Raw genomic sequence first — 72,089 nt, forward strand, 5'->3', positions numbered from 1 at the left:
CTCTTAGAATCATAGAATCATAGAGTTGGAAGAAACCACAAGGGCCATCCAGTCCAACCCCTGTCATGCAGGAACTCTCAATTAAAGCATGCCCGCCGGATGGCCATCCAGCTTGTGTTTGAAGACCTCCACAGAAGGAGACTCCACTACACTCAGTGTGCTCCAATGTCGAACAGCTCTTACAGTCAGGAAGTTCCTCCTAATGTTAAGTTAGTTTTGGAATCTCTTTTTCCTGTAGCTTGCATCCATTGTTCCATGTTCTAGTCTCAGAAAACAAGCTTGATCCATCCTCAATATGACACCCCTTCAAGTATTTAAACAGGGCTGTCATATCACCTCTTAACCATTTCTTTTCCAGGCTAAACATACACAGCTCTCTAAGTGTTTCCTCATAAGGCATGGTTTCCAGGCCCTTCACCATTTTGGTGGCCCTCCTTTGGACACGCTCAAGTTTCTCAACATTCTTTTTGAATTGTGGTGCCCAGAACTGGACACAGTATTCCAGGTGAGGGCTGATCAAGGCAGAATAGAGTAGCACTATTACTTCCCTTGACCTAAACAGTATACTTCTACTGATGTAGCCTAAAATTGCATTGGCCTTTTCAGCTGCTGCATCACACGGTTGAGTCGACTCATGTTCAACTTGTGGTCTACTAGGACTCCTAGATCCCTTTCACACTTAGGCCTGTTACAGACTGCCAAAATAAAGCTGCTTCGGGTCTCTTTGGAGGTATGCTGTTTAAATGATGCACGCATCCTAAGAATCCGGAAGCTGCACCAAAGCTGCACTCCAGTGCTTAGGAATGGAGTGTGGCTTTGGTGCGACCTCTGGACTCTTAGGACCCATGCATCATTTAAACAGCATATCTCCAAGGAGACCCAAAGCAGCTTTATTTTGGCAGTCTGTAACAGGCCATAGTCTCATTAAGCCAGGTGTCCCCTATCTAAGCATTTCATTTTTCCAACCTAAGGAACTCAGGAACTCAGATGGAGTTTATTAATGAGATTCTTCCCTACTCCCCCCCCCCCCCCCCAATATAGAAAACAGGAGAAAAGATGAGCTATAAACAATGATTGTGATGATGGTGATGATGATGATGATGATGATAGCATCATAGGCTGAGTTTTCTGCCACCTACTTGCTCTTCTCCTTCTTTGTTTTTAAGCAGAGGCTGGATGGCCATCTGTCTGGAGTGCTTTGACTGTGTCTTTCTGAATGGCAGAATGGACTTGGACTGGGATGGCTCTTGGGGTCTCTTCCAACTATAAGCTCTATGATTCTCCCACCTCTTCATTCTATCTCTGAATTTAGCAAAAAGAGCTGTTGAATGTCAGCTCAGGAGGGTGATTTTAGCTTTTTAATATAGATATTAAGCAAATATGTTCTGAATAGAACTATTGACAATATACATAAATGATATTTAATCTATACTATGATATTTAATCTATGTTTTGTATCATTTTATTTTTAATTGTCTATATTGTATATTTTACTAAAGCCGTTGTCTAAAAAGCAATAAAAATTACTAGCTGGCTGAGGAAGGCTATAACTTTGAGCCTTATGTATCTTATTGATTCCATCACAATCCCTAAGATCAACTGGCAGCTGGATCCTATAAACTGTTATTTGGAAATAAGCCCCACTGAGTTCAATCTTGAGCTCAGGGCTGCAGTCTCAGTGTGTTTCTTTACAAATTGTTCAAAAAGCAAAGACACATTTTTAAAAAAAACATATTGGCAAAGCTTTGTTAAATTAATTTTTGGACAACTCCCAGAGGTCATGGCGGGGGGATTCTGGAAGTTGTAGTCCAAAAGATAACTTTTCCAAGCTGTAGATATTGGTAAAGTCATAAAGACTTTAAAAAACAAACATTTCTTTCTAAAAACAGATGAAACAACTTTCTTCTTTATTTTGTCTGTTTAAATTTGTCTGGTTTATTTTATTGGGGTTCACTACTCATGGTAATGTGAGAGGCAGCATGGTGTAGTGATTTGAGCATTGAACTACAACTCTGGAAGTTTAGGTTTCAAATCCCTGCTCAAATCCCTATGGAAAACCACTGGGTGACCTTGGGCAAGTCACACTCTCTCAGCCTCAGAGAAAGGTAAACCCTCTCTAAACAAGTCTTGCCAAGAAAATATCCTTATTGGTTTGCCTTAGGGTAGCCACATGTCAAAAACAACTTGAAGGCACAAGACAACTCATGTTGATACACATGAGGAGGTGGTCAGGAGGTGGGAGAAGGAGAAGGAGAAAAAATGTAACTCGCTCTCTAGAGTCATATGTTTCAGACTCAGAAAAGTTAGATGTCCGGAAATTTACAGCTCCTGATGATGGTGGCCTCTCTGATTCTGAGGAACTGGGGGCTGAGGCAGTGGGGAACCCTGCTTCCCAGTAGAGGTGGAAGATGCTGAAGGTCTGCTGCCATCCTTTGCAGATTGTCAAAGGGATAAGCAAAGGTTACACCAATCCCTGTGGCTGTTAAAAAGGAGACACTCGCTGGTATATAACTCCTAGTGTATATAGCACCTGGTGTTTTGAGACAGCTACCTATAAAGTTAGCAAAATCAAATTCAACACAGAGCAATGTAAGTTACTGCATTTGGGGTGGAAAGATGAGATGCATGGACATAGGATGGGGGACATCTGGCTTAGGGAGACTACATGTGAAAAAGATCTAGGAGTCCAAGTGGACCATGGGTTGAACATGGGTCAGCATTGAGATACAGCAGTTGGGGGGCCACTGCAATTTTAGGCTGAATCGGTGGAAGTGTGGTGTCTAGATCAAGGGAAGTGGAGGTGCCACTGTATTCTGTTTCGGTTGGGCCGCACCTGGAGTATTGTGTCCAGTTCTAGGCACTACAGTTCAGGGGGATGTTGAGACGCTGGAGCATTTCCAGAGGAGGGTGTCTGGAAACCATGCCGTATGAAGAACGACTTAGGGAGCTGGGGATGTTTGTCTTGGAGAGGAGAGGGTTAATATATGATATAATGGCCCTGTTTGAGTGTTTGAGGGGATGCCATATTGAGAAGGGAGCAACCTTGTTTTCTGCTGTTCCAGAGAATAGGACCCGGAGCAATGGATGCAAGCTCCAAGAAAAAAGATTCCAGCTCAACATTAGGAGGAACTTCCTGACAGTAAGGGCTGTCTGACAGTGGAACACACTCCTCCCTCGGAGAGTGGTGGAGTCTCCTTCCTTGGAGGTCTTTAAGCAGAGGCTGGATGGCCATCTCTCGGGTATGCTTTGATTGTGAGTTCCTGCATGGCAGGGTGTTGAACTGGATGGTCCTTGTGGTCTTTTCCAACTCTATGATTCTATGAAATCTCTCAGCATCTCCCTGGCTTCTTTGTTGCTTGCAACTATTCGGACCAACCATTAGTGATTGGCAGTATTCTTTAGCATGCTTCTTGACCCCCTCCTCTCTCCTTCCTCCTGCTGAGCTGACTATGAACTACTTTTGCAATTTGACCTCACTTTGCAGCAATTGAAATCAGTTGAGGATGAAGCAAGAAAGTGGGAGGTGGGGAGAGAAACTGTGACATTTTCAATGGACTGTTGGAAGGTATGAAATGTTAAAAATTGGAAAAGTAATTAGAACAATCCCTGTGGGGTAAACCGATCTTTAGCTGATGACAGACACAACCAGGATTAGGGACCCGCTTTATCTTAGTGGAAAGTTGATTTCACATGGCAGATGGCACACTTGAGAATGTCCTTCTCTATAACAAAACCACCTTGGACTCACTAGGCCTTGATACTGTATATGAAGCACAGCCATTCCTCACAGTGTACAGCCTGGCAAAGTCTATATAGAAGGGGGCGATATCTCAGATAACCTGGAAGCCTGAAGTACCAGTTGCCTTCACTGTTTGGCCAGTACATATCTTCAATCTTGGCCACTCTTTATTCTAATTTGCTCCTCTTTCTCTTCCATTTCTCTGGGTGGTCCTTGTGTTTTTTGCTTGTAGAGGGACCTTGTTTGACAGCAGGGTTGACAGGAGGTGATCCGACTTTCCGAAGCCATAGATTCTGTAAACCTATTTGTTCAGCTGACTGTTTTTATAAGTTGCAGTTGCCAAGTGAGGAGAAGACTACTTTGATGTAAATGTATTTAATCTGCAAGCAGAGATAAAAGAGCTTCATTCTTGTCCCCCCCATACCAAAATATTATAAAGTTATAAGTGTCTTTACCAGACAAATCTTACTCAGGAAACTTACCTCATTCCATACTGAAAGCCATGCTGTCAACTGGATTAGTTACCCTTCCTTCACATGCTTCAGCAATCTTTTTGAAGACACATAATCATTACAGCTGAAGAGTAACACAAGGCTGAGATCTCTCCCTCTGCCTCAACCCGTCGCATGCTGGTGGCTCCCATGAGAATAGTGTGGGGAATCTACTCCAGGTTTAGGCTGAACTTTACTAGAGCTGCACAATGGGCTTAAACTGTTTTGGGGATAGGGCTCATGGAGTATATCTCCTTTGACATTCAGCCTAAAACTCGGAGCAGATTTACTAACACAGTAGTCACCAACCATTACTGGGGAAAGGAAAGGACAGTTGGCACATGGAAGGTGGTGGCTGGAAGATAGGCAGTTGCTTCAAGTTGGCTAAGCATGTTTTTTTGTTGTTGTTGTGTGCTGTCAAGTTGTTTCTGATTTATGATGACATTAAGGTGAACCTTTCAAGGGGCCTTCTTGGCAAGTTTCTTCAAAGGGGGATTGCCATTCCAGTTCTTTGAGGCTGAGAGACTATGGCTTGCCCAACGTCTCCCAGTGGGTTTCATGGCTGAGCAGTAAACCACCTTAAAGGCTGTTGGAAGCTGAGCTCTAATCTGCACTGCAGAAATGATGCAGCTTGACCCTGCTTTAACTGCCATGACTCAGTGCTATGGAATTCTATGATCTGCAATTTTGTGAGATATTTGGCCTTCTCTGTTGGAGAGCTCTGGTGCTACAAGAACCTACAAATCCCAGGATTCTACAGTATTGAGCCATAGCAGTTACAGTGGTGTTAAACTACGTTTATTTAGCAGAGCAGATTAGACCTAAAACACCAACAAGCAGGACTGTCCCAGTATACTTTGCTACCCGAAGCAGAACCACCAATGATACTCTCCCTTTATCCCCAAATGGAAGCCCACCAAAGCTAATAATGTGATTGTGTATGTGAGCCAGCATGGTGTGGTGGTTTAATTGCTGGATTATGACTCTGGAGACCAGGGTTGGCCATGAAATGCACTGGGTGGCCTTGGGGAAGTCACACTCAGCCTTAGAGGAAAGCAATGGCAAACCTCCTCTCAACTAATCTTGCCAAAAAAACACACATGAAGACCACCAGACATCTGAAACAATTTGAAGGCACACAACATGCACATATGAGACAGAAGATCCCATAAGTGCCTCTCCCTATGCTGGCAGTAAAAGCTCAATAACAGTGAAGTGAATTAAACAACCATCTGCTGGCTGTTTGTCTCAGTGTGCCTATTGATAGAGATGATTTTAATGTAGTTTTATATGATTCATTGTTTTGGCCTTGAAGCTTTCAGATCAACCATAGCAGCTTCTTTGCACTGAATGCAACTGGAATGGTCCACCACTCCTGAACCAAAGATACAGCAAAATCACCCACCTGCAGGAGAGACTTGTTGGCCTGAACGGGTTGCTATAATGAGAAAGACAGAGCTGTTTCCCAAGCAATTGAAGCTAACACTACCTCAACAACAGGCTAACTTACTAGCCCTAAATCTGCCGGAATAAAAAATGTCTTTATGCTTAAGTGCGCTGATAAGCAGTATGGAAATGTACTTGCTATTGTCTTTGCCTGCTTGCAGAAGGACAACAGAGTGGGAGAGAGCTTCCATCAGCAGGGCATTCCTCACAGTGGTGGCCAAAGGCTTCCATGCCAAGGGTGCAGTGCTGTAATTTCGGAGCTTGCCAAGGCATACAAGGCCAAATGCAATGGGTTCAGCACTTTGGGCAGCTCCTTTAGCATTTCCTCAGTGGTTGAAGGTAGCCCCATGAAGGGGCAGACAAAAAGGTTTCTCCCAAAGATCTTAGAGCTCCAATGGGCTCATATAGGAAGGTTCAGTCCTTCAAATAGCCTGGAGTCACTGCTCAGCTGAGGCATCCTGATGACATACTAGGGTTAATGGGCGTCTGTAAGAGGTGCCCTGAGGCAACCCTAGAAAGTCACCAGGATGTGCTTAAAGGCCCATCTGTACCGGGCCTTAATTTCATTTAGATTAACCAGGCATTCTTGTACTTTCTCTTTACTTATTCTGTGCTGCATTTCTCCTATTGTGTCCTCTGCTCCATTTTCCTCAAGTTGAGCACTGTTTTCCTTTGGTGAGAACATTGAGGCAAAAAAGGTTTTGCGTAGTCCTGCCTTTTCCCGTCCCCGGTTAGCATTTTGCCATCTTCTCCACACAGTGGTCCTACCATATCCTCCTCCTTCCTTTTGCTACTGACATACCCAGAAAAGCCCCTTTTGTTGTTCTTAACCTCTCTAGCGAGCCTGAGCCCATTCTTTTCTGAGCTTTTGCTTTTCTGACTTTACCCCTACATGTGCTAGCTATTTGTTTGAATTCATTTTGGTGATTTCCTCTTTTCCCTTTTCTTATACATGTTTCGTTTAAAACAGGGGTAGGCAACCTGCGGCCCGCGGGCCGGATGCGGCCCGGCGAGGCCTTGGGACCGGCCCCAGCCCAGTCCTGCCACCAATTGCCACCGGGGCCTTTGGGGGGCAATTGTCTATTGAAGCCTCAGAAACATGTATTTATATTAACATTTTTTTAAAAATCAGCAAATTTTTTCATGTGTCCTCCATTTTTTTAAAAAAAGTGACTTCCATTTGAAAATTTTGTCCTACATTTGTCCTGGTTTATTTATATATTTATTGTTTTTAAAAAATATTTAATCATTTATTTTTTGGCTTCGGCCCCCCAGTTGTCTGAGGGACAGCAACCCGGCCCCCGGCTCAAAAAGATTGCCTACCCCTGGTTTAAAACATAGCTCTGTTGGTAGTTCTTTAGTCATCTATCCTGGTTTCTTGAGACACCTCCCATTTTTCCTCCTGAATGGTACTGTCTGAAAATCTGTGGTTTACCTAGTTGGGCCAGAATGACAAACCAGACTAGGAAGTCAGAGAAAGAACCAGAGCATCCAAGGAGAAAGAACTGGACCATGCAAGCAACAAACAACCAATCCATGGCTTGGTTATTGTATCCAAACTGGCTTACCATCTCTTTCAGCAATGCCTTTTTCAGCAAGGGGTACACAGGTTACTTGGGCATTTCAGAAAGTCCCCTCCTTTCTTTTCTCTTGGTAACAATCTATTTTCTGCCCATGGCATGGATGTAATTTACAATCTGCTTTTGATAATTAACACCTTCCCCACCCGAGATAATTCGCCCACAAAAAAAGCCAGCCTCTATTAGTTTCCATGCCTAAATCACAAATGTAGGTCATACCTAATAACTTTCAGTCCCTCCCTGACAAAGTTTCAAGGGAAAGTTGTGAGGAGGGGGGGAGGATCGGAGAAAGAAACATACACAATAACTTGGCTTTGACCTTGCACTCTTCAAAAAGGAAGTTACTTCTGAGCCGCAAACATCAAAAAGAATAAATAATTGTTTTTCTTTTTTGTTGTTATGATATGGATCATCTGAGCAGTTAGTGGTAAGCAAGCTGCCTTTGATATGGTTTAGATGCCCCGGTGCTTGGCCCTCTATTTATGTCAGCGTGTTCCTGTTCCCACACCGGGAAAGTAGAATCCCTTGATTAAATTCATATTTGTTTTAATCTTTCCCCGTGTCTGATCTCAGGCTCAAAGATTCTAATGAAAAAAGTAATGCTTCCTGCTGGGTTTAGTGCTGATGTCAGCCATTCATGTGTTTGTTCTGTTCTAACCTGATAATGCTGGAAAAGCTCAGAACCCAAACAGCTGAAACTCCAGCTGATTCCAAAGACAAAGATATTTCGATGTTTCACGTAGGGTATTTCCACCACCGCTAACACCCCCCCAACACAATTTTTTATTTCTTTCACAGACACAAAAAACTTTTTGTGCTTTGTTTGTAGAGCTGGACAGAAAAGAGGAAGAAAAAAAGGAACCCAGATAAATAACTATTTATAAAAATATCAACCGGCCACAACAGGGAGTTTAATTAATCTGACCTCTTGGTATAATTTGCACGCAGGCTGTATGAGTAGAAAGGAAAGCAACCCAATGGGCATTTTTTAAACAGGGGAATGATAAGGGAAAAGAAGGCGTGTTTAATTATACTGGGTCCTTTTTGATACATTTATGCAAATACAGATATATATTTTTCAGTCGCATTTGAGCTATTTTGTGTATGTTTGCATGCAGCAGGCCACATCGTTGGTTAGCTTACAATGCAGCAGAAAGTGTGAGCTCCATAAAAGATATCTTGGGATGGGAAAAGCCCTAAAAAGAGAAGCCGACAAAAACATGTAAGACTTGTTCTTCTCACCAGTGGCAGTGGAACACCCTCCCCATCTATAGTCCACTGTTGTAACAGTTTGATACCACTTTACCTGCTACAGCTCCATACTATGAATGTTGGGATGTGGTGGTTCATAGACTAGTGTTTCTCTGGCTAGATGACATGAGGGACCAGATCTCCCCCCCAAAAAACAAATATGTGGGGGAACCAGTGCCATATTTGTGTCCCTTGGCTACAACTCTTTCTTTTGGAAATTGTGGATAGTAGACAATGGCTTGTGGACAGGCATTGGTCCAGAGTCCATCACCTTCTGTAGACTTGAAGTTTTAAACTTCTCTGCTCGATCATTCTATCATTTTATGATTCCCCACTCCTCTTCACTCTCTCCAAGCAACTGAATGGAGAGAGGCGATCACAGTGCAGTGGGGAGGCCTAGCAGGGCTTTGGTAGTTGCAGAGGCTGGAAGATAATACTTCTGGTGACGTTATCAGTTTGAGAGGGAGTGAGAGGGATTGCAGTTATGGAAAAAGTGTTGTTGCATGTCTTCAAGTCATTTCTGACTTATGGTGACCCTAAGGGGAACCTATCACGGGGTTTTCTTGCCAGAATTTGTTTAGAGGGGAGTTGCTACTATTACTTCCCTTGATCTATACTTCTATTGATTATGGTGAACCCCATCACAGGGTTTTCTTGGCAGAATTTGATCAGAGAGGGCAGCCCTTGCCTTTCTCTGAGGCTGAGAGAGTGTGAGTTGCCCAAGATCACCCAGTGGGTTTCATGGCTGAGCAGGGATTCTAACCCTGGTCTCCCAGTATCCTAGTCTGACACTCAAATCATTGTACCTTGCTGTTTTTCATGAAAGAAGTTTACTTAAATGATTTTCCAGGGCTTCTGCTTCTGCAGAGACAAACATTCTCCTTGGAAATTAGAGCAGGAAATGTAGAGTAGCATGTCTCTTGACAAGCAGAACTACCCAGCAGACCTGAACATAATTCTGCCGGGAAAAAGAAGAAAGACTCTGTGGTAGAACTGAAGCACAGGCCACTAATGTTTTTTGGCAGACATGTCTACACTTACAAGTGGGCGCATAGGGAAGTTGAGATTAGGGGCTGTGTTTCCTAAGATGGTGGGTGGATGGTGGCGGTGGGGGAGATATCGAGCAAGCTTGATAGCAAATAATAGGATTTGTACTTGTATCTTTTAGTCACTGCTTTGAAAATGTATCTTTGCAAGCGAGGAAATGCTGAGCTATACAGAATTTAATCGGATGATGCCAACATAAACTCTTTCCCTTCATCCCTTGTGTTAAGCTGGAGGTCAGGATGGTCGGGTTTTTTTTCCTACTTGGCACCATCAAGAAAATTCAGAAGCCTCGCATGTACATAAGGAGGCTTGGTAGCCTAGACAGTGGGGGGTTTTCTGAGGGTGCATTTGCACTGTAGGAATAATGCAATTTAACACCGCTTTAAGTGCTGTAGCTCTGTCCTATGGAATCCTGGGATTTGTAGTTTCACAAGATCTTTAGCCAAAGAGTGCTGGTCCCTCACAAAACTACCAATTCCAGGATTCCATAGCATGGAACCATGGCAGTTAAAGTGGTGTCAAACTGTATTATTTCTACAATATAGATGAAACCAGAAATTGGAAGGTAAAGGCAAAGGCAAAGGCAAAGGCAAACGCAAATCCTCCTCCTACAATGATCACTCAGATGCCTTTGTGAAAGCCAAAACCAGTGTCATGCTGCCTGGAGCATTTTGGAAACAAGTGGCCACACTTGATGGGGGCTTGTGAGAACTGGAGTCTTAAGAAGTAACTTTTCTAAACACTGGTAGCCTGTACTATAATTGAGTTTGCAATGTGGTCCCTAGTGCCTCTTCCTTTCCTGAACCCCACTTGAACCACTGGGATTTTTCTCTCTATGTATGGCTGTAGTCTATGTTGCAGAATTTTGAGCATGATTTTGCTTGCATGGGAGATCAGTACTATGTTGCTGCAGTCTCTTGTGTCTCCCTTTTAACCAAATCAAGGTATGGAACTTTCCACCATAATCTTCATCCATCATGATGATAGTCTGCTGAATATCCTTAAGAGTCTTTCGATGTATTAAACAAGTGGTCTGGTCAAACAATGTATGTTGAATAATCAGCATATCAGTTTTGAAACATGGGAAATATTTCAGGGTGTGTGTGCAGATGCGTAGGATTATTTTCCTTCTTACACATTGCTCCCGTTGTTCTTGCAAAGGGAGCTGATTCTAAGAACTTCATCCTATGAGGTCTTAATGTGGCCAGTCTTCTCCACACCCTGGGCTCTGACATTTTGATATTGCAAGTAAACTGTTACTTGTTTCAAAGGATCATATTGTTATCAAGCATTTCTGGACTTTGGACAAGATACAATTAATGCTGATGTTGTTTGGTAAATCCAGCTATATCTGTTGGTCTTAAGCATATGTCACACATAAAAGATTCAGCTGCTAGCGCACAATTGGATAGATTTATGGTGCACTGCAGACAGCTCTCCTTCCCTTTCTTTTTGTTGAAAGCCTTTGAGTGTGCTTTCCCATTTTACACACACACACACACACACACACACACACACTTTAACATAAAAGTTTGTTCTTTCCATTTCTTTAAACTCTTTTCAAAGGGAGAGTGTGTGTATAATACACACGCACTCTTGCAAAATCTTACAAAATCTCAAAAGTTGATTTCTAAAGCCAGATCAAATAGTTTTTGACATTTGCTATCTAGCCTTTAAAAGATGTACTATAGATGGCAGTAGTTTCTTTCCCTGGTTGATTTGCTGTAGATAAAGAGCTAACCTGCACCTGTCGTCATAAACACAAGAAGAGCAGATTGTGGGAGCCAGTGTCCTGGAGAGAAACACATTCCTTTAAATGTTAATCCATTGGCTTAACTTTTTGTGCCTCTTTATTCTTTTAGGAAACGGGGACCTGGCATAAATTGAATTCCTCTTCCACAATCTTTGAGGGAGGGTAATGGTGGGGAGGGAATGTTTCTGGTCTGATCTCTTCTCTGCTCAGACATTTGTCACAATACTCATGACAGACTAGCGACCTGTAGTCAAAGCTTTGGACTGGTTGTTTAAAAAACCGAGGTGTCAACTTCAGGTGCCTACAGTGTCAGGGCCTTGGGTGGCGGTCTTGCAACTGGATTTGGGCCCACAGAGCGAGTTCACGATCCCTGAGGTTTTGAGCTGGCAAAGCAGATGAAGACCAGCCCTGTCCTGATTTCCCTTTCCATGCACACAATAGAGGTAGATTATGGGCCTGAACAGACAGGCCAAAATAAAGCTGCTTCAAGTCACTTTGGAGGTATGCTGTTTAAATGCCACACATATTTTAAGAGACCAGAAGCTCCGCCAAAGCTGCTCTCCAGTCCTTAGGATTGGAACATGGCTTTGGCAGAGCTTCCAGCCTCTTAGGACACATGCATGATTTAAACAGCATACCTCCAAAGTGACCTGAAGCAGCTTTATTTTGGCCTGTCTGTTCAGACCCCCAGTGTCTTGGTTGAAATTCCCCATTTCCCTTCTTTTGTTTAAGCCTAGAGTGGACTGCAGCTCCTATAATCCTCCATGACTAGTTGTGCTGGTTGGGCTGATGAGACCTGGAGGCCCACAATATCTGGAAGGCCACCATTGTCTGTCCCTAACCCAGATGACTGCTAAAAAGAGGAAACCAGATGTGTGACAGGGATGACTTGAAAGGGCAGATAAGTAATATCATCTGTCTGCGCCTTCTTATCTTGGCGGGCTGATGTTTTCAATATTGACCCCCAAGGGTTGTTGGGAGGCATGACCTCCTCTTTATAAATCACTTTTTATACATCTCCTTTTTATAAATTAGAAAGGATATATATATAGTGATTTATAAAGAGGAAATCCAGTGACTTCTGAGATTCAGAAGCAGCTTTGCTGTGTCTCTTAGGCAAAAGAAGCTCGATTTCTATGCAAGCATGAGAAGGAATGATGTTTTTGCACCAATGTCTGTTCTCACATCAAGTTCCTTTTAAGTTTCTTCATGGGAAGTGAGGAGAAAACATTAATGTCGCGTTTCATATGATCTTTCCATATTCATCTTGGAGTGCTTTTCCTAAAAAATTAATAAATTCCTGTCAGGTGATGAAGATGTTTTTGGTGGGAGGTCTTCACAAAAGAAACATTGATTGCAAATGGCCCTTTTTTCCCCCTACTACCTTTTGCATTTAATTATTCCTGACACTTTGCCCATCATATTGTAATGAGCTTCTTCAGAGAAAATGAAAACAGCTTGTCCCTTTGAAAGCAGAGACAGAGCTATTTTTTGTGTCTTTGTTATCACAACACAAGCTGTTTTTTTCCCTTCCTCAAAGGACACCTCGCTGTACAATAGAGGAAACATCAAGAATTAGGTTAGACAGCATCAATCTCACATGAAAAAGAAGCATCTCTTTAAGCACATCCAGTCATTCTTTGGGAGAAAGAAAACAAGGGGGAGAAATGCAGAAGTTTTAAGGATTTAGAAATCGTAGCCTTTTCCCACTGAGGGCCTGTTTTTGTGCACAGATGTGATAGTGAAGAACCGAGCTGCAGATTTTTAAGATAACGGTCTAATTGTGAACAAGGAGCCTTGAATTAACTCAATTCATTTGGGAGGTCTTTTGATAATTCCCTATATTAGCAGGGTCTGAAACATTTTATGGTTCCCTGCTCATTTCAAAATATGTATCTGCCTTTGATCGTTTCACGATGTTAAGGATAAATCGCAGATTAATTACTGGCTGCTTTGAGACACTCTTTGTAGATGTCTAAGGCAGTTTTCCAGAACCACTGGTAGAATTTATATTTTAAGTCTGTGCAAATAAAACCATTTATAGTTTCAGTAATTACCATAATATTGCTAAACATGGAAGGATGAGAGATTTGGCTGCCAAGAGATACAGTGCTGGAGATAGCCATCGTGTTTGCTACTGCTTCCATGAAAGGGTTGTCGAAAGGGTTGGTGTAATCTGCACTGCAGAAATAATGCAGTTTAATGCTGCTTTAACTGCCATGGCTCCATCCTATAGAATCATGGGGTTTATAGTTTATTGTGGCAGCTGAGCTCTCTGAGAGAGAAGTCTTAATGTCTCCAAAAGCTGCAAGTTCCAGAATTTTATAGCACTGAGCCATGACAATTAAAGCAGTGTCAAACTGAATTAATTTTGCAGCCCAAGGAATCCATAAATCATATGTCAGACTCTGGTTTTGACTTTGTTGGGTGACTTGGTCACAGGAATACAAGTAGCTAAAGTGAAATGTAAGATACATGCTGCCATGTCTTCTCAGCCCAGATCTAACAATGACCTGGACATTGACTTAGAAACTGAGAATGTAATGGTGCCAGCAGACAATGCGCTAGATCTGAACAACACTATGAAACCAGAGATAGCCAAGTCTGAGAAATTCCATGGCATTGACCCATGGCAGTTGAAGCGCTGTCAAACTGCATTAATTCTGTAGTGTAGATCTCAAATAGTTGCATTTGGGTGGCCATGCTGACCCATAACTGGAAGAGTTATGCGTTAACCCCTCAAAAGTGACAATTTTAATAAGGGTTCTCTGGTTATTTTGGACTGGCCTAAGGCATATTGCTGTCTGAGATAAGGGACAAAATGCTTCAGTGCACAGAAGTCAACAGTACTAGCACCTAAATCTTTCTTCTCTGCCCTGGCAGAGCAATACCTTGGCACATCAGACTGGCAAAAGGGCACAGAGCAGGCCATATTATATACACAACTCTGTCTCAGATTCTGTTCCTAGAGGGGACATAGTATTCTGTCTTATGACAGGGATTGGCTCTATGGCTAAAGTCAGTTCTCCGGGCCAAAACAAGGATATTTCCAGACATAGGAGAGGATTCCAAACACTATTAATTGAAAGTCATCATGGTTCACGACACAAAAGGAGAAGGGAATGGCGGTGGAGAAGGGGATCAGGTCTAGCATTTCTTCTCTCCCTCTGAGGCCTGGACCAAGGCAGATGGACTGGAGGGAGGGCTCTTCTTCTTAGTTGTTGTTGTTGTCATTTCTGAATTATGGTGAACCTAAGGCAACCAGGGTTGTCTCGGCAGAATTTGACCAGAGGGAGTTTGCCATTGCCTTCTGCAGAGGCTGAGAGAGTGTGGTTTGGCTAAGGTCACCCAGTGGGTTTCCATGCCTGAGTGGTGCATGGGCATACAAAGAAGCACAGCCATGTCTGGTTTAGTAAGCTGATCCGTAAAGAGAGCTCTTGAGTCTTTTAGGTCTGTCAAACAGATGAATCTTCTTGTGTGAACAAAACTCCAGAGAATGAGTTTAAAAAACTGTTTATAGAACTGAAGACCTGTGTTATTTCAGTGCTGCATACAATGTGCTAATTAAAGCACTCATTCAGGGGTTCATCTTCTTTAAGCGCCATTGTCCTGGGCTTGAATGCTTCTCATAGGCTTTTAATTGAATAATGATGAACCCTTTGCCTCCCCAGAGCAACATGGCTTTCTTTTAACTTGAAGTGACCAACATGTTGACAAAAGAACCTATTTATCTCACGGTGGCCTAGATAATTTGAGTGTTTGCTGAGTCAGGCAGTGCATTCCAACCCCTCTTTATTTCTGTTTGTTTTGCAGACACCCATGAATCTAACAGATTTGAGGGCCCACATTGTTCAGTCCTTCTGGGAAGCCCTGGTGGCTTCATTTAAAGTGTCTGTAGTTAATATATTTGCAGAAAGCATGCATTATAGCTGAAGTTCATTTGCACACAAAAATGTATGCCTTGTTTCTGTGGTATCCTGGAATTGTTTGTTTTGTTGAATGGCATGTAAGTCTTTTGTCTGCATCTTGGGAAATCATTCCTGTCCTTGACAGAAACCATCAGAACAGGGTAACTAGAATATAATAGAATAGAATAGAATCATAGAGCTGGAAGGGACCACAAGGGGCATCCAGTCCAAGCCCCTTGGCATGCAGGAACTCACAATCAAAGCACTCCCAAAAGATGGCAATCCAGCCTCTGTTTAAAGAGTTCCAAGGAAGGAGACTCCACCACTCTCTGAGGAAATGTGTTCCACTGTCAAATAGCCCTTACTGTCAAGAAGTTCCTCCCAATGTTGAGGTGGAATCTCTTTTCCTGTAGCTTGCATCCATTGTTCTGTGTTCTAGTCTCTGAAGCAGCAGAAAACAAGCTTGCTCCATCCTCATTGTGACACACTTTCAAAGGTTAAGAAGTGATATGATAGCCTTGTTTAACCTTCAGTGATGGAGAAAGCATGAAACAATTGTATTAGAAGGCCCCATCTCTCTTGTAGAAGATGAAGACAGTTTCCATTTCCCCCGTATATAAAAAACAGATGAGTAGGGCATTGTAGAACTAAGGAATGGATCCCACTTTGGGAGAAAGATGGAATATAAGCGCAATAGATAGCTAGATAGATAGATCTGCACTGGAATTCTGAAGGATCTCTCAAACTTCTGGACTTATAATGAATCATTTACCTGTGTCCATGGTTCAAAATAGGTGACCTTTAGATACTTCTTGACTTCCTCTAATTCCAAGAGCATATGTTTTCTTAGCTACAAAAGTCTAGCAAATAACCAAGTTAATTTTATCTTGTAGGAACGTTGCTTGCTGTAAAATGCAAACTATCCACTACTAAAAATAGAAAACAGGTGGTGATTGTGCAAAGGGCGGTAAGGACGAAGACAGCTGTATTTTTCTCCCACACACTCATACACACTTCAACAATAAGCAATCAACACTGTGTATGTCTTTATACCATTGACACAAGACTCTGTGATGCATTCAGAGCCAAGGCAGTAACTCAGCCAAGCAGTTGATCAATTTTTAAAAATGAAACGATACTATGTAATGTTTTTCATGATACCCCAGACTAGTGTTTCCCAGACTTTGGTCCTCCAGATGTTTTGAACTTCAGTTCCCCAAATTCCTGATTATTGGCCAAATTGCTAGCAATAGCAATAGCAGTTTCATTTATATACCACTTCATACCACACTAAGCAGTCTCTAAGCAGTTTACAACTGTAAGCTAATTGCCCCCAACAAGTTGGGTACTCATTTTAGTGACCTCGGAAGGATGCCAGGCTGAGTCAACCCTGAGCGCCTGGCTGGGACTGAACTCACAACATTATGGTTAGTGTGTGAGTGGTTCAGTACAGGCACCAGGACAGGGAAACATTGCCCTAAACTAACCTATCCTCACTCTGCCTACAAAGAGGCCTGTGACCTCACTGGAATGGACACATACTGTATTGTAAAAGAGGGGTCCCTGTTGAGATGCAAATGGATTTTAAATTTCCTGGACTTCGAAAATCTCCCTATTACTGCATGGCCAGAAGGAGGAGGAGCCTGCCTGCAAAAGATATCCTCCCCAGCATAACAGCTTTACTAAGGACTGAAACAACATGCAGGCATCTGACTAACATCTCCAATCCGCCCCCCCCCCTTTTTTTTTTGGTTTGTAACATCTTGCCTGATGGAGAAGCCCATGGAGCTTTGAAAGCTTGCAACAAGTATATTGTGCATTTTTGTTGGCCAATAAAGGTATCAGTGATGGATTTTTGTTTGTATTTGTTAAGTGGCCAACACAGCTATCCCTGCATGTTTTCTGCTAAACAGTAAATCTGGGGAAGGTTTGTGCCAAAACAGACTGATATTTTTTTAAAAAATAAGACAAAAAGATGATTGCCATATGTATACTTGTGCTTCATTTCTACTTACATTTAAACTGGTTTGCGATTAGCCTTCACTCCATGTTGGTAAATCAATTCCGAAAGGTTCCACCATGAAAGCAGATTTTTTCATTATCCCCTTGTAATTGCTTCTTTTTTGGCACGATTGTCATCCCCACTAGTTTGTGCTGCTTCAAAATGCATGTCAATTATCTGTGTGTCATCAGTGACATAAGTGGCAGCCCGGGCAGCTTGGATTGGAAATTATATATATACAGTCGGCCCTCCTTATCCGCGGATTTGCCATGCACGGATTTGAGCATACGCGCATGGCAAACCCGGAAGTTGTTCCCAATGGCGGCGCGCGTGCACACGCGCCGCCATTGGGAACAAAGTCCCCCTCCTCCCCTCCTCTTTCCCCCCTCCTTCCTAACTTCTCTCCCTCCCTCCCACCTACCTACCTACCTACCTTCCCTCCCTTCCACCCTCCCTCCCTACTTACCTGGGTCACCGTGCCGCCACTGCGTTCTTGTTGCCGCTGCTGCGGCGAGAAAATGAGGGTGTTGCTCCTGGAGGCCAAGAGGCCTCCAGGCTGCACCCAGCCCTTTCATGGTGGTGGCAGAGGCAGCGGCGAGGAGGACGAAGGTTGACCTCGTCCTCCTTGCCACCGCCGCCACTGTACAAGGGCTGGATGCAGCCTGGAGGTCTCTTGGCCTCCAGGAGCAGCACCTGGCCATTTTGCAGCGGCGGGGGTCGAGGTCGCAAGGAAGAAGAGGCTTCGCCTCGTCCTCCTTGCTGCTGCCGCTGCTGCAAAAAAGCCTGGTGCAGCCTGGAGGCCTCTTGGCCTCCAAGCTGCACCTGGCCCTTTAACAGCAGCGGCGGCAAGGAGGATGAAGCCTGGCCCCGTCCTCCTTGCCGCCGCTGCTGAAGAAGGGCCTGGTGCAGCCTGGAGGCCTCTTGGCCTCCAAGCTGCACCTGGCCTTTTAACAGCGGCAGCGGCGGGGAGGACGAAGCCTGGCCCCATCCTCCTCGTCGCCGCCGCTGAAGAAGGGCCTGGTGCAGCCTGGAGGCCTCTTGGCCTCCAAGCTGCACCTGGTCCTTTAACAGCAGCTGCGGTGAGGAGGACGAAGCCTGGCCCGGTCTTCCTCGCCACTGCCGCTGAAGAAGGGCCGGATGCTGCTCCTGGAGGCCAAGAGACCTCCAGGCTGCATCCAGCCCTTGTACAGCGGCGGTGGCGGCAATGAGGACGAGGTCAACCTTTGGGTACTACAACATTCTAGCTCTCTATATTATGAATATATAATTGCAATTCAAGATACCAGCTCTTTACTTTGGAAATAGTACTATATATTAGACAACCTAAATATAATCTCATTATAGTGGGGAAGAGAGTGACTAGGCAAACTGTTTGCCTGTTTCTCACTCCAATGCCCAGCTGCTTAGTGTTGTTGGGCAATGTAAAGGTCACTGCTCTGTTCTCTCTTATTAAGTTACTTTATCTTTTAAGCAAGATTTAAAATTGCCCAGCCTTACAAACAGGATTTTAAATTACAGTGCTGTCCTCTAAAGCTATGCAACTAGAGGACTAGTCTCAGTAACATCAGACAAATGGCCGCCCCAGTTTATCGTGACCCCAAGACCATGGGGTTTTCATGGCAAGATTTCTCAGAGGAGGTTTGCCATTGCCTTTCCCTGAGGCTGAGAGAGTGTGACTTGCTCAAGGTAACTCAGTGGTTTTCATGGCCGACCTGGGAATTGTACCCTGGTCTCCAGTGTTGTAGTCCAACACTCCAACCACTATGTCACAAGATATGGGGCATCCCTAAGTTTGAGGTCTTGGCTCTGAAATCTCAGGGCTCGGGATGCTTCTGACATGGAAACTCTATGGAAGAAGGAAGTATTTCAGATAGTTATGGATTCTTTCCGGTTGGGCTTCAGGTTTCCTGTCCAGTCAGTGACATCTTTTGACTAGAGATTGTTGTCCTGTTGCATGTGGTGCTTCCAACAGAAAAGAAGTCTTACTTTTGCTTTAGGTCTCCAGCACTTTTTGGGCTGCCTCCCAGATCTTCCCCTGCCCATCCAGACACCGCATGTTGAGTTCCTAATACCAACCAGTAAAGCTCCTGCCTGTCACAGCTTTCCTTTCTCTCTGTTTTTGTTTCCTAGGGTTACTTTTTCAAAATGTCATTACTTTTCAAATACATTCATGCTTCTTAAATCACTTCACAGAGGAGACTTTAAAAAAAGGAAAAGGAAAAGGAAAAGAAAGAACCAGTTGTCTGGTAAAACCCCCCCCCCCCCCAACTATTAATACTTGCTTTTTGGGGTAGAGGGATCCAAATCCTCTGACATGAGGGCTTTCTCCAGAACATGAGGCATTAAAATATGAAGCCAGTTGTTCCTACACACACATCTGCGTGCATGCGCACACATACACATGCATACACTCACAGACACAGACAGTCTAAAATGGCTAAAGCGACATTATTTATTAGCCGTACCAAGAAACACCGTAAAGCATTCCCTGTGTTCAGCAAATTGCACTGACTAATGCCATATCCAGTTACCTGAGTGCTGGAGGTACATCTTGTGGCCTTGCCAAGAAAAGCAACCAATAATACTTCTAAGAATTTTAACTGTAGGATATAAAATCTGTGGTTTGTGCTTGTTCTTGGCAAGGACATGAGAGTGAAAACCAGATACAAAAGTAAATAGAAGGAGCTTATTCTGCGGATGCTGCTGCTGTTGTTCGCCACGGGTTGGCTGTTGTTTTTCTCACTGATGAAAGTTGAAATGCAGTATCATTAAGAAACTGGAGGTTGCATAATAATTCTGACACTATTTACTGGGGAAAACAAAGGAAGATGAAAGGGAGAATCTTGCATGGTGAACTTTTGAATTGTTTCATATAGTGGCCAGAGTTAACTGCAGCTTGCAAAATCAGAACGAAGGGGTATATTTGGGATAATGAAAGAACTTAGAAATGACTGGGAGTACCATGCCAAGGGATTTTCCTATTCTGATTCTGGTAGATTGGGCAAATGTGTCAGGAGGTTGCAGCATTTGTTGCTGTAGCTATTTTTGTTTGTTTGTTTGTGAATTATATGCAAATGACATTTCTCTTGGCCTGGACTATTTTCTTGCAATTACCAGCACGAGCTGCAACATTTTATTCCCACCCTTGAGTGGGTTTTAGTTTTATATCTGGGACATGTAAAAAAAAAAAAAAGAAAGTATTGTTTTCCTTTCTTTTAATTTTTTAGAAATGATCAGTGAATATATCAGTGAAACACCACTTTTGCACCGTAGCACTATAACTCTTCAGATTCCCCCCCCCCCAAAAAAAAAAAAAAAAAAGAAAACCAAGGGAGAAAATTGCCTTTCAAAACATAGGACCACCTCAGCAAACCGTGCCTTATGTTTTTAAAAAATAAAAAACCTTTGGAAGATCTCTAGCGCAGATCTAAGGAATTTCTACAAACACTTTACCAAAAGACTGGAATACGTGGATGTGGAGGCATCAGTTGGCAAGCCTTGGTAGAACCCAAGGAGTCATATTGAATTATCTTGTGTTTCTTTACATGATTCTGGAAGAGCCCCAAGTCCCAATAATGTAGTTCCAAAGAGCCAGCTCTTTCAAAACTCTGAGTTACCCCCTGAGACACAGTTGTTTGGGTATACCATAGGAAAGAACCATTGTCTTTACATCCTAGAAGAGAATCACAGAATCTTAGGAGATTGTCAGATGGGGGATGACAGCCATCGTGCTAAAGACTTCCACTCTTGATACGCTGATCCTGTCATAAACCCGTCAGTGAAGTGGAATTGCATTAAAGGTTTCTTCCGTTAATGCAAAATGAAGGGCAAGGATGGGACAATTCCACTTCACTGTTGGGACAGTGACAGGATCAGCACAATGTCTTACATGTGATCTCTGTTATTTGTTCTTCCAGACAGGACAGTGACAAGATCGGTGCAATGTTGTCTGAAAGTCCTTCCTGCGATTGCATGGGAAGGACTAGACAAGGATCGGAAAAGAATGGGACAAGCACGTCCCATCCCCCATCTGATAATCTCCTTAGGTTGCATCCACACTGCAAAATTGATCCAGTTTGGCAATACTTTATCCAGTTTGACACCAATGGTTCAATGCCATGAAATTCTGAGAACGGTAGTTTTTTTGTGATGCCAGAGCTCTCTGACAGAGAAGGCTAAATGTCTCACAAATCTATAGTCCCCAGAATCCCATAGCATTGAGCCATGACAGTTAAAGTGGTGTCAAACTGGATGATTTCTGCAGTGCAGATGCAGCTCTAGTGTTGGGCCATCTTATCCAACCCCCTGCCATGCAGGAATTCACAACTAAAGCACTCCTGAATGATGCACATCCAGCCTCCATTTATCCTGCTTGTGGCACTCCCAGCACCTCCATAAGATAGAGGATGCTGATGGTTTCAGACTGATCCCCTCTTACATTCTTTGGGATTGGTGGTAGGCCCTCTGCAAACAGGTGACCCACATATTCCCTGCAGCCCACATCTCTTGTATTTGCTCCCTGATTCTGTGCCGGGAGGAAGACAGGCCTCCGCTCTGCGTTTGTTCAAATGTCTGGTGTCAGTGTTTGTTTTATTAAGATGGGTGAAATAATACTAATGCGTCTGAAAGCAAGGGACGCTGGAAAAGGCTAAGTAAGCATGCGTCGGGTTAAGAAATGCTGCGAGCTGCTTATGAAAGCAAACTGTTCTTTTGATTTTAAACCTTTCACCTTGTGCCTTTCTTTGAATGATGCCATTCAGAGAATGAAACCTAATCCTCCCATAGTTTATCCATGCTCAGTTGCCTGCCAACTAGACTGCTGCTAACAAAGAGGAAACTACCTTTATATCTGTGGACTCCTATCGTCCAAGAAAACCATTTTTTATTTTTATTTTTCACAATATGGGTTTTGTCATCCTTCCACAGATGAATCCCTGAAGTGTCATCCTTGCCAGAAAGGAAAGGGCTACTCCTGAAGCTTGTTTTACAAGGTGAAGTTCAGGTCAGGATGTCAGAAGACAATATCAATTTAGCTATTCTGCAGTTACAAGGAAGTCGCCCAACTACTGTATGTATGTAGATTATTTACAATCTGTGGTAAACCTCCAAAAAGGGAGGTTTACAGTTCCCTGCCCTCAGTCTTTCACTCTAAATAAGACAAGACACACTAGGAAAAAGAGATTGCATTGAGGGAGGGGATTAAAGCTGCATCTGCACTGTAGAATTAATGCAGTTTGACACCGCTTTAATTGCCATGGCTCAGTGCTGTGGAATTCTGGGATTTGTAGCATTTTGAGGTATGTAGCCTTCTCTGTCAGAGATCTCTGGTGCCACAACAAATGACAAATTCCAGGATTTCATCAGATGGAGCCATGACAGTTAAAGCGGTGTCAAACTGCACTAATTTTGTAGTGTGGCAGCAGCATAGCAGATCCTTGTTGGAATATGGATGGAAGGCCTCTCACTAGCTGCTGGGTCAAAGGAACTATGCCTGGCTGCTCTTCTTTTCTGTTACTAGTCAAGATGGTTACTCCATGCTAACTCCAGGATCTGGGGCAACATGCCTCTGAATACCAGTCACTGGGGAACAACAGAGAGAGAGAGCTACTGTCCTCATGTCTTACTTATGGCTTTCCTACTTGTGGCATTTGGTTGACCACTGTGAGAAACAAGATGTTGGATTAGATAGATGGATCTACAAGAGAATCCCTTAATAAAGGGTAGAGTTCTTAATTCCCCAATACAACTCCAGTCGGAAAATCAATAGAAAATAAAAACATCATATAACAAAGGTCCGAAAAGTGCACATAGTGATTGCTTTATGTGAGCCAACAGAACCTATCTATTATCTATTGGTTCATTAAATATTGGTTTCCTGATCGTATTATCCCAAATACTGAAGGGGAATTAAGACCCACTGAACTTCCATGAATGTTAGAACAAATTTCACATTCATAGGTTGCAATCCATAGGTTGCATAGTTTAAATATCTGCTCATGGAGATCTGCTATGTGAGCACTATGTAACTGCCATGCAGACCAGCAACACTGCATAACACATGTCAGTGACTAGGTGCCACTGTGCAATGCAGAATAGAATGCACAGCCACAATGCACAGTATAGAATACACAACTGTAATGCATAGTATAGGAGGCACAACCATAATGTGAAGTATAGATGAACAATCAAAATAGTATTATCTATTGTATGTTTGAACATATGTCAATAAAGCTCACCTTAAAAATAAAACAAACAAACAAAATGTAAAATATACAACCACAATGCAAAGTATAGGCTGCATAGTCACAATGCACAATATGAAACTTGCAGAGAGAAGTCACAGATTAACATGCTGTCTGCACAACTCAACTTCCATCGCTATCAGCAAGATACAACCATTGTGCAATGGTGACTTTTTGGCCTTGCATGCATAGCATGATTTATATATGTGTATATCCCTAAAAGGATACTAACCATCATGTCACAGGGTCAATTCCTGGCATCTCCAAACAAAACTGAGGAACTGTCAGTCATTGTGGACACTATTGTGGATACTAGCTGAACTAGTGTCCTGCCTTTCATGCCCTCCAGACCTGTGGCTTTTGAAACAAAATAGATTTGCAAAATTTGGCATGGTGGGGGGGGGGGCTATATTTTAAAAAGTCTATAAAATTCAGTATCCAGAGCTTATAAAGATTACCTTTTTGCATGACAGTTTCCAAAGGCCCTGTCCCATCCAGCATGGTCACTTGGAGAATATAGTTCAAAAATATAAGTTTTCCAAGCTCTCAGCATGTCCTAGAATGAAATACTCATATCTGGAGGTAAGTGGTTGTATAGGAACCTGTTTCACTACTGGGGGAGACAGGATGATGAATGAGAGTGATCCACCTCTTGAGTGATCCATGATCTTTTGAAGCATTGTTGTGCACTTTCCTCTCTATACATTTCCATGTTTCCCTTCTTTTGTGTTTTACAGTTCTCTTAAATCATGTAGAATTGTTAGGGATGAGTGAATTCCTGATGCATGCCAGGATCTAACAATACCACTGAGACTCCAGAAGTAGTTTGTGGTTTGCTAACATGATACCCAAAGTAATGACAGCAACTAATCTATCAACGTGGATTGAAGTTCCCACTATAGGAGCATTTAATTTGCTCATATCCAGTGGGTCAAGTCCCATTTTATACATATTGCTATATAAAGCCTTGCACCCAAAATGTCTAATGCGTCCCAGTGAAACACACACAAACACAATGCACCTATTCCAAGGGCAGAAAAAAACAAAACACCCTCTAGTTTGTCAATTGCTTGAGCTCATTTGACATAAGAGATGGAGAGGCCAAACAGCTATTAAAGATCTCACACTTTCCATCAACTGAACCAAAGCCGCCTTTGATCTGTTAATCCCAAATTTATAAGGTTAGGAGATAAGCTACCATAACCAAATTCCCTTTTTCTTTTCTCTCCCCCACTCCTTTTTTGGTCAACCTAATAGTCTATGAAGCAAGGCAAACGTAATCACCAGCTCTGATAATATTATATAGAGATGTTTCCCTAACTCTTTTTGCTGATTAATTCAAAGACTACATTGCAAGGGCTTTTTAAAAAGTCCACCTGTCAGCCCAACTTGGTTGCAGTGCAAGATTTTTCTCCCCCACTTCCCTTCCCTTTTTAAAGCATGTCTAAAATTTGCATTCACAATATTTTGCTTTTGCATTTCTGACTGGCTTGCTCTCTCTTTTGGGTTGGGGTGTGTGTGCTTGGCTAGCAGGAGTTTCCTTGGTTTCTTTGAAGCTGTGATGAGGAGAAGGCCTCTTTTGTCTGTGAAAGCCTTAAGGCAGATCTAAGTGAGTAAAGGAAGCCAGAAAGGTTTGAGGCTTGTTAAATGTCACCCAAATGGCTCTCTTTATGTATTGAAATATCAGTCTTCTCCTCTTATAGGAAAATGAATCGCATTACCACTGAGGGAAGCCAAAGCCTTTGTTGGAGGAGACTGCTAGTCTACTGCTTAACAAGAAGCTTTTAATTCCTGCCCCCCACCGCCCCCCTGCAACTCCACTTTACAAGGTTTTTGACCTACTCTTGCCCCATATTAGAACTCTTGATATCATAGCTTGGACAAGATAATAAGGAAGTGCCAGCTATTAAACAGTGGCTATGCTCATTGGCTGGTCTTGAAGTTATGCATGCATCCATTTAAAATACCATGGCTAGTGAATCCGAAGCACTAGATCTGATTTTCTGATGCTGCTTGGGGCTGATTTGGCTGCAGCAATGCAAGCAGCAGTTAGCACTTCTGCAAGGGTAATAAATCTTATGTCTGGGGATTGAATAGCTGAAAAGTGGACTCCATACCCTCCAACTATTCCAGTTTGACAGGAATAGTCCCAAGTAATCCTCTTGTTCTTGCTGTTGTTGTGTGCCTTCAAGTCATTTCCAATTTATGGTGACCCTAAGGACATGGCTTAGTGGTTAAGATGCCAATTCTGATCATCAGAAGATCAGAAGGTTGGCAGTTTGATCCCAAGTACTGCATGATGGGGTGAGCTCCTGTCACTAGTCCCAGCTTCTGCCAACCTAGCAGTCTGAAAGCATGCAAATGCAAGTAGATAGATAGGCATTACTTCTCATTGGGGAGGTAACAGTGTTCGGTGCAGTCATGTTGGCCACATGACCACCAGAGCAGTCCTCAGACAATGTTGGCTCTTCAGTTTAGAAACAGAGATGAACACCACCCCCTACAGTGAGTTACGACTAGACATTCATGTCAAGGGACTACCTTTACCTTTACTTTTAAAGCCATCGCTTTAGCTGCCATCACACCATCCTACAAAATCCTGGGATTTGTAGTTTTGTGAGGCATCAGCGCTCTTTAGCAGAGAAGGCTAAAACTACAAACTGCAGGATTCCATAGGATGGAGGTACAGCACTATAGTGTCAAACTGCATTATTTCTACAGTGCATACAGCACCTTCATATGGTTGCTATTCATAGGAGAAAACTTTCCTGAGTTTTTGACTGATGGCCTAAGCATCACATTAACCCTCAGACATTAGTCCCTATATTGGGAGAAAGGTGGGATATAAGAAAATAATAACAACAACAATAATAACAATAAACAACCCTTTGGTTTATTTGGTGATGGTCACTGAGAGTAGATCTGCACTGCAGAAATAATGCAGTTTGACATCACCTTAATTCCCATGGCTCTAGCTATGGAATTCTGGGATTTTAAGCGATTTAGCATTCTCTGTCAGAGAGCTCTGGTGCCATAACAAATCTACAATCCCAGAATTCATGGCATGGAGCTATATCTGCTATGTATATTCAGCATGGGTTATTCCCCCCCAGCCATGCATACACCTCACAGGATAGTTAAGAGGATAAATTAGAGGCTGGTTTCCAAATACTTCTGATAGAAAGGATCAAATAAAGATTTAATCAGTCTTCACTTTATCAAGCAAATAATTAATCAAAACAACTAAAACTATTTTGATTGATAGAGATATGTGGCAAAAAGATGGTGCAATTTAATTCAGTTTCTCTGAGGTCCTTGGCATGTGGGAGAAGCGTGTGTCATTATAAGGATGCATGATGTGGGTTATTTGTTTTTTGTTGTTGTTGTGAACAATGAGATATTTGATTTGAAGGACTGAAATCTCTGAAGTTATATATAAATGTGGTGAGCTCTGATGGTGTCCCTTTAATTATGTCCTGAGGAATATGAAGGCAAAGTTAAAGTAGCATTCAGTTGGTCAATCAATAATAGGGGCAATATAATAGAAAACAAAAATACTTTTATCTTCAAGAACCAGCTTCAAATCTATTCTGGATCAAAGTAACAAGAGTATCTAGTGTCTGTTAAAATGTCCCAAGCAAGAACAGTCAGGCAGCTTTTCCCTTTGGTTTTTGCATATCACAGAAATCTATTCTTGGCACACTTTAATTCCATAGAAAATACACATGCCTTAGTTAACAGTCAGGCCACCAGAGAAGACGACGACGACGACGACACTCTAACATTGTCACATTTCTTTGCTTTGTGCTGGGCTGTGAAGCTTTAAAAGAGCAACTTTAGAACAGCACATACACTGTATGGAATAAATTTGCTTTTGCTCTCATTAGGAGTTAAATTTATCCTGCGAAAAAACGGCCTTTGTGCTGGGTGCCGATGAGGGCTGGTGGGGTGGGGTCTTCTTCTCAACTAGATGCATGCAGAATTTGAACAGAGAGAACAGAGAGGAATCGTTGTCCTACTTATTCAGGGCCAGTGTTTGCCATGCAGAGGGCTTTTGCAAGAGACCATCGTCAAAGAACATTACCTTCTCCTACACGTTTTGATTACACAACTTTTTGGCAATGAATTGGTTGTGAGTGGAGTCCTTTTTATGGGGTGTGTTTGTTGTTGTTAGCTGTCCTCAAGTTGACCTTGACTCATGATGACTCTATGGATGAGGCATCTCCAAGCCCTAATGTCCTCCCCTGCTCTACTTAGGTCTTGTAGATCTAGGTCCATGGTCTCCCTAATTGAGTCTTGCCATCTAGTGTGTGGACTTCCTCTATTTTTACTACCTTCTATCTTTCTACCTTCTATCCTAAAGGGATGCGGTGGCTTAGTGGTTAAGATGCCAGTTCTAATGATGGGAAGATCGGAAGGTTGGCGGTTTGAGGCCTAAGTGCTGCATGATGGGGTGAGCTCCTGTCACTAGTCCCAGCTTCTGCCAACCTAGCAGTTTGAAAGCATGCAAATGCAAGTAGATAGCTGGGTACCACTTCTCAGTGTGAAGGTAACAGCATTCGGTGCAGTCATACTGGCCACATGACCATCAGAGCAGTCCTCGGACAACACTGGCTCTTCGGCTTAGAAATGGAGATAAGCATCACCCCGTACAATCAGTTATGACTAGACATTTATGTCAAGGGGCTACCTTTATCTTACCTTTTCTATTTTTCCTAGCATTGTTGCCTTTTCTAATGAGTCGTGCCTACTCATGATACAGCCTAAGTAAGACAGCCTCAATTTCATCGTCTTGGATTCCAGGGAGAGTTCAGACTTGATCTGTTCTAAGACCCATTGATTTGCCTTCTTGGCTGGCCACAGTGTCTTCAGCACTTTTCTTCAGCATCACGTCTCAAATGAGTTGATTTGCTTTTTATCCTCTTTTTATCCACTAGCTCTCATAGACATACATGGTGATGGGATACCGAGAATTGGATTATTCTTATTCTAATTTTAGTGTTCAATTTATGTTTCTCATTCAAGATCTTGTCTAGTTCTTTCATCATTATGGCACGGTACAGACGGGCCTCAACACACATCTTGATGATGTGCTAGGGTTGCCTCAGGGCGTCGCTTACATACGTATTCCGTACATCAAAATGGCAGCGCCCTGTACATGTGGGCACCACCATTTTGACGTGACGGATGTTTAGCTTCTGCACATCACGGTGCGATACTTACGTTGCGAGTTCACCATTGGCGCACTGTGGCGTCAGTATCACATTGCAAAAAGAACTCCTGGTCTCTAGGAGTTGTAGTCCAGCACTCAAACTACTACATTATGCTGGCTTGCCCATAACACTTATTGGAGTGTTATTTATAATGGAAGAAAAGAGCACTGCTGAAGATAAGTCAGTATTTGGTGTAGAAATGTATTGCCTTTTTGCATTTACTGACTGTCTTTTCCCCCAACCCATTTCCCTGTTTGCATTATGCAAATTGGCTCCCCTCTCCCTCCTTTTTCTTTTTTCACACAGCTTGAGATATGATTGGTTCTCGCTTTCAACAAAAGTGGCTGGGAATAGATGCTTCCATCTGTATTGGATGCCTGTGCCTTGGTACTCCAAACGCAGAAAGAAAACAATATTGGTCTGCCCGTAGGAGGTTGGATTTGTAAATATACATTAGTTTGGAAGTAGAATGAGAGATAATAAAATATTCAAAAAGTCGCTTGCACAGCCAGGGAGCAGATTAATGATTCTGCATGCGGGATATAAATATATGTGATATGCACCATAAAATATAGATTTAGAACTGGTAGCTGGGAAATGTGGTAATGAAAGGCTGATCTTTGGCTTTCTATAAAACATATACCAGTTTTTACAAGGTTTGCGAGAAATAGATTTCCCCCTCCCTTAACATAAGCTAAAGGTGTCTAAAAACATGGACTGGTATATCTTTGGCAGCATGCAACAGCTCCAAATTCAATAGCACAATGAGAATGCATCAGGAAAAAAATACTAATGCCATGCTTTTCAAAGCAAATAATCATTTGAAAAAATACCATTAAATAGTCTCATTAACATTTTCAAGAGGTATTGAATTTGCAGAGATTCAGTGTGAAATTGGCATCCGTTAAATCTCAGTTTGTTTTGCTTTGGTGGCATTGCTATTTTCATACATGTAGTTGAGCAACATGAGACCGTAGCCAAAAGGTTGTGTCCAGGCAAAAAAGAGGGCAAAAGTTATTAATGAGGAAGAACGCACAAAGCTACTACTTCAAAAAGAGAAACCTTGTCTTTGTCAGTGTCTTGATATGGATAGATTTATGAACCCCTTCATCTGAAAATTCCTCAATTTTGACCGAAAAGTAGAAAAGAGTTTGCTTTCAGATCACCATTCATTCCTTCACTCAACCTCCTCAAAACTGTGAGGGATTTTTGGAACGTAAAACCAAGGCATGGCTTCCCAATCTGCTTTGTTGTAATGGCATAGGATTTGTACCGATGACTTAAAAGTTATACCATTATTACTTTGCCATCCGCTGGTTTAACTCAAAGAGGGACAGGCACTGTACAATCTGATTTGAAAGTAATTCCCTTTCCACTAGAAACTGTAAGTATTACAGTTCTTGTAATACTGAGCTAGATAATTTATAACAGAGAATACTCAAAAGCTGTACAAAACTATAACAGTCAGGATCTTCTCAGGAGAGAATGTTCCAAGGGCCACCTTCTCCGTCAAGGGCCAGATATTAGAGAAAAGATGTTTTATGCTGTCTTTTGCCCCTTCTCTCTGTTTTTCTCATTTCCCTTCCTTCCTAAACAGTGGGTACTGGAAAAAAGACAGACCATTCTTGCTAGAGGACTTGGAAACAGATTGCTTGCAGAAGGCTTTTGAAGGTAGGCTGAGGGCCACATATGGCCCTAAACTAAAGCCATTGGTTGCCCATTCAGCTTTGCAAGTTCTTACGATAGCTAGTCGTGTTGAGATTGTTTGGTATTTTTTATATAATTAAGTGTTTTTATTTGTTTTATAACAACAATACAAAACAAACAATACATAAATAACAAATAACCTTGGAGGTCTATGTGTAAACTTAAATAATTGCTATCTTTTGTGGGGTAACAGCAGTAACAAAGTCCTAAAGACATCACTCAGATTCGCTAGCTGATGAAGTTGGGATCAAAGTATCTTTCCAAAGTTCCGATAGCAAATGAGTTGATGTTGATGTAATCAATAAACATTGGCCAATCATCAAAAATGGTATTTGGTATTTTTATTTGCAGAGTGAAGTGGTCTAGTGCTGAACTTGTAATTACTGAAGAACACAAATCACTCCAGAGACTGGTAGTAAGTCAAAAAGGAATCTGCCATTGACCAACTCAAGAAATCCATTTGTTGATCATGTAAGAGGAAAAGGTTTTCTAAAGTTACAGAAACCTCTAGAGCTAGTCTCAGTGTGTGCAGATTAGTTGCCCATCTCAGATGAAGGAGCAAGAAACAGCAAGAGGTGACCTCAAAGAAGGAGGAAGAGAGAAATAATCTAGACATCAATCTAGAAACAAAACCCAAGCAGGAAATAGACTTGGATATTTATCCAGCTTTCCCGTTTCTTCCAGGGCAGATCATATGCTACATGTGTTGGCACTCTATTCTGATATACCTGACATTAAACTACTACAAATGTGTAAAATTTCCATAGGGAGAAGGTGTGGCACTTTAAAGACTCCACACTACAGAAATAATCCACTTTGACACCACTGTAACTGTCATGGCTCAATGCTATAGAATTCTGGGAAGGCTTGCTTTGTGAGACAGTTAGTCTTCTCTGTCAGAGAGCTCTGGTGCCACAACTAACTTCACTTCCCAGAATTCCATAGCATTGAGTCACGGCAGTTAAAGTGGTGTCAAACTGCATTAATTCTGCAGCGCAGATGCAGTCTAACAGATTTCAATTGCATTGTTGATATGCCCTCTGAGGACGAGAAATTAATCACTCTGGAGAGTCATGATAACAGATACCTTCCTTCTGCCAAGCTGAGTGCAAACTTCTTTTGTACTTTGCACTCATTTTGCAGCAACTGAAGTAAGCTGAAATAAAAGGGGGGGCATGTGGGAAAAAGGAAAGAGAATCTGGGACATTTTAAAAGGAGCTGAAAAAGTGGAATGGTAGAAGATTAATAGGGACTGTCTCTGCCAAGTTGGGGGGAGGAGGAGGAGGAGGAGGAGGAGGAGGAAGAGGAGGAGGATGTAAGTGTGTGTTGTGTGCCTTCAAGTCATTTCCAACATATGGAGACCCTAAGGCGATCCTATCTTGGGGTTATCTTGGCAGGATTTCTTCAGAGGAGTTTTGCCATGGCCTTCCTCTGAGGCTGAGAGCATGAGACATGCCCAAGGTCACCCAGTGATGAGCTGGGAATCAAACCTGGCCTCCAGAGTCACAGTCCAACCATCAAACCATTATGCCATGCTGGTGCCATGAGGAGAATATGGTAAGGCTATGTTCAGAAACCATTTCCCTCCCTTCATTATCTACAAATGGATTTCCTGAGTTAGTCAATGTTAGATTTCCTTTTTTTGCCTTACCTTAGGAGGAGGATATGGTAAGACATAAAGGAAATCTAACATCAACTAACTCAGGAAATCCATTTGTCATGAAAGAGGAAAGTGATTTGTGAACATACAAAGCTCTTTACATGTGTAGATCCAAATATCGTCTTAAAAGGCCTCCCCAACCATCCTATTCTTTGTTACACTCTTGGTTCTAGCATGTTTCACTTCTATACAATCTGATAACCAACTGACATAAAGATGGTCCCCCAATTCACACAGAAAAGTAAGGGGAAGTGTTCCATTAAGAGAAGAACTCAGATTTCCAGAGGATATTGGATGTTGCAGAACAGAATCCCTGCTGAGTAAGATATGCATTTTTAATGGCTTATTATTCAATCGCCTTTATTCCATATACAAACAGCAAGAAAAAGACAGGATTAAAAGATTAGATTTGTCAAGTGGTTTCCCCCCTCCTCTTAATGTCTTCCTTCCTATTCAGCTACTGTCGTTCTTAAAGCAAGCCACTGACCAAATGGCTGGGCTTCTTTGCCTCTGACAAGTAAAGACAGTTTTCTTCATGCCGGCAATTGATTTTCACACTTTAAATCAAAGATTATTCAATCTTTCTCTAGAAATCGTGATGTATGTTTTCCAGGATTCCTTTACCCTCATTATACCATCACATGTCACAATTATCTTCTGAATTGCACTAAAAGCACGAGGATCTGTAGGGGTCAAAAGGTACGCAATCACTATTTGAAAATGGAATGAAATAAAACAGGAATTAAAATAAAATAAAATAAAGGGGTTGTTCTTTTCTCTTTTGGTGGCACAGGATTCATCTGATTTCATGTGCAAAGAAAAAGCATGTGCAGAAAATGAATGCAAAATTGGAAGCCTTTAAAAGATACCCCTTCTGACCACATCCTAAGCACTTATTTCTAAGGTTCGAGTGTTCCTTGAACCAATCTAACAAGTTAAAAACAATGTATATCGTTTTTTTAAAACACATTTTTAAAAGCTAAAAATATTAAACAAGTTTAACAAATTAACAAAACTGGTTAATATAATTTAAAACATTTTAAAACCCTGGTGGCACAGGGTTAAAGGCTGGTCCTGCAGCCACAAGGTTGTGAGTTCGATCCCAGGGCTCCAAGTTTGTTGCAGTACTAGAGCTCTCTGACAGAGAAGGCTAACAATGTCCTACATTTTAAGGTGCCTTGCCCTCCTTTGTGGTTAAGGAGGCCATCTTGGCCCAAACTTCTCCCAGCCTCTCCTCTGTCTCCAGATTTTTAATGTGAATTGTCAGGCTGCATCTGCACCACAGAAATAATCCAGTTTGACACCACTTTAACTGCCATGGCTCAATACTAGGGAATTCTGAGAACTGTAGTTTGGTTGTGGCACCAGAGCTCTCTGACAGAGAAGGCTAACTATCTTACAAAACTACAAATCCCAAAATATCAAGTTGTTTCCAATTCACTACGACCCTAAAGCAAACCTTTCACAGGGTTTTCCTGGCATGTTTCTTCAGAGGATGGTGGCCATTGCCATCCTCTGAGGCTGAGAGTGTTACTTACCCAAGCCAGTGTTGTTGTTGTTGTTGTTGTTGTTGTTGTTGTTCTTTACATGGCTGAGGTGAGATTTGAACCCTGGTCTCCAGAGTGGTAGTGCAATGCTCAAACTACTGCACCACACTGGCTCTTGGGTCTACCATAGTGAGGGTAAAACTGTGGCCCCTGAAAAGCATGCAGCCACAACTTTTTTTTAGTACCCCCTCCCCCAGCCCCTGGCTCCCTCAATTTATAGATAGATAGATAGATAGATAGATAGATAGATAGATAGATAGATCTGGCCTAAATGCCCCAATCTTTTTGGAAACCAGGAGAAAATCCAGAAAATGCAAAGCAGGATTAGACTTCTGGTCACTGCCAGGATGGCCAAAAGTGCAGCGATATGGCCTACCATGGGTGTACAGGGCCAAAATCGGTCACTATCCTCACCACACCATGAATATCCACCGCATATGAATATCTAAACTTACATATATCCAGATGCTTATCACACTGATAGATTGCGTTTTCCCACTTTTAATTGAAAGCATAGTGAAGTGCTATGTGCTCTGTGAACATTAGTAGCACACAGTGTGCGGCCTCTCACTTCTTCATTCAAGCATTCCTATTCTCTCATGTCTATTTCAACTATGTCCCCCTACCAAGCTTTACCCCACCCCAGTCTCTCAGTTGGAAACAGCATAAAGGGGGGATCTCAAACAACCGATTTGGATGTATGCTCTCCAAACATCCCCCGACGTTGACATACGTATGTCATCAAAGATGATTCATATCGTCATCCTGAATGCTCAGGTATGAAGCCTGTCGGCTGCTTAGCTGGGGAGCATTTTAGCACTGATGGAAAATGCATTTTGTTCTCCTACATCTAAGGATTTGAATGACTTTGCAAAGTTTTCATTAATTAAGCCTGGCGGCACCCTTCTGAGTCAGACAAGGAATAGCTAAATGCGACATTATGCGCAACTCAAATGCAGCCACCTGTGGGACAAGGCATGACAGTCCTCCTACAAGGCAGCCCACACAGCTCTGTGCACTAATTAAGCAATTAGGAACCATCTAAGTCTTTAGTCAGAGCACATGCAGAAACAGGCAACGTGGGGGGGGGGGGCGGGGAATGCATTGCAACCTGTATTGTTTGACTTAGCCGACCCAGTAATGGGATGCCATAATTGCAAACTTATATTGTGAGTGTAGCAAATTCCATCATTCCATGCACACTGTTTCTTGATAGTGACTTGTCTTGAAGTAGAATTTGAGCATATGCAGCAGCTTCTGAGTACTGGGCCTTTCTGCAAACAAAGTATAGTATTTTTATTATTTTATTTTATTTATATTCTGTTTTACTCTCAACAGGGAACCCAAGGCAGCTTAGAACCAAATTAAATAACAGCTGAAATTAAAAACTTGATAATACAAAAATGAAAAAAAAAGTGGCTGGAATTTACTATCACTGTTATGGGTTTGTAACCTAGAGTTACACATAGATAACTGATTCCTATTCACAGTTCCTACGTATTCACGATTGTGCACTATTACTATGATTGTAAAAGAACCCCAGTCCAGCTTTACCAGGCAGCAGCTGTTGTGAGTGATAGAGGTGTGAGCTGGGCATGACAGATTGATGGTTCCACCCCTTTTCTTCCAGCAATCTCTGATGCAAGGGAGAATTGCAACAGGGATCTTGCGTCTGATTGTCACACCAGGGACTTCTGGAGGAAAAAGAGCGGAAACGTCCGTTTACTGTGCCCCAACTGACAGGAGAACAGACCATTTTTGCTCACAATGGCTGCTGACTAGGAAAGCAGGATTAGGGATGAGGTTCCATCAACCCCAGTACCTTGATTTCCTTTCTTATTTGTTTGTTTAATACATTTAGAGTCTACCTTTCTTCCAATCAGCCCCAAGCAGGGCATTTGGATTTCCTTTTCCTTCTCACTTTATCCTTGCAACAGTCCAGTCTGAGAGAGAGAGAGAGTGGCGATTGTAAGATCACCCAGTGATCTTCATTGCTCAGTGGGAACCAGAACATAGATTTCCTGAGTATAATCTGATGACTTTCATCACAGTACAATGATGCCTTTATAAGATTTGCTTTATTTACAAAGGTACAAGTGCAGGATAAGTGGCATTCCAACAACACAGCAGAACCCTACTTTTGGTTCAGGAAATGAAGCCCTGCAACTCCACCCCTCTTTCTGCACGTCACACTTTGGAGAACCCTGACTGTTCACAGGTGTGTTGACATCCAGGCACACCATCTCTCCCCCTCCTCCTCCTCCTCCTCCTCCTCTTATTCTTCTTCTCTCTGTCTAGTGCTTTATATGCCTTCTGGCTTCTCACCTAGTGGTAGCTGAGGACCTCTGGGTCAAGGTGATAGTGGATCCTCTCTAGGTTTTAACCTAAATGTTAAAGAAATTATCCAAAGTTCTGTACTTAGCCTTGAAATTGGTTCAGAACCTTGGATAGCTTCTTTAGGAGTCAGAATACAGTTGGCCCTCCACATTTGTGGCTTTGACTTTTGCAGATTTGATTATTCACTGATTTTATTAATACGTTATCTCTAAATTTCTCTAGGCCCTCCTGCATGACTCTATAGACATCTCCCACTAGAGGTCACACTGGAGGATCTAGAATTTCCTAGAGAGAAATGTCTCTAGGCATTAGTAGGTTCACCATCACAATTCTGTTTGCCATCACATTAGTAGGCTCACCATCAGAATGGATGTTGAACACAGAGTTACTCTGGAGCACCGAGACATTAAGAAAGTGACTTTTTATTTGTGATTTCCCCAGTTTCCCAAGGGAGCTGTGTCCCTCACCCCAGTGAATGTGAAGGACCCACTGTAAATCCTAAAACAGATTCACCACCGCAGTGATATGAAAGCCACCAGATTCTACCGCCTCTTAGTCTGAGAAGCTGAGTCCCACTCCCAATGAAATCAATTCAAATTCTTGGTTGCTTGCATACCCAGGATGGAACATCATGAAATCAACAGGCTAAGTTTTCCTTGTACACAAGGACAATGACATAATGATATCTTCATGTTGTCATCCCTATTCTTGTAGCCATTGTGGGCTTTCTTCCTTCAGAGTATGCAGCAGGTGCTTGTGTCCTTTGTCAATGAGAAAGGTTGTTGTGCTATTAAACTATAGATAGTCTCCTAGCTGGAAAAGAAGGTGATAAGAATCACATAATCATTCTTCATGGCTGAGATGTTCCATTTTTACAATGCAGAATTATTGTGTTTTAGATACTTAAATTAGTATGAAGGAGATCCAGATTGGTGGCTGCTGCCAATGGAGATAGGAGATGTGGCATTGTATTTTGTATTATTGTGGTAAATGGCTTGCTTTTCTATATGTTGGCCACATAGAAGATAAGCATAATTCCACATTGACATGTGAATAGCTTATTCATTACTAGAGCCAGTGAAGAATCAACATCCGCCATTCCTCTAAACGGATACAGCTGGAGCTTTCGGATACAGAACTAAACATCTCTTGTACAGCTTGTATTCAGCAACTTTCAATTGGCTATTATCTCTTGCATTGTAAATGATTTTCTGCTGTGAATAGCAATGTTATTCTGCAACATTTACCATGCCACAAGTATTGGAATGTATGAGATGGAACAAGATCAGGGCAAGGATCTGGGGAGTAATGGGGCTGTTCTGTTTTTAAGCATCCCCATTTCATTCAGTGCTAATGTGTTGTTATTACAGTCTACTAGGTGTCAAAAGCAAGAAGTAGTTTTGTATAAATCCTCAACTATTTGGATAAAGAAGCACCTGCTACATTTATTGGGTCTTTCAATCAATCAGGAGCTGTAAATTCATTAATTCAATAATCTCATTAATTAATAGCTTAATTATTTGTTTCTGGAATTAAGTGAATGATGAAATCAAACTAAAGTCAACCACTTTATTTAAAAAAATAAATTCAATTAACTTAAAATCATAGAATCATAGAATCGTAAAGTTGGAGACCACAAGGGCCATCCAACCCCATTCTGCCATGCAGGAACTCTCAGTCAAAGCATCCCCGACAGATGGCCATCCAGCCTCTGCTTAAAGACCTCCAAGGAGGGAGATTCCACCACATTCCAAGGGAGTGTGTTCCACTGTTGAATAGTCCTTACTGTTGAGGTGGAATCTCTTTTCTTGTAGATTGCATCCATTGCTCCGGGTCCTAGTCTCTGGAGCAGCAGAAAACAAGTTTGCTCCCTCCTCAATATGATAACCCTTTAAGTATTTAAACAGGGCTATCATATCACCTCTTAACCTTCTCTTCTCCTGGCTAAACATCCCCAGCTCCCTAAGTCATTCCTCATAGGGCATGGTTTCCAGACCCTTCACCATTTTAGTCGCCCTCCTTTGGACACGCTCCAGTTTCTCCACATCCTTTTTAAATTGTGGTGCCCAGAACTGGACACAATATTCCAGGTGGGGCCTGACCAAAGCAGAATAGAGTGGGACTATTTCTTCCCTTAATCTAGACACTATACTTCTATTGATGCAGCCTAAAATCGCATTGGCCTTTTTAGCTGCCAGATCACACTGTTGACTCATATTCAACTTGTGATCTACTTGGACTCCTAGATCCCTTTCAGCCAGGTGTCCCCCATCCTATATCTGTGCATTTTATTTTTCCACCCTAAGTGCAGTACCTTACATTTCTCCATGTTGAATTTCATTCTGTTAGCTGTGGCCCAGCTTTCTAGTCTATTCAGGTCATTTTGAATTTTGATCCTGTCCTCTGGTGCATTAGCTACTCCTCCTAATTTGGTGTCATCTGCAAATTTGATAAGTATGCCCCCAATTCTGTCACCTAAGTCATTGATAAAGATGTTGAATAGCACTAGGCCCAGGACAGAACCATATGGCACACCACTGGTCACTTCAGGTTGAAAAGGAGCTGTTGTTGAGCAACCTTTGGGTTTGGTCGGTCAACCAAATTACAAATCCATGTAACAGTTACCTTGTCTAGCCCACATTTTAAAAGCTTGTTTGCAAGAATGTCATGGGGAACTTTGTTAAAGGCCTTACTGAAATCAAGATATACTATATCCACAGCATTCCCTTCATCTAACAAGCTGGTAATTTTATCAAAAAAAGAGATTAGATTTGTCTGGCATGACTTCTTTCTCTGAAACCCATGAAACTTGTCCTTTTTGTTAGAAAATCTCCTCCTTATTGTTAACATAATTTATTTTAATTACTTTGCTTCTGTCTCTGGGCCCTTGGACCAGAAGTATCACACATGTGCTATCCTAAACAACTTTTTCTTTTTAAAATGCTGTATATGAGATCTCTTTCATACAATACAACAGTAAAACTGATTCCTCTTTAACTGCTGTTGCTGTGTCCTGTGGCATTTTGGAATCTGTTGTTCAGTGAAGCACCAGAGAGTTCTGGGTGAGAATTCTATATACTCCCTGAAAAGCAAATTTCAGGATTCCATTGAATGCAGTCATGAGAATAAAAGTGGCATCACAATGCTATAAGGGTGCAATGTGAAAGAGGTGTGAGTGTGCATAGTTATTTAGAGCTAGAACAAGAGAGTGGTGGAGTCTCCTTCTTTGGAGGTTTTAAAACAGAGACTGGATGGCCATGTGTCAGGAGTGACTGTGTATTCCTGCCTAGCAGGGATCTGGATTGGATGGCCCTTGGGGTCTCTTCCAACTGTATGATCCTATTTAATAAAACTGGGAGCATCCTATGAATCTAGGAAGGGCTACCGTTTGTGATGAGATGGAACATTTCTCAGGTTTCCAGGCTGAAGATGGACTCTGCTAATCCAGGTTGACTATTGGTTCTCATTACCAGGAAGGACTATGCAAGATTCCTCTTGAGATGTTATGATATATTGTGTTGTGTATTGGATGTTTCTATACTGTAAGTCACTCTGATTGCCTTGTGATAGAAGAGCGGGATATAAAGAAAAAAATCAATCAATCAATTAATTAATTATTGATGTTTCCTTCACTGTGGCACCTGCCTGTTCATCTGCACATGCTGCATCTTCCCTGTGATGCCTGGGTTGACTTTGGATCAGCTCTGAGAATACGGTCCCTTTGCTATTGCCTTTAAACCAAACATTTGTAGAACAACAGCTAATGATATAGCCAGTAAAATGCTGGGGCAGCCATTTTCATGAATCACATTATTCCAAGCATGATCAAGCTTCAGTATTAATAAAATATTTCCCAGAAGGTCTCTTATTAAATGAGATCAAATCCAATGGCCTGAGCAACATTATAATGGGAATTAAAATGATAATTTCAACTACAGATATTCTATACTTTATTTTTTTCAAAAGAAAGCCAATTCCCTCTCACTGATATCCAAGAGTGAAAAGGGCTCTTTTTAGGTTTTTATTTTTTTGCCAGCCAAAGATTTAGCCTTTATTGTCATTCCTGAACATTAGCCTAAAGGTTTAATTCAACTTGAATGTAGGAGAATACTTTTGTAGTCCTTCATTTACATGTATGCCAACAAGCTTAAATGCACTGCAACCTTGGAAGACTTTCAAAGGAAGCAATAATTCCTCTGAAATAGGTCTTTTGAAAGCTTTATCTTGTTCTTTCTCTTTTTGTTAATCTTGGGAACCCCTTAGCATGTCAAAGCAATTTTTCTAATGTCACATCTTCTCAACGTTACCATGAAAGCGCTTTAAAAAAGATGATTTGAGAAAGAATAAATGTTGAATGAGCATTTATTAAAGGCCCATTTATGCCCCATTTGCATTTTGACTATGTTTTCTGACGTGCAATGTTTGAAAAGGAAGCTAATTTGAAAGTCAATCTCATCTCCAAACACACTACAGGACAAGTATGTTTACACTGATCTCTTTCCTCTGTGCCTTCATTAAAAAAAAAGAGAGAGAGATTTCATTAGATTAAAGCTTTTTAAAATAATAATAATAATATAGAAACCTTCTTTTCAGAAATCTGTTGGAAAAATATTTTCCACAAGTAAAAGTATCTCTGATTAGGAATCAGTGATCCAAGGACTGGGATGCAGGTCATTTTGCAACTCACTTTGCAAAGACACTCACTTAAGGAACAATCATATGAAACAATTAAAACACTTTGACAGCTCTTATGGAATCCTGGGAACTGCTTATCCCAGAATAAGCCATAGCAGTTAAAGTGAGGCAAGGACCCATCTGAACAAACTCTACCAAAACAGTGCCCTCATGATATGTTCATCTTAGGTTTGCCATCAGAAATGACTTCAAAGCAAACTACAACATGTACCATTTTGCCCAGTTTTTGGTTAGTGTTTAAGATTTATTTTGTTTTTTTGGGATGCTTTGGAGGGTTCGGGGAACAAACCGCTGTGGTCTGGACAAATTTTGGGCAGGTTTTTTTGGGACCTATTCATGGTTTTAGCAGCAGTGTAGATAATTCTTAGGGATTGTAAATGTCCTCCAATGCCTTCCTAGGCATCAGCTACTGCAAGTAATCTCCAGTGCAAGGAGGAGTTGCAACAGGGATCTTGCTTCTGATTGTCAGGCAGGGGATTGCTGGCAGGAGGAGCTGGAGGGAAGTATCCATCTGCTGTCTCCCGTTTGACACGGAAACAGACTTCCATTGCTCACAGAGGCTGATGTCCATTCAGATAGGATTGGAGGGAGGAGGAGTTGGGCCAGAAGGCACTACCTAGTAGCTGGACTAGACTCTTGGCCATTCTTTCTTAGGTTCTTCTTCCATCCTGCTTCTTCTACAAAGTGGTGGTTTCTCTTTTTCTGGACAGTCCAAGCTCTCCTGGGGTAGGATTAATGTGCCTCCTTAGTCTTCCATGTTGCTCACTCTTGATCTCCAGACAGACACATGTCTTTTTCAAAATGGCACCAGCCACACACCTCCGTTCATGAAAAAAGCCAACTATAGGAGCTGTTTTAAACAAAGGTAGCACTCTCCCTTATCTATCCCTGAAGAGATTTCCAGCAACAATTAAATCTGAGTTTCTTTTCCTAATTTCCAGCTCCTGAAGGGTTTTTCATTCAGAAGCTCAGCATCACACCTCTTTTTCCTCTTGCCCTAACAAATACTCAGTATTTTCTTATGCCTTTGTTGTTGTTTCTTTAAATTTTCATCCAAGTCCTGGACACATATCACACCTCAGTCTGACTTGTGTTGTTCACAAATCTCAGGGTACAAAGTAGATTTGTAATGCTCAAGAGGGAACTATTTAAGGGCCAGTGCTACTGAGACAGGGTTAACTCTGGTAAGTTCTTGAACTTTGGGGGCCCAGCTGCTCTGCAGCTCCTGGTTTGTCAGATCAGGACCTGAATGATCTGAAGCTCAGACAAGATCCCTTGATAGTCTTCTTGCAAGTCCTCGCTCTACTCTGTGTGACTCTAGTTAAGTCTCTGAGAAAGCCTGACTGAGCCAAATCCAAACAGAGCCAATTCTGAGCTGAGCCAAGGGCAGAGAGCCATTACTACTGGAAAGGATTCCCTGAAGAAAGGAAATTTTGGGATTTTGAACTCCAGGCTTAGATGTGGCAAGTGCAGAACTTGGAACAATTAGACTCAACTTGAACAACCAACTTAAAGAGGAACTCACATGCCAAAGGTTATTTGATTACAGAAATGTTTTTTCCCCTGTTTGAGTAGGTAGTTCCTGACCCTTTCTAGCATTGTGATAGTACTCAGGTTCCTGAACAATAACAAGAGCTGGAAGAGTCTGAATAAAGAGGCTGCTTACAAGAGCTGCTGTATTCAGATCATAACAAGATAACTCTGTTCAGATCCTTCTTTTCTTTCTTTCTCTCCCCCCCTCCTGCACTTCTGACACTGTTGGTCAGACGGAGTGCAGTGCTTCAAGAACAAGCAAAGATTTCACTCATAGATCTCCCTTTGTTTGTGAACTTTTGGAATGAAGTCAGAGGACACTGAGAAAAGAGGATTTTGAAAAGTGAACTGTTGAAAATGGCCCAAGAATAAAACTTTTGTACAGCTTTACTCTCTTCCCCAACCCTTTCTTCTTCTCCTTCTCCTTCTTCTACTTCCTTCTTCCCATTGTTTTATGTGAATAAAGAGTTTAGCCCATTCCTGTGAGCAGGTTTACATCTAAAATATTCACTTTCTCTCTTCCTTGTAACACCAGCTCTCACTTAGCTAAAAAAAATTCCCAGTGGTAGATATGAAATATAACTCTTTTGTGTTCCTCAGATGTTCTTCAAGAAGATAGATTTGGCATCTACTTTTAGAAAGGTATGAAAATACCTAGCCTTAAATGTGATCCACAAAAACCTGGACAAAAATTCACACTAATTTTTGAAATGTTACAGAGGGGAAAATCATGCAGCTATCCACACCTTGAATAGTTTGGATGTAATGTGAGGAACTCACTTTCAAGCATTGTGGTGACAAGCCATGGCTTGGCAGTACATGTTGCACACAAAAGATCTGAGGATCAATCCATCCCATCTTGGATTTAGGGGAAATGCTCTTATTAGAGACTTCTGCCGGTCACTGGGAACCAATGCCAGTCAGACTGAGCCAGGCATTCCCAAGCGTTTGCCCTTTAGATGCATCAGATTACAGCTTTTGTAATCTCCAACCAATACACTGCTGATTTGATATGATGGGAATTGTAGTCCAATGTATCTGGGAAATGCCAGATTGTGGAAGGTTGGAGAAGATAATACTGGGCTACACCACTACACAGTCTGTCTCTTTAACCTAGTTAGTGTTCTGATCAAGGAAAGTAGCAGATCCCTCTCTTCTGCTTTGGTCAAACCTCACCAGAAGTTCTCAACACCGTAGTTGAAGAAGGGCATTGAAAAACTGCAGTGTGAGGGAGAGTGACTAAGATGATGACAAGACTGAAAACCAAGGAATGTCTTATGGAGCTGGGTATGTTTAGCATGGAGAAAAGAAAACAGAGATAGCCATCATTAAAGATCTGAAGGGATGCCAGGTTGAATATGGAGTGAGCTTTGCTCCAGAGACTAGAACACAAACCAGTGGATGCAAATTACAAAAACAGGGAGCTATCCCACCCAAACACCAGGAAGCATTTCTTGACTGTAGCAGCTATAGGAATAGATTTCCTTGGATGGTTGTGGCCTTGCTTTCTATGGAGATCTTTAAACAGAAGTTGGATGGCCATCTCTCCGGACTACTTTAGATGTGTATTCCAGCATTTAGTTGTGTAGGCAGAGGGCTAGAGAAGACTCCACTTGTGATCTATGATCCTCTATGTTGTTGTTGTTAACTGCCCTTGAGTTGACTCCAGCTCATGGTAACTCTTTGAATGAGACATCTTCAAGCCCAATTATCCTCCACTGCTCTGCTTAGGGCCTGCAAATCCAAGCCCATGAGCATGGCAGCAGATTGGATTTGATGGCCCCTGTGGTTTCTCTTCCAACTCTATGATTCTATGGTTTCACCCTGTGGAATTCTGGGATATGCAATTTAGCGAGTGGTGTTTAGAATTCTCAGCCAGAGAACTCAAGTGCTTACCCAAACTACAGATCCCAAGATTCCATACAATGTAATCATGACATGGAATCATGAAATGGAAACATAGTGTTATAACTGTGCAGCGTGAAAGGGCCTTAGATCTATCTAACATGTGGACTGAATGAATTGGTTTCCCTCAGCTGACAGGCTAGTAGCTGATGTCTGGATCTGGACCCATGCTGGGCCAAGTCTCTTCAGCTGCAACCAATAAAAGCTGTCGCCTTTCCCATTCCAATAAACGTTGCCTGTGTTGATTCTTGCCAAGAAGAGCCCCAGTAATTGCTGCCTGGTCCACAAGTGGTTTTGATCTTGTGACCCAAACAATATAATTCCCCATCCCTGAGAGAGTAACAAAAAACCAAGAAGCAATTTTGGGGAAAAAACCCAAACAATCTCAGTTTTGGGTAAAGAGCCCGGCTGGGAAATGTCAATTTGTTAGATCATTGGCACTCTGTCTCTTTGAATTAATTAGTCACTTGGTTAAATAACTTAATTCTGGAACTGAGTTAATGCTGAAATTCCAACTTAAGTAGAAAGTTTCCAACTTGTTGATAACAGCTAACTAATAAAAAGCAATTAAGTTATCTTTAGGTCCTCAGAGCACTGGCATCTCACCCTTGCTTTCCTAAACAGCTTTTTAAAACAGTTTTTTTTAATCTGTGCTCTCTTTGACATTACATAATTATAGCACTCTGATACCACTTTAACTGCCATGGTTGCATTCTATGCAAGCCTGGGATTTGTAATTTTAATAATTAATAATTAATCATGATTTCTTACTCACCTCTCCCCATGCATCGAGGGAACAACAACAATGAAAAGATAAACAAAAGACATCAGTTAAAACACACAACAATTTAAAATGACAAATAACATATACATATATTAAAACAATCCACATTTAAAATTCATCATTTAAAATTCACAATTTAAAAATCTTCTGGAGGGAGGGCTCTGAATATCTGAATATCTGAAGGGCTGTCACAAGGAAGGGGACATAAATTTGTTTTCTACTGCTTCAAACAGTAGGATCCAAAAGGAAAATTAAGAACGTCCTGACAGTAAGAGCTGTTCAACAGTGGAACAGACTATCAAGAATTCTCCTTTGTTGGAGGTGTTCAAAGGTTTGATGGCCACCTCTCAGGTATTTTTTAGCAATGGGTTTCTTGTATTGCCAGGGGATGGACTATATGACCGTTGGGATCCCTTTCAGTTCTACACTTCCATGACTCTGTGATTCTGTGGTTACCTCCAAAACCATTCCCCAAAGAACTGGTTTAAATTGTTGACTTTGGAACCTCATTTCTTTGTGCCTTGTATGGAGGTGCAGCCTCTCTTAGCGACTTAAACAGAGGGGCTTCCGTTTCTTTGTGGACATGAAACTGCACTGCATCTCTCTGAAATAAGAAACGCACATTCCCCAAATCATTGAGTGTTGGCCATCTTATACATTATGTGCTCCTTGAGGCAAAAACGTTTGTGTTTTATATACTTGTAAATGGCTGTGACAACTTAAAGAATGAAGGGCGAAAATAATTAATGGAAAAATCATTATTTATAGAGTACCATAAATATACAGTACAACACATAACATTCCTGCCCTCAGGAACTAACAGTGTAAAAAAGTCTTTCAGTGGAGGAATGCTGAATGAAACAGTACAACCACTCCAGATGTGTTTGTGGCTTTTAAGTGTAGGATCAAGGCTAGTGGATGACTACACTTTTTTTTTTTAACAGCAAAGGGTTTAAAAGCAAATATTAAGAACTCAAGCCATTTCTTTTCTAACCTCCACTCTTCACAATATAAAGCAAAGGTAGATGCCCCTCCAGATCTTTCTTTTTTTTTTTTTTACTATAGAAACAATAATCATATTAGTACTCTCTGTTTAAATGGGTCCTAGGGCAGATCAACCCTGAATTCTCACTAGTATCCAAAATCACTAAACTGGGCCTATCATTCTTTGGATGTATCTTGAGATGAGATGATTTACTGGAAAGATTATAATGCCTGGCAGAATGGAAGGTAGTAGGAAAAGAAGATCAAATTCCAGATGGATTGATTCAGTCAAAGAAGCAATGGTCCTGAGTTTGCAAGACCTGAGCAGGGCTGCTAGTGACTAGGGCTTATGAAAATCTCTTATACATCTGGTTTCTGTATCACAAAGCCCGCTTGATAGCAAATATCAACCAAAAAAACCCTTGAGTACCATCTCTCTGAAGGCACACAACAACAAGAACAAATCATCTATCTCTTCAAATGTGCTGGAGGGAAGATTTCAGGAAAATCCCTTTCTCTGATCATACGGGCCCCTGTCAAGGTGACAAGATGTCTTCCTTTTCCAGGACATGTCTTACATTTCAACCTTCTCTCCAGGAGGAATTCCCAAATGCCCTCCAAAATTAATTGCTCTGAAGTGGAGCCTCGACAGAAGCAGGTGACAATGTGTGATGAAAAAAGCTCACAGAGTGAGGACAGCATGCCCAAGGCTTGGGAAAGAATTTGGAGACATAACCACACGAGTCTGGAATTGCCTTCAAGTCATCCCCAACTCATGGTGACCCTGTGGATGAGACATCTCCAAGACCGCCTGTTCTCCACTGCTTTGCCAAAGTCTCATAGATTCATGACTATGACCATGACCTTCCTGATTGAATCCATCCATCTGGCATGCAGTCTTCATCTCTTTCTACTTCCTTCTACTTTCCCTAGCATTGTTATCTTTTCTAATGAGTAATGCCTTCTCAGGATGTGGCCAAAGTACAACAGCCCCGTTTCACCATCTTGGCTTCCAGGGAAAGTTCAGGCTTTATCTGTTTAAGGACCCACTTGTTTGTCTTTTTCGTTGGCCATGGTATCTTCAGCACTCTTCTCCAGCACCAGCATCAAATGAATTGATTTTCCTCCTATCCACTTTCTTCACTGTCTTGCTCTCACACCAGTATTTGGTGATAGGGAACACAATGGATTGGACAATTCTAACTTTAATGCTGAGTTGTATATCTTTACATTTTAGGATCTTGTCTAATCTGGAATATCAGTATGTAAAGGGATCTTGCAGCACCTCTGGGATTAGCTGTGTGAAAACAGCTGTACCATAAGCTTTTATGGACTTGGTCTGCTTCCTCAGAATGAGGTCTATGAAAGCTTATGCTACATCTTCTTTCACAGTTGATCTCAAAGGTGCTACAAGATCACTATGTATACAGAGCTTGGGAAAGTTACAATTCGGACAATTTGTATATTTCCACTGGCTATGCAGACTGGGAAATTCTGGTCAATGTAGCCCAAAAACAAACATTTGTCAGCTGGGTTCTTTTTCAGAGTTCTCCTGAAACCTGAAATCAGCATGTTTTAATCGATTATAATATTGTTAAATTAAATAATCTAACTACTCAGCATTTTCAGCCCTGATAAAAATATATTAAATATATATATTAATTCTGGACATTTATATTATGGACATGAGTTTATTTTTGTTCAGCTTCAATCCAGAAAAAACTATGTTTGGCATCATCTGTTTCATCATTTCAGTTCCTCTATCAGGTACGTTGGTGGTACCTTGTAGAATAGCTTCCTCTTTGTTTCTTTTCAAGCATTCCACATTTCCGATATCGTCTTATTGAATTCCTTTTCATAGCAAGGTGTCTTTCAATACGTTTGTATCTGTGATAATGATGTTTGCTGCCTCAGTGTGTTAAATAATTCACTTCCTTTTTCCGCCTTTGTGAAGTTCTCTTATTGTGGTGTGGCTTCCAAAACATTTTCGCACAAAAAAGCGTAATCTATAAAATATGAAGAAGTAACAATGAACACTGACATTTTAATTCTTCACTTACGAGCACAAAAGGGATGACAATAGAAAATTGCTGTTGTTGCCATAATAAAGAGAGATTTGCATTCTTCTGAAATTGATAGTTCGGTATTTGAGCATAATGTCATGAACAATAAAGTAACAATGAATAGGTTCTGCAGATTATAAGTAATAGCTATTTCCTCCCAGTTGCACCCTGTTGGAGGATGTCTAGCTGTAAACAAGTGAGAATGGCTGGTAATAAGGCAGGTTTACATAGAACCAGAATTATTTGTGAGTAATCAGATAGCAGCTTTGATATGCAATGACTGTACGATTATAAAAATGGAGTGGTTCTGCAAAAAATGGTGCACACTTTTTAGACATACAATGTTCACAGTCTACCTATATGCAGTACTCTCAGGACAGGTAAAAGCAGGTATTTGTATGTGCAAGGAAGCAGTTCTCTACCATACGATGTGCAGTAGTGCAACCAGGTAATGTTAATCTGTGGTTTAGTAATAAATTCTGAAGTACATAATGAAGAACTGATTATGACAGTCCCTTGTAAATACATCCCTAGGAAGAGACCAAATAGTCAGGTAAAGTAAAATGGGGAAAAATAAGAACCGAATCTGGGACTTTCTGGTCTTCTTAATCAGTCTGGATGTGCCCTCAGTTTTCTTTGGCTGAGAAAGTCCTGGGGTTGCAAAAGCTGAATTGCAAAAGACATGAAGGCAAGCAGGAACTCCTACAAGACAGAAGGTCTTCCAGAAATCAACAAGGGCAACTCCTAAGGTGTCTGTCTGACTTACTTTACAAAAGACGGGATGACAGTATATACTTTCAGCTGACTTTTTACAAAAAATAAATGTAATATTGAGGTCCTTCTGGCAAGAAAAAAACACTGAAAATCCTTGGTTTTGTTCCTGTACAAACTGATTTTATTTTGGATAGCCACATTACATGTTCTTTACATGTTCTGTAAACTCCAGCAGTAACAAGGCCTTCTCATTTGTACTTCCCAAGCCAGTTTAAATTAACCCAGTGTTTTCTGGTATGGAATGTATCTCCCCTTGGCAGTCTGTCTGCATTATTCCAGTACCAGCGCCAATAAAACATAGCCATTGTTTCCAGGATACAGATTCAAAAGAGATCAAGGGAAAAGAGGGATTTCAGCACAAAAACAAAATGATTCTAATGCCTAACTGGTTTAACATTGCTAAAGTAGTTTAGCACTTTGGCTATAGCTCCTGAATAATAAAGAAGGCTCTGTGGAAATGGCTGAAAATCAACCTCCGAAACATTGCTCAAGTCGAGATGTGACCCGTGAAAGTCTCAATACTTCCAGTGAGTTTTTTCCTTTCTGGATAGGCCTATTGTGTACATTTGTAGCCCACTCCCACCTTCCCTATCCCTGTTAACACAAAACGTCACTACAAAATCAAAGTTCATAGTCCATTGTTCCATAACTTTAAATGAGATCCCGATGTGATCTTTGGTAGAGAGATTGTCCATAGTATAGTTCATAAATGGAGATCAGAATTCCATAGGTACCAATGGACCCTTCCCATCCATGGGGGTTCGATTCTGGTGGCAGCAGCCTTTATCCTTCTGGTTTGTGTGTTTTTTTAGTGCTTTTCTTTTTGGGGTGATTAGTTAAGTAGCAGCGCTCCATATTTGACTCATTTAGTGCACATCTCCCTAAGGGCTAGTCTACACATATTATGCAAATTACTGTCAGTTTTTGCACATTTGCATTGACGCTTGTCTTCACTTTCTTGTGCACATTTGCGTCTATTTACCCTCTTTCTGCTGAAAATGCGCAGCCATGCAAATCTATGAATATGAGGATAGCCACATGTTTAGTAATGTGCATCCTGGTGAATATTCTGGTTTAAAAAAGATGATTCTCTTTTCTGTGGCGTTTGAAGAGAGTTTTGCATCAACCGCTCCCCTCCAGCAAAAAGTTCTAATTCCTCTGAATCACATGTGAAAGGATTGCACTCTATTTGCATTGAATGAGGAGTATTTAAACTATGTCGACAAGCCTAAAATTGGACTTCTTTCATTCCAGCTAAATCCAGGTAGAGGCTCCTGGTTCTTCTGCTGACTATTTTAACTCTGCAACTGTTTATGCTACAACTGTGCCCTCTTCCCAGCTGACGTCTGGAGAAGTGTCACTTCCAAAATCCTATGGGTTATCTCATGTAAAAAATACCAAACGTCTAGTTACCTGTAGACTGTCTCTTAAACATTGACTCTTTAACCATCCTGGACCGTTAACCAACAACCTTTCAAATAAGGGTCTAGTGTGGCAGTCCCTGTCTAGGGATATTTAAAGTACAGTTCTGTGGGCAGAGTGGAGCCAACTGATGAACAATTGTCAAGGTACTGAAGTCAAAGGTTTACACTTAAATCATACCTACCAAGATCAATGTGACTTTTAAGCCTCTTTTGTGGGAAGCTAATTCCGCAAGAACAAGTCAGATGTCTCTTTCCAATTAAGTAATTAGACAAGGTGCTAAATATAAAGGAGAACTGGTAATGATTCTGTTATGACGGTGTTAAAATATTTTGTACCATAAGAGCATTAAGAAGGCCTTGCTGGTGATTTAAAATTAGGGTCCTTTAAAAAAAAAGCCCATCAAATAAAGAGAGAGAGAGAGAGAGAAAAGAAGAAGAAGAGAACTTCAAAGCTGCTTTTTTCCCCCTTGGAAACCTGCCTGTGTTAGGATGAAATGAATAGAAAAAAGAGCAAGGTTTGCCTTCTAATAAAGCATCTGTTGCCCACTTTGAACATTTCTTACTTCTTTGTGAGCATGTCTCTCCGGTTATGGCGACTACTCACAATGAAGAACAGAGGGCCTTGAAAAAGACAATACCTGTTATCTAGCCAATATTTCTGATTTCATGTCACTTTGAACTGGATCTTCATTTGACCGCATGCTGAGTCCAAAAAGAATTTCTTTTGTCGGATGATCCAGAGATGCCAGAAGATACTCAGAAAAAAAAGTAAACCGCGGGAATCTGTTCAATAAAGGAGAGATGAAAACAAGCCTTTGCCATTCATTCTGTGCACGGACGGCGCTTTTAACTTCTGCCTATGTTGGTGCTGCAAAGAAACCCCATAAATGCAAATCACTGCTAGTCTCTGAGTGTGTTATGTGTGTTGTTCCAAGGTAGAGCTTGGGAAAGTTCAATTTTTGGGGACTACAGTGCCCAGTGTAGTTTGCAAAAACAACACTTCCCAAGAGCTGTTCATGTTATGGATGCCAGTTTTGGATCACCTCAAGCTGCGGTAATAAATCAATTACATCTGTAAATTGTATCCAACTACTGTTCTGCTAGCTAAGATGAAGAATTACTAACAGCCCTTTTTTCTTGCCCCGAGCTGAACTCCTTAAAACTGGAGAATTTGCACCCTCGTCTTCCACTTGGAGATGGTCCATGAATACTGGAGACTCAGGCCCAGGCCCTGAGATGTAGGAGCCCTGGTTCCAGGCCCAGATTACAACTCTACCTCCTCAATCCACAAAATAAATAAATAAACAAATAAACAAATAAACAAACAAACAAATAAATAAAGTATAAGGCTTATAAGCCATCACAAGGACTGTGTGAACTCAGAAGGAGCTGGACAGTACTGGATAGAGCAGACCTCTTCCTTTAGCAAACCGAGTGTAGTAGACTCATGTTGCCACTGAACTGCTGCTTTTGTTGAGCAAGTTTTAAGAGACCTTGCACCACAAAAGACTTAGCAGCCTTGGGGGGGGGGGGGGGGAGGGAGATAGATTTGGCTGCCTTGCCTTCCAAAGTGATTCAGTCAAAATTTGGCTGGGCTTCAGTAGGCTTTAATTTGTGTGTCTGTGTGCGTATTGTGCGTATGGGCTCAGTGAACGCCAGAGAACTCCTGGCCAGAACAGGCGGAGATGTGATGGCGAGAAGTATTTTCATCTCTGTCCAGTGGGCTCTTGTCCTGATTGAATGAGGATAAAGCAAGGGCCGTTGAATGGATCAATGAAAGAAGTTAAATTAAAAGCAACCAACAAAGTAATCAAAAAGGAAAAAAAAAAGAAATGGAAAAGTATAAGGCTTGGAATCTTCCATGGAAAAAGAAAACATCTTCCCCTCCTCCTTTCCAATTTAAACAGGGATGAATAAACTAAGCCTTGCCTGGTTCTGAAAAATGGAAATTCAAAACAATACTGAAGAGCATCCAGTTTTGGTGTATGCCATTCATCCATATATGAAAGCTTCTTGTGTGTTGTTCCAGATTATCGACTCTTTAAAAGGCCTATTCTCCAACACAAACCTACTTGGTTATTATTTGTAAGTAAGGCGTATGGAGCTCCAGGGAAGGGCCTTCTCAGCGGTGGTATCTTTAGAAACTTCCCTGAACGGACATCTTTAAATCTTTAAATCTGACATCTTTTCAATGCCAAGGGAAGGCCATTTTATCTGCTTTGCATTTGTAGATATTGAGGTCTTAAATCACAACAGCAACACTCAGGCAATGTTAGGTGGAGGAATTTTGAAGTTTGGGGATACCCATCCTTCCCAATGTCTGAATGAATTGTCAAGCAGTAAATACCTTTAGAACATTAGATTGTTGAGTGAATTGAGGCCTGTAAACAGAAATCAGGAATTTGCCTGAATATAAGGCTTAGAATAGCTAAATGCAAAGAGGTGAGGCCCAGTATTTATAGATAAATACATAACTACTTCCTCTTCCAGAAAAGCAAATGTGGCCTCAGGAGACCAAGAGCTATTATGTCCCTATCTTCCTTTCCTAGGAAGGCTGCAATGGCTCCTTCTTTGCATTCCTTTCCTTTTGTTGGCAAGTGAAGACCTTCTGATCCTCACAGGCTTTGGGGAACTGTACATTTTACAAGAAAAGGACTGTTTTAAATGCGCTGTGCTATTTTTTTTATTTTTTACTTTTTGCTTTTCAATCCATGTTTTGCATCATTTTAATTCTGTTGACAGTTAATACTATTTTCATCACAACATTCTGTATGGGGTTTTGTGTGTGGTGTGCATGTGTGCCGCAAATGTTTCTCTCTGTTTTGTAAGCTGCCTTGAGTCCAAACTTTTTGGGGGGATTGGGAAGAAGCACAGTTGCTTGGTAAATTTGAAGGCAGAAATAAAAGAGGAAGATCGCAGTCAAGGAAATCATGGCTTGGAGTTTGCCAGACCTCAGCAAGGCAGTTAATAGCAGGGTGTCAGGGAGGCCTTTCATTTATCCATTTGCCATAAGTCAAAGCTGACTTCTTGACAGTGACAAATAAATTAAGAGAGAGAGGGAGGCAGACAGACAATTACTGTATATACTCCATGTATAAGTCTAGAAATTTAAGTTAATATATTGACCTAAAATCTTGGGTTGACTTATCTACAGATCAATATAAGTACTGCACTTTAGATCTTATCAAAAAAGAGCCATCATCCTATTCTCTGAGTAGAGCAGAAAAAGGTAAGAGCTTAGTCTGTCCTGAGACCACTTAAAATCACCACCGACCCGCTCTATTCTCTCCCCCTACAGTGCTGCTTCTGGCCTTTTTGAATGCCTGGACAGGAAAATGACGGTGATGCTTGCTCTTTGGTGCTTCCTCTCAAAGGAGTGCCAAGAGGCATCGGGCTTTGAAGGATTTGAATTAGACAACTGTGTATGTTTGTCAGCTTTCCCAGGTTAAAATGAAGTAAAGTTATCACATTAAAGTTAAAGGCTGTAATCACTGCTAACATAGGGCCTATACAGATTGGGAGAAGGAGGAGGACAGAGGCTGCCCCTTTTTCCGCCGGATCGTTGCTGCGACAACTGCACGTTGTGGCAATGGTTCGTTCCCCAAAGGAGCCGTGAAATGCGTCTCCTTTCTCTGCCACTGTCGAGGTGCAATAAGTGCCCTGGAGCAGCACTGTAACATCCCTCATGCACCGTGCTGTTTGGATGCGATGCACAAGCCATGTCATCATCATCATGCACATCGTGTAAATGGCGGTGTGCTAAGATGGTGCATGTGTTAGGCTTCGAGAGCATGTGGACGCTCCACTCTCCCTACTTTTGGCCCCAGGCTGAAGCGCTGGTCTGTACTGGGCAAAGCGCTGGTCTGTACTGGGCCATTGTCACCATTTTCTTTCCTTTGGTTTTTCATCCTTTTTAAATATGTGTATGCTTTCATTGCTACACCTATGCCTGGTCACCTTCCCCACACAGCTACCATTTTGTAGTTCCCTCCTCATCCATCCATCCATCCATCCATCCATCCATCCATCCAGCCTTTACGCCTGCTAGAATTTTGATAGTTCTTTGGCATTATTTCCCCCTGCTTCATTCTTTATGTCCTTTGTTACATGCCCCTAGGTTTGCCCCTCGACTTATCCATGGATCATATCAAAATCAAAATCAAAATAACATTGGTCTCAAAACAGTATATCTGGTATAATTTGAGGGCTAATGGATGTTGCAGAGCCTCCACAACATCTAGAGGGCCACGCATTCCCCATACATGAGTGTGAGCACACAAACCAAGCATTTCCAAGCAGAAAGGGAACACCCAACAAGAATAGTAAATTGTATGTCTTGCTGCACTATATATCTCATTGCAATCACGCCTTTCCTCCAAGTTCCTTTCTACAGGAGCATCTCCAGAAATACTGTATCTCATTGAAGACTGCATGCCATTCTATGCAACACAGTGGTACTTATTTTGGAATAAAACTGCATAGGATGGGTAGAGAGAGAGGGGCATAGTAAATCCCCCCCCTTTGTTAATTGCCACCCTGGGGCCAGTCTCAATTCTTTCTTGCACCATAATCCCATTTTCCTTCTGCAGCCACCTGCTAGCCTTCCCTCTAGACCTGTATTTTGTACTGCACATTCTTTCTACTAAGTCCTCAGTAATGTTAGCTGGAGCAGCAGATGTCTGTTCTGTAATTGATTAGGTATCTTTTCGTGGCAAAATCGTTTTGAGTTGTGATCAAATGAGCAGTTGGTGGGTGCACCCTCCCCCCCAGCTCTCTGAGCATCCGAATCTGATTTATGTCCTCAGAAAAAAGGGAGCCTTTGAAGTAGGCCAAGCAACACTCACTCTCCGGGTAATTCCAGTTTATCTGTCTTCTGCAAAATTCATCTCAAAAGGAGGGATTTTGCCCAGGTGTGTGCAGTTGGAAGGTGGGGATGGGAAGCAAAAGAGTGAAAGAAGAGGGAAGTAGATTGTTTCTATATGCCCCATCTGTTGGCTTTAAAGTTCTGGCATCAGCAAGAGATTGATTTACCAAGTTGGTAAACTCAGTAGGCTGGTTTGGCTTCTCTACAGTTTAGGGGCAACTTGTGGATTCAAACATCCCATTCTCGTTTATTTCACTCTAATATCTGCTTAGTTTTGAAGTCATCAAGTGCTGCAACTCATAAAATTGTGTGGACAGAAGGGGATTTGAAAGAATGAAGCACTGAAAGTACTCCTTCAACACTTCAACTCTCCAAGCTTAAAGTCTATGTAAGCATAGTTGGGGTGCTCAGTTCCTTAAAAGTACATTTTCTTGCATTCTAGAGAGTGAAGGATTGCCATTTTACAATGCCATACTGTCCAACTGTGAATAAGATGGCAAAAGTAATTGATGAAAAATACACAAACCAGGAGATGCTGCAGCAGTTTGCTTTTGCCTGAATCAACTAGGAAGGGCCAGATTATTTTCTCCTCTTTGCACTGAGTTAATGGTGTGCAAACTAGTTTTGCATTTTGAACGTAGTTTGCAGCAATTGATGTAAGCTGAGATCAAAAGGGGAAAAGTGGAAGCAGGAGAGAGAAACTGGGACATTTTAGAAGCAGCTGAAATAGTGGGACAACAGAGGATTAACCTAGACTGTTCCTGCCAAATTGGGACATTTAGAGAGCGTGCTTATTCATATAATATAGTATTGAGTATGAAAGAATACGTATGCATATGGAAAGAGGGTGGTAATCTTTAATGCAGCAACAGTTCCTCCAAAAGCCAACCACATGCATTAAGTACAAATCCAATATCCAGAACCCACAAAGCAAAATCAATACCTCTTATATAGGGTTTGAATTCCCACTAGTTATGGAAACCCATTGGGTGACCTTGGGCAAGTGACACACTCTCAGCCTTAGAGGGAAGAAAAGGCAAAAATCCCTCTGAACAAATCTTGCCAAGAAAACACCATGATAGGGTCACCTTAGGATCACCACAAGTCAGAAACAATCTGAAGGCACACAACCGCGCCAGTGTAGGCAAGTGGATAAATAAGTCAAATACCATTTTATCAAAGACTCTGGCAACTCTTTCAAGCATGACAGGAAGGATGGCAGTGGATATTTGTGGTGTGCAGGATTGTCAAGAATCAGTGTTGGTTTATAATACTCAACTTAATACATTTTAATGGAAATTTGCTTTCTGTTTGAGAACAAATGTAGATCTGAGGTCCAGGACATTCAGCCAGAGTTAATTCTGTGCAAGTACTAAGTAGTTTCCAGGCCTGGATATGTTTTGGCATATCTGTTTTCTTTTGTACATGTTTTCCCATTACTGGGACCTCCCAGAATGTAGCAAGCCTTTTTTACTGGCAGTTGGAAAGTCTAATGAATTCTGTTAACTTGGCAAGGAAACCATAAGGCCTTCACACAGACACAGACACACACACATGCACACAGACACAGAGCCCCCATGAATCACACACATGATAGTAATTATCTTCTTTGCTGGTGCCAAACAGAGTTTGTGTCATGTTGGATAGCACTAGTAATCATGGTGGTGATGTGGCAATTGTATCATCAGGAGAACCCACCGCCAGCACCGGTGCATGTGCTGGCATGAAAGCTCTTTAATGGTCATGAAACTGCAAGGGAAATGATCAGGTGGTAAAACAAAGCCAGGTCTGGAGTGTCAAGAACTTGAAAAGAGATCCCAGTTGTATGTGAACATCTGCAATGCACTGGCAAAGAGAAAAGAAGAATCAGATTAACAGTTGTTAAATGGCAGCAAGTTACAAACAGATTTCTAAAATGTGAAGTCGATGGCTTTCATGGCCAGCATCCATAGTTTTTTGTGAGTTTTTTGGACTATGTGGCCATGTTCTAGGAGAGTTTATTCCTGACATTTCGCCAGCATCTGTGGCTGGCATCTTCAGAGAATGTTGGCATAGAAGAGAGCGAGATATGTATGAAGTACATATCCAGCTCTCTTCTATGCCAACATTTTCTGAAGATGCCAGCCACAGATGCTGGTGAAACATCAGGAATAAATTCTTCTATAACATGACCACATAGCCCAAAAAACAAAAACAAAAACCCCACTAAAATCTATAGGTTTCCAAAATGTGCTGATTCTTCTTTGTATATTGTTCCCTATGTACCCTTATTTAAATACACAAACTTCATGTTTCAGAATCTTTACAGGAGTCCAGGCAGTGGCTTCAGTAGGGGGTGCGGTGGTGTGGATTGCACCGGGTGACACCCCAGAGGAGGGTGTAACCCGGTGGGGTAGTACACTCTGGGGGTGGCTGGGTGGCTGTATTCCCAGTCCCACACAGCCATGGCCACGTGGGACTCAGAAGCCTGGCGGGTGGATGGGCGGCTGCCTTCCAGGTCTTGCCTTTCTCTGAGGCTGAGAGAATGTGAATGGCTCGAGGTCACCCACTGGGTTTCCATGGCTGAGTGGGGATTCATAGGCAAAGTCCAAAACTCAAACCTCTATACCATGCTGGTTCTTAAGGAATGCTGTCAGGCTGCAATTTTTATTTTGTTCAATTGCATTTTATTAAGTTATATTTCTTTCAATATACGTTTTTAATGTACAATGATTGATTTACAAAAACTATTTTGAGCATTGCATTTTTTTAAAAAGTGCTTTTCTGAGAGCAAAATCTGGGTTTATTTTTCATTGGGAGTTGGCTTTTATATATGAGCTCCAAAGCTGGAAGAGGAAGAGCTGCTTCTCCTTTTCCTTTTCCTTTTCCTTTTCTGCAGTTCTTGTCAAGGACAAGGAAACTCGTGAGGAATTCCACCACCAGGTGGCATTGGGAATGACAGAGGAGAAGCTGTATTGACTCCAATGACTTTTTGATGTTTAGCCCAGGTTCAAGTAGAGGCAGGGGAAAAAAGAGATATATACACATACACTCCTTGTTGGTTTTGATCTTGCTCTCTGTGCAAAGGAAACAGGATCAGGACTCCAAATTTACTTCTTAAGAGCAAAGGGGAGAAACTGGTCTAGAAAATTTCACAGAAGAAACCTCCTCCCCCCCCCCCCCCCCCGTCCCTCCCAGGAGAGTACAAACTAACAAGTCACCTTAAACTAGCAAGGCACCTTTTGAAAAACCAGAGAGTTCAAAAGTGTGAAGCTCTCTAAATTCACAAGGAAGATGAAAAAGGAAAAAAATAAAATAGAAGAACCAGGAGGTGGGAAGCAGACAACAACAAGCGGTAGCTTTTCTCTAACCTTATTGTGACCAAGCTGTGTTGGATAAAATGCACGGTCGTGTAAAAGGTGGAAGGAACATCCTTCAAGCCTGCAACTGCAGGAACATTTACTGTGGCAGACTGGGGAGTGGGGATGGTAACCGTGCTTTTTGTCATGATTCTGGCTGATATCCTGTTCTGCAGTTGAATGGCATAAATTGACACAACTGAAACTATGATGGGGAAACCAGCATGATGTAGTTTTGTGCATGTTAGACTAGGAGCCTTATCACACAAGAAAATAAAGGGGAAACAAAGCCAAAGAGAACCAACTTTCTCCATGCCCTACCACATGATGTTGTACCACTTCAGTTCTCTGCCCATGGCAAATAGTTGTAAATGTGTATCTTTTGTTGAAGGGAATTTCCAGCTAGACAAAAGATTGCTTTTAAAACTGTCTCCTGCGTGAAGAGAACTGAAGCACTACAAGTGGTAAGACATGGAGAAAGCACTTTTCTCTGGCTCCAGTTCCACTTTCTTTTCTTGTGTGATAAGGCTCTAGGAGTCTGGGAGACCAGGGTTCAAATTCCCGCTGCTCCATGGAAACCCACTGAGTAGCCACAGACATTTCATACTCTCTCAGCCTTAGAGGACAGCAATGGCAAATCTGAAAAATCTTGCCAAGAAAACTCCATGATGGGTTCACCCTAGGGTTGCCATAAGCTGGAAATGTCAGAAAGGGACACAACATAAAATTATGATGGACTTGTTGTTCCTATGCGCCCTAATCTAATGGAGAGTCTATCCTAGGGCAACATTTATTTAGAGGAGATTTGTCATTGCGTCTGAACCCATCTTCTCCTGAAGTGCTCAGACCACTACACCACACTGCAACAATTGATCCAGCCAGTGGTAAAGCTGTGTGCTCTCCAGTTGTAAAATAGTCAATCCAACTCCCCATCCATCACTATGTTCCACACTTACAGAACTTCCTAGGCAGTACAACCACTTACACAAAGGTTAATGCAAGCATCCTCAGGCCTTGTGCAGTCTTGAGTAGGATCCCATCCTGGAACCACCTCCAATGAAGTTCAATCACTTGTGTAACAGTATTTATGGTAGTGTAAATACTCAGCAGGATTCCAGCCTGGGAGTCATTGTCCTGCAAAAAGGAATGGTTCCAAGCTCTGGACATCATAAACAGTGTAAAAATAAACCTGATTCAGGCATAACTAATCATCCTCATTTATTTAGGTCCTGGACAGATGATGTACAGGTCTTCAGTGATTAAAACTTCCCCAACATACTGACCCGCTTTCCCATCAAACCCTTTAGAATGCTTGTATAATGAGAAACACTAAGAAATATGTTCCCAGCTCCTCTCTAGGGTTGGCCAAAGTGATTCATGTTTTCTCAAAGAGGCGTAATTGTCCACATGTGTTTGGTTTTCTTGAAATATTTGGGGGTTTTTTGTTGATGTTTTTTTGGAGGAGGGCGACTTAGCTGGATGCGTTTAAAAGCAAGTCAAGATCTTGTAAAAAAAAAGAAAAGAAACCAAATTCAAATTGAAAATGAAAAATCTTCCTTTCTTTTTTTTTTTTTAAAAAAAGGGATTTCCTCTTTATTTACAAATCTAGGTCAAAACATTTATTTAGTTATGCATTTCTTTGGCCTCTGTCCCTTGTGGGATACTGCACTGGATGCTGAATTAAACCGTGACACTTTTATAGTGCAATCCTATATGTGCATTTACTCAGAAGCAACTCTCACTGATTTGATAACTGAGGAGAGAGAATTTTCCTTTAAAATGAAAAGTAAAGGAATGGTTTCAATGTAAGAGGTTGTGTAATGTTTTTGACAGACCCATTCACTGAACCAGGCTAGGCTTCACACAGTTATAGCACCAGAATTCCATTTTAACTGCCATTGCAGTATCCTATGGAATCCTGGAATTTGCAGTTTAGGAGAAGCATTTCTCAGCTAGAGAGCTCTAGTGCCTCTACAAGGTCCAGCTCTTGAATTCCATAGGATATTTCTGTGGCAGTTAAAGAGGAATCATAGCGCTATAATTGTGTAGTAAGAAAAGGCTCCTGGACTAAATATAGATGGGCTACCACAGGTTTTCTCTTGGATGTCATACTTTTCACTACCAAGCTTAGTAGTGGATTCACCTGGATGAGGCCCTCGACACACTACTCATGAGCAGGTCCTGCCCTGATTTATTATTTGGGAGAGAGAAAGATGCTTTGTGGCATCTCTAGGTAGTGCTTTATTCTTTTCTTCTGTCAAGGGCGCTTGGCTTCAGACAGTTTTCTGAGTTGCATCAAAGCACGTCCTATTTCATCACACCTTAGAGCATCCTTGGAGCACTGTGACATGATCTGTTCTAGCCCACCTGGAAACACAACCATTACAAAGCAGAGGCATCACCAATTCTCTTTATATGCCTGCCATCAATGAACTGCAGAAACAAGAGGCGGGGGCAGACCAAACGGCAGGGATGCAGGGAGGATTAGAACTGGTCTCTTTTCAAGGAAAGAGGATGCAAGCCCAAATTCAGCTCTTTTCTGTCAATGAAGATCCAGCTGTTAACAGAGAATACTGGAGGAACAGATGGAATCCGTATAAAGTCACTATTTTTTTTTTTGAGTCAACTCCTCAAACCCACCAGTTGGAAGTTTTTCACCAGGACCTTGTTCTGATTAAATTTCCCATTTTAAACCCAAATTGCTGCATTCAGTATTCATACATGCAGAGCCTGGAAAAGTTACAGGCTGGATAGTTTTGGGAATTGTAGTCCAAACAGTAACTTGTCCAAGAGAGGCACAGAAGAAGCTGTCTTGTACTGGTTCAATTTGCCCCTTTTGCTTATGTGAGGGAATGGCTAGTTCTACAGGTCTATGGGATTGCCACTCCCATCTGCCCTAGTCAGCATATCCAATAGTAAGAGATAGTGGACGTTTCAGCCCAACAACATCTGTTGGGCCACACCTTCCTTAGGTTAATTCTACAGTATAGATGCACTCTCAGGCTTTCCCATAACTGCAGATGCCAGGGATTAAATTTGGGTTTTTAGGAATGCAAATGATGTGCTGTGCCATCAACTATTTTTAAGATGCAGCAGTTCAATATTAGGGCTAAATACCCTAAAAGCATCAGATCCCATCTGGTCTTGGAAAGTAAGCAGAGTCAGCCCTGGTTAGTACTTGGATGGGAGACTGCCAATGAATACTAGGTGCTGTAGACTATATTCCAGAGGAAAGAACTGGCACTACTACCTCCAAGTATTCCTTGCCTAAGAAAACCCAAGGTTTTCATGGGGTCATCCTAAAGTGATAGGGACTTGAAGGCACATGCACACACCCCAAACACACAGAGTTGAACTATGGAGATTATTGCATGAGCCCCTTTCTTGCCATGGTCATGTTAATGAAAGGAATTGGATTTATACCAGTTTGGGAGCAGTGCTTATCACCCATGTCTCCAGTTGCAGGACTGGGGCTTCTTGGAAGGATTCAACTACAATAGTTGTCTTAATTATTTTGGCCTTCATCATGGAAAGACACTTCTGGTAATTTGTGGGGCATCAATTACATACGTAAGAATCCTAGTGGTTTGTGTTTGTCTGAGAGCTAAGCCCCCCTGGTCTAGTCTTGGAGGGTTGGGTTGACCCTTCCCATGCTAAAATCTATGCCAAAACTGGATAGAATAGTAAAAGCCAGAACTTTGGAAAGTCAGGACTTTGCAAATCAGCCATCTGAGCACAGCTTGTAGCTGGGTTTTAGGTGAGATGCAGTCAGGCAGTAGCATTGGCAGCATTTTGCATGCGATAATACCCAACTTTATCCTGTAATCAAATCTAACCTGGGAAAGGTGAGTTGGATTTATTTGGGGTGCGATAAACTCCATAGTGAAAGAACATTTAAATATAGACAGAAGCTACCAAATTGGATAGGAACCACTGGGATGTCTGCCTGCTTCTCTTCCTTTTCAGTTTTATCCCCATTCCAGTGAAGAACAAAACTTGTCTGAGTTGAGGAACAAATAACGAGATCTTAGGAAACTCAAGGTGTTTGGAGGAAATGCTGATGAAACAAGAGTCCTAGAGATATTGCTGTATAAATGCCCCAATGCTTGCCATCCAAGAATTCCCTGGCTAGTTCAAGGCAATCTATAAACTGTTTGGTTCTGTGTCTCATCTGAAAATCAAAGGCAGGAGGGAGGAAAGAGGCAAAGCCTGAAACTGATGCTCAGAAAATAAAAAGAGATTCTGATGAGTAATATCAAGATTTCAGGTCAAGATAACCTTATACAGTCTTATTCCATTTACAATATTATCCTAGCCTTTTCAGTTCAGAGTTTAATGGGATTTATACTCAGTATGGATTTGCAGCCTTTAGAACAGGGATGGGGAGTGTGTGGCCTTGAGGGATGATGGGAGTTAAGGCCAACAACATCTGGAGAGCAACGTGTTCCCCATCCTTGACTTCAAATGATTTATCCTATGAAACTACTCACATTCCCATTCCAATGACTATTCATAGGAGACTACTCATAGGAGAGCCAGTGTTGTTTAGTGGTTTGAGCATTGGATTACAACACTGAGAGATCAGCGTTCGAATCTCAGCTCTGCCATGGAAACCCAATGGGTGATGTTGGACAAGTTATAGTCTCTCAGCCTTAGAAGATGACAAAGGCAAACCCCCTCTGAAGAAACCTGCCAAGAAAACCCTGTGATACATTTTCCATAGAGTCACTGTCAGAAATGACTTGAAGACACACAACAACAACAAGACTACTACACCTTTCAGGGTTACCATTCAACTTCTTAGCTTCTTTATTTGATGGGCCCCCAGTCTTATGTTGCTCTAGAAACCAGTCACCCACAACCTGGTGACCTTCAGTTGAGTTAGACTACAGATCCCATTATTTTCAGGCAGTATGACCACACTAACTAGGGACAATGGAATGTAGCTCAACACATCTGGAGGGCACCAGGTTGCACCTCTTTGCCCTGAGAGCTTGTGAGAAGTTTCATCCCAGCCACTCAGACAATTTTGCTTCTCCAAAAAAGAGCCAAACTGCAAGTATTCTAAGCAGCTGGAGTCTTTGTGAACCTCCATGGCCATATGGAACTGCCATATTTAAGCCAGACAACTGCTCCTTCTAATCTATTTGGAACCAACCTTCTAGAGCCCCAGTGAGAGATGCCCTTTCCCGATACTTTGGAAAGTTACTTTTTTGGACTGCAGTTTCTACAAACCTCATCCAGAAAGTGGCTGTGGGATTCTTATAGTTACGGACAATTCCCCAGTGCTGGCTGAGTGCTTATGTAAGTTGTAGTCCAAAATGTAACTTTCCCCTGATTTAGAAACAAACAAACAAAGCCTACAGAGATGCTAATGGGTTGAATTCAGGGTCTTCTTCATGCAAAGCATGTGTTCTGCTGCCAGGAAGCTCTTCTTGCCCCTCTTAAAGTTATCACACCAACTTACAGGCCCAGTGTTAAAACTTTCAAAGGGGCAAGAGCACTACACTGTAGATTTATGGGTAGCTTAACACTTGCACCATATACACATACGCATTTGTTCTTGTCAGTCAGCAAGTGATCTATTAATCAAACAGGACCCCAGGGCTATTCATTGTACACACATACAGACAGGGCACCAAGAATGACTGTGGATGGTGATTCAAATGCTTTTGACAAAGAATGATTATTAAGCCATCGTCCCAACCTGTGCACCCCAAATGCACTATCAACTTATTTAGGGCATGCTTAAAGTTAACTGACAGAAACTCTACACTGCTTACTAATTCACTGACATAGCCGTTTACTCTCCCCCCTCCACCTCCTCTGTCCATTCAATGTCCAAAATCCCTGCTGCTCCTCCCAGCATGCACTGCTATGTGACCCTTGACCCCAGGCCGTGATTAATTGTCTTAGTGTCATAGCAATCACCTTGCTTTCTCTGATCCTCCCTCACTCTGTATTCCCTTTAAGGGGGGAAGAAAGAAAAACTGTGTAGGCCAGATCTGTCCTTCCCACTTTGGATATTTTGTCCTGTATCTAGGCTACTGTGAAAATTCTGTCCTGTATCTAAGATACAGAGATGCAGCTTCTGGCCAGTTATTTTTTTTTGGGGGGGGGGGGTCCTATAACTCCAGGTATTGATTCTCAGACAGATCTCTGTATACATCCTGAATTATCTAGAATAAGGGTGGGCAGAATGTGGTTATGGAGCTAATTTGCAAGTATGAGAATTAGAACTGGATTGTTTCATAACGTTCGCATCCAGTATCTAATAGAGGGCTTATGTTACATTACTATGCAACAGAGTCAACAAAGTGAACATTGCTCAACAGGACTGATGCACAATGGTACCAATACACAACCGGTCCCGGATCAATACACATCAGGCACCAATGCCCATTGGACACTCTTGCCATTGACCTGATATATGCCTCCAGAATTCACTAGCAGAGTTTCTTACAGCTACATTGCTAAAGTTGCATTACATAGACAATTATACAGCGCGTCTGCGACATACGCGGGCGCGCCTTACGCGGCATGAGCATACGCACTCAAGCTGCGGGGCGCGCGCAGGGCGAAAGGGGCAGCACATCCCATTCAATTGAATGGGCGCATGTGCCCGTTGCGCCCTGCGTGCCGCTGCGCCGCCGTGCCGCCTTGCACGAGCCCCATTGTTTACAATGGGGCTTGAGTATAGGCGGAATTCGCCTTACGCGGAGGGATCCGGAATGGATCCCCGCGTAAGGCGAGGGCCCACTGTACAGGATTCCAGCCAGTTAAGAATATTGGCATTTTTTTTAGTCTTCAGTGAGAAAGGATGTATTAACACATGGAAACTCTCTAGCAAGAAAATAGTCAACTGATGTGGGATTTACTGTGTTTTGGATCTTCTCTCTCTCACTCTTTATCTCTTTGTGTGTGGGTTGTTTTTACAAAAAGCTGGCTTGTGCATGAAAAAATGTCAACTCCTGTTGCAGAAAACACTTGCCTTATGAACCATGCAAGTGTTTCAAACAACTGAATTTTTCAGAGTCTCAAAGGGCAAACCCCCCCCACTAAACCCAGAAAAATGCACAAAATGCTTATAATCACACAGGAGGAAGAATTTATTCAACATCAATTGTTCTTGCATGCAAGAATGAAAAACAAAATGCATTCTTAATTTATTTTCTCCCCACATTAATTTGGGTTGCTAGAGCCTCTAACTTGTCATAGATTTTGTTGATATCAGAGTCTGGAAATGGGGAAATTCTGGGACTTAGAGTCCAAAGAGACACATTTCAAGCTCTGATATAAACAGATTATATAGTGATTAACAAGCGGAACGTAATAGTTTAAAATGAGCAAAACATTTTGGCTTCTGCCTTCTTTAGTTACTAAAGGAAAAAAAAAAAACTCAGCTGCATCCAAGGTTGTAGTTAAGAACACTCTATTTTCAACATTCTTCAGTGATGATGACATTAGGTATTATCCTTTAGGTTGAGGCCATGTGGTGCTAAGGTCTTAAATCTGTGAATCCAGGAATAATCTCTTTTGCCCCAAACGCCTGAAGGAGCTAGCGCTTCAATACCAAACAGGGACAAATCAGAGAGAATGTGATGTTCTGAGTTGAAAGCTTTGGCCACTGGTTGCTCCAGCTTCCTAGACAGGATTGCAGGCTTGTAGTTCCTGAAATGTGTACACAGGTCTGTGATTGTTTTCTCCACGCGATGAAGATGACATCCTGTTCTAAACTGCCATCTTGGATATGGCTCAATTTTGTGTGTCTCAGCTGAAGAAGGCAGAAGCTGAAATGTTTTTGCTTTTTAAATATACTATTAAGTTGTGTTTGTTAATCACTTCTATAAATATGTATTTTTAGTGATTAACTGCATCCTTCTGGGACCCAGAACAAACTTTGGAGATGTGCTGTTTGTTTGCTTTTAAATCACACACACACACACACACACACACACACACACACATCTCCGTCTGTGTCTAATATAACAGAGCAGATTCATGACTCTGCTTCTCTGATAACCGTTTGGACAAGTATTTTTTGCATCTGACTTTCCCCTCATCTAGTGGACTGTGAGGTTCTAGAAAAAATCTGGTTAGCCCAAGACATTCCTCATAAGATGAAGACACTGACCATCATTTTTGCCATTTCCATTTCATGTATCTGATCCAACTAGACTGGTTGCTTAATCTTCCATCAATACAGGGGTGGCCCATTAGGCAATAGCTGCTATTCTATGATTCTATGCTTTGAGAAGTACATGTCAGGGAACATGGGAGAATTTTTGGAGGGCAGAATTACATACAGTCGGCCCTCCATATCTACACATTCTGCATCCACAGTTTAAGCCATCCATGGCTTGAAAATATTCTATCATCATCATCATCATCATCATCATCATCATCATCATCATCATCATCATCATCATCATCTAAAAAGCAAAGCTTGATTATGCCATTTTATATAAGGGTTGTCCCTGACATTTTACTATGTAAATAGTGGGACTTGTAAATCATAAATAATGGGACTTGAGCATCCACAGTTTTTGGTATCCATGGGTCTCTGTGTCCTGGAACCAACAACTCACAGTGGATTCCAAGGGCCCACTATATATCACATGGATGGACTTTGTTCTACTGAAGTAGCCTGCTACCCTCAGGTGAAGTGAAAAGTCTAATATCTCATATATTGTTGTTTTTGTGTTCTTTCAAGTTGTTTCCAACTTATGGCAACCCTAAGGTGAACCTATCATGTGTGTTCTGGGCAAGATTTGTTCAGAGGAAGTTTGCAATTGCCTCCCTCTGAGGCTAAGCGAGTGTGACTTGCCCAGTGTCACCAAGTGGGTGTCACGGCTGGGAGAAGAATTGGATCCTGATCTCCAGAGTGATAGTCCAACACTCAAACCACTATGCCATGCTGGCTTTCATCTCATATTACCAGTGTAGATTCAACTACAGGCATAGTATTCTGAGTATGTAACGGGAGTGCCATTTTGTATTCCACCTTAGGATGCAAAATGTCTGCTTCTGCACTGGTTACAGGACAGTTTTCCACACATTTGAAGGCAAAGCTAGCTAAGAAGGTATAGGGCAAATTGCAAGGAAAACACAGGTCCACTCACAATGATTTTGCGCCTTATTCCTGCCACCTCAGGTAACCCCCTCACTCAACCCAGGGGCAGAGTTGGCTTCCTGAAATTGTATTCATATTTCATTGGTAATAATCTTCCAGATGCATAAGCAATAACATGAGTATAATGAGTATGGATCCACACGTGAGCTACACAAGGGAGGCGGGAGACAGGCTCATCTGAAAAACTGCATATGAAATGAAGAGGGAGATAGGTGACTTTGTGGCTTTTTGAAGTGTTAGAGTCAGAGGAGAAGGAATGGAGACAGGAGAGGTGAAGGAGAGAAGACAGGAGAGGAGAATGCATGCGCTTTGCATTTAAGAAATCTTGGCTTCGGAACAATATCTCCCCCGTCACTCCCTGGCCCAGTCTTTCTACACTGGAATTAGCACAAACCCTATTAATCCACTTTGTAAAAATAAATAAATACAAATACCTAAGAGAAGATCAAAATACCTTGCACTTTGACAATCTCAATTATGTTGCTTCAGAAGGATGTGTCAGGCCTGCTATCTTTCTGACACTTGATAAAACATGAGGTGCTTGTTAATTATTTCCACCCCATGCTTTCATGTTGATCAGACAACTTGTCAGACTGGTTCCCCCCCACCCCCCCTCCTGAGAAATGCCTTGTCGGTTTTACAAAAGTGTCCTTGCCTCTCAATGATGAAGAAAGATGACGATTTCTATGTTGAAATCATGGAATTAAATGGAACGGTTTATGAGAAGAATGCCTTTAAACAAATCTTTAAAGTATGCAACAGCTTTTGGAAAGCTAATGGAAGTCAGCTTTGTTCAGGGACGTAGCCAGGATTTTAGGAAGGGGGGGTTCCAGACTAAGTGCCATCATTATAATGGGGCTTGGGCGTGGCAGCGCAGCAGCACACACCATTCATTTTTCTAATGGAAGGGGGAGGGTCCGGACCCCAAGACCCCCCCCCCCCCGGCTACGTCCCTGCTTTGTTTTAAACGCAGCAGACTTTTACAATTGCCCTACACTGATTCTAAAAGAACGTCTTATTAACACCTGGCTACAACTTGCTGTTTTCCCTTGAGATTAACCCGGGTCCCTTGCACATTCCATAATTATAGCACTTTCATGCCACTTTAATTGTCATGGCTGCATCCTATGGAAACCTAGCATTTGTATTTTGGTGAGGTATCAATGACCTATTCATGGTACAGAATTATAGCACTATTATTCCACTTTAGCTGCAATGGTTCTGTCCTATGGAATCATGGGATTTGCAGTTTAGGGATGGGCATTCATAATTCTCAGCCAAAATGCTTTAATGCCTCACCAAACTACAAGCACCAGGATTCTGTAGGATGGAACCATGGCTGTTAATGTGGAATAACAGCACAGGAATGTGAATGGGTTCCAGGTCTCTCTGGCAGGCAATTTTAAATACCACATGAAAGTAAAAACCCCAGCATTCTATAGGATTGAGCTATGGCAGTTAAAGTGCTACCAAAATCCTATAATAATGCAGTATGGAAAGGGATCCATGATAATCTGTATGCACAGATCAGGGAGTAGAATAGCCTGAAATTGATAGGTTTCAGCAGATGTCTTCTTAGCAGCCGTACATTTTTGAAACTGTCTGTCAAAAAAGTATGTACATTTGGCTCTCTCTATCCACAGAATCTTTATCCATGGCTTCAAACATCCACAACTTGAATATATATATATATATCTCCAAAGGTCAAACCTTGATTTTGCCATTTTATATAAGTGGCATCATTTTACTGTGCCACTATACTCCATGCTAAATTCCATGAGCTCCTTGTGAGTTGCTGGGAAAAAGGCGAACTGCCATCAGATCTCCGAGATGCAGTCATCATCACCCTGTATAAGAAAAAAGGAGCAAAATTTGATTGCTCACACTATCGAGGTATAACACTGCTCTATAACTCCTGAATAATAATAAAGAATAAAGAATAATAATAAAGAAGGTTCAGAGGTAATTGGTGAAGGGGAAGGAGTAAGAACATAGGGGAGGGGGAGGGAAACTCTTCAAGAAAGAGTTTGGATACAAAACAATAAATAGACAGATGAAATCAAAACATAAAGAACAGCAAGTTTTGAAACTTCCAGAGACTTTTTCCTATGTGGATGAGCCTCTTGACTACTCTATCTGCTTTCATTTAGTAAGTCTTTCTGAGTGCCAGCCCTGGGGGGAAAATGGGAGATCATAAAATAAAATAATTATAATTTTAGTACATGCGTTTTAATTTAAACCGCTTCAAGAAGCTGCTATTCTTGAGCTTTATTACATTGTTTTATTTGTGCCTTAAATCTGATTTTATGGATTTAAATATCTTTTTTTATACCATTCTTACATTTTAATTGGAAGTGGAAAAAGAAGGTGCTCAGAAGACCTTATAAAGCCAATTCTTGGAAAAGTTAATTTTGGACTCTTAGAACCAAAATTCCACAATCAGCGGTAGTCCTAACAAGTAACTTTTCCAAGCTGTAGTTGCTTCATAATTTGGATGTACCAATTCCTCTACACAGACCATTTTTAACCAACTTTTTACAGCAGCAAAGTCATGGGACATAAAGCAACTGGAAATGTCTAAAGCAATTGTCCAACCAGCACAGATTTATAAAATTTCAGCCATCATGATTACATTCAAACTCACTTAACAAGTGCAGCAAACTATGGAATCCAATTTTTAAAGATGTTACAGTTACCACATCTTCCGTTTTATCTCATTTATGGAAAGCCTTCAAGCCTCTGACCACATTCCAATCAAATACAGATGTACATACTTTGTTTTTCTCTATGTGATTCAATTGCATGACTTCCACATCCAAATCCTCTTGGTTAGTGATCTCTCTTCAATATGGTGTTTTTTTTTTAGTGTGCAGCTGGACAAAAATGTAAACAATTGTGCAGTTGGAAAAATGGGAGGAAAACTAGACACGAGAGGCTTATGTGTGCTTATTAAGCTATTCCTGTATATACTCATGTATACGTCTAGACACTTTAGTCAAAAAATCAACCCAAAATACCCTGGGCTGACTTATCCATGGGTCATGTAAGTACCGAACCTTAACACTTATCAAAATAGGAGGCATTACCTTTCGCTGAGTAGAGTGGCAAAAGGTGAGTGCTTAGTCGATCTTTAAAGCTTAAACCTAAAAGAAGCCCCTCTATTCTCTCCACTGCAGCACTGCTTTGGGCCTTTTTTAATGTTTGGGCAGGAAAATAGTGGTGATAGTGGTGGCTCTTTGGCACTTCTGTGGAGCACCAAGCACAGTGGCATCCCTGCCCAGGGTGTCACCTGATGTGAGGAGGCAGGGCTTCCAGGAGCATGGCCAAAAGAGCACTCCCTCCACCTTGCTGCTGCAGCACATAGAATGGCAGCAAGGTAAGGGGCATGCTCAGCTCTCTCATAAGCTCTTGGGCCTTCTGAGTCCCATGTGGCCATGACTGTGCAGGACCCAGAAGGCAGCTGCCTGCTCCACCCAGGGTGCACTACACCACCAAGTGGCACCCCCTTCTGGAGTGTCACTCAGTGCAGTCCACACAATCACACACCCCTCGTGATGCCACTGACCAAGAGGTTGGTGCTTCTTTTAGATTCTCCCAGCCAGAACAGATGAAGCTGTTCCCTTTTTCCACTGTATTCAGAGAAGGCATGGTTTATTTTTTGGTAAGAGTTAATATTATTATTATTATTATTAATATTATTATTAACCTTTATATATTGTACCTTAACTCTTGCCTTTACATCCTTTCTAACATGGACATGTTTTTGTGTTTATTTGCCTATCCCCATGCTGGTTTGGGACCCTGTACTGCCATGTGCTCTTTACCTATGTTGTCAAATCAGATTTGAAGAGGCAGCAGAAATGGACCTTGCAATGGTGCAACAGCCACTGAGTTGGAATATATATTGGTGCATGAGACACTGGATTGTCTTGTTAGTAAATGAAGTAAAGCAGATTCATAAATGAATTGCTGATGTACAGCAGATTAAACACTGTGTAGCAAGTCCTAGGCAGAAAGTGTCACTGATATAGGATATAAGGAATGATCAAAGCATGCTTGGTGTTTGTTTGGCTTTAATAATAATAATAATAATAATAATAATAATAATAATAATAATAATCTGGTTTTAAAAGTCCTGATCTTCAGGCTCGGTTACAGGGCAGAGCTAAATTAACTGTACGTTTTGTTATTTGTTGCTGGTGAATCTGCATTTGTAATAACTATTTATACAACATGAGCAAGAACCTGAAGCACACAGGAAAAGATTGCCTTTTGTGGCTTGTAGATTTAAACTAGCATTTTCAGTTGGTCTTGGAATGTGCTTGGGAAAGGATTTTTGGGAAATACTGCAGCCTATACTGAAACCTATTGCCTTACTGAATGGCTGGCCAAGTACAGTATATCCCATGGCTTCTTTGGAATAGGCAAGTCGTCTCAGATTTCTGTGACATACTAGACAGGAAGCTGCTCTGTTTCAAAGCACATGGATAGGATGACAGTATATGCCTGGAACACTGATGTTCTGAAATGGTTGGCTGAGGTTGTGAGATATGTGATCTTATTTGGCTTAGCAAGCAAAGTGTATGATCTTCTCTTCTGGCATTCTTAGAAATCATGATGAATCATGTTGAGGCGAATATTCCTGCTTGTACTCCTTCCATGGGTTAAA

The sequence above is a fragment of the Sceloporus occidentalis genome, unplaced genomic scaffold (genome assembly GCF_023333645.1).
Source record: "Sceloporus occidentalis isolate IW3139 unplaced genomic scaffold, rSceOcc1.0.p SCAF_10, whole genome shotgun sequence".
In the NCBI taxonomy this organism is placed as follows: Eukaryota; Metazoa; Chordata; class Lepidosauria; order Squamata; family Phrynosomatidae; genus Sceloporus; species Sceloporus occidentalis.